The 72,089-nt window shown below is 40.1% G+C and overlaps 1 protein-coding gene across 1 annotated transcript; it reads right to left on the bottom strand.

The window, feature by feature from the left end:
• Positions 1-13,648: 13,648 nt before the first annotated feature.
• On the bottom strand, positions 13,649-63,435 carry LOC309415249 (zinc finger RNA-binding protein-like; the record flags this gene model as incomplete). Its single annotated transcript, XM_082012715.1, has 20 exons — positions 13,649-13,828; positions 14,576-14,673; positions 14,780-14,891; positions 17,924-18,019; positions 18,844-18,941; positions 24,047-24,188; positions 27,047-27,197; positions 27,444-27,649; positions 29,218-29,380; positions 29,761-29,906; positions 31,007-31,126; positions 33,016-33,209; positions 34,132-34,420; positions 38,075-38,266; positions 39,270-39,511; positions 41,339-41,557; positions 42,349-42,493; positions 45,004-45,286; positions 63,078-63,162; positions 63,399-63,435. The coding sequence occupies 20 exons, from the start codon at positions 63,433-63,435 to the stop codon at positions 13,649-13,651; spliced, it is 3,198 nt and encodes a 1,065-aa protein (XP_081868841.1).
• Between the last annotated feature and the right edge of the window lie 8,654 nt (positions 63,436-72,089).

Raw genomic sequence — 72,089 nt, 5'->3', positions numbered from 1 at the left:
TAAATCAGGGCTCACCTTTCACCCTCAGTTGTTCTCATCCAGCAGTCCAAAGGGAGGTGCTAAGGATCATGAGTTCTTAGAAAACAAGAAAGATAAATGGATATACAGTCCTCCCAACATCAAAGAGCTTAAACTAACTCTTCTGTCTTGGAATGAACCCCAGGAAAGAAAAGAGCAACATTCAGCTCCCAATTTGGATGCCAATCCCTGAGCTGGGTGGTGGAAAAAGCTGCCAAGGAGTCCTTGGTGGGATGAATCCCATGACTGGAGTGCAGCTATCGATGGCTACAGGCTGTTCAGAATGGACAGGTGAGGAAGGAAGGGCAGAGGCATTGCCCTCTATGTCAAGAAACGGATAGAGTGTGAAGAGCTGTCTCAGGAATAGCCACGAGCAGGTCGAAAGCTTATGGGTAAGAATCAGGGACCGAGGCAACAAAGGGAACCTTGTGGTTGGTGTCTTCTACAGGCTGCCTGATCAAGGGGAATCTATTGACGAAGCCTTCTCACTCCAGCTACACAGGAGGCATTGCGCTCGCAGGCTCCTGTCCTGCTGGGGGGCTTCAACCACCCTGACATCTGCTGAAAAGGTAGCATGGTGAGTTGCAGGCAATCCAGGAGACTCCTGGAGTGCATGGAGGATAACTTCTTAAGCCAGGTAACAGACAGCCCTACCAGAGGGGATGCCACATTGGACCTGTTGGTCACCAACGCAAGTGAGCTAATTGGTGACCTCAAGACTGGAGGCAGCCTGGGCTGCAGTGATCATGCACTGGTGGAGTTCACAGTCCTGAGGGATATGGGGCAGGCGAAGAGTAAAGTCAGGACCCTGAATTTTGGGAAAGCAAACTTGCAGCTTTTCAGGGAGTTAGTCAATAGGACCCCCTGGGAAACTGCCCTCAGGGACAAGGGAGCAGAACAGAGCTGGCAGATCTTTAAGGATGCTTTCCATAGAGCACAAGAGCTCTTGATCCCCAGGTGTAAGAAATCAGGAAAGGAAGGCAAGAGACTGGCATGGCTGAGTCAAGACCTGCTGAGCAAACGAAAGGGCAAGAAGGAAATGCACAGGCAGTGGAAGCAGGGACAGGTATCCTGGGAAGAGTACAGGGACGCTGCCTGCTTGCGTAGGGATGGGGTCAGGTGGGCCAAGGCATGGATGGAGCTGAACTTGGCAGGGGATGCAAAGAATAATAAGAAGGGCTTCTACAGGTATGTCATCCAGAAAAGGAAGGTCAAAGAAAGCGTACCCCTCCTTGACGAGCAAGACTGGCAGACTGGTAACAACAGATGAGGAGAAGACTGAGGTACTCAATGACTTCTTCGCCTCAGCCTGCAGTTGCAGTCTTTACTTCTCTTCCCACACCTCTCAAGTGGATGGACTGCAAGACAGGGACTGGAGGAGCAAAGTCCCTCCCACTCTAAGAGAAGATCAGGTGCGGGATCATTTGAGGAACATGCACAAGTCTACGGGACCTGATGAGATGCACCCTGGAGTCCTGAGGGAATTGGCTGATGTAGTTGCCAAGCCACTCTCCATGATATTTGAAAAGTCCTGGCAGTCAGGTGAAGTCCCTGGAGACTGGAAAAAAGGTAACATTGCACCCATTTGTAAAAAAGGTAGCAAGGAGGACCCTGGGAGCTACAGACCTGTCAGCCTCACCTCTGTGCCTGGGAAGATCATGGAACAGATCCTCCTAGAAGCTATGCTAAGGCACATGGAGGACAGGGAGGTGATTTGAGACAGCCAGCATGGCTTCACCAAGGGCAAGTCCTGCCTGACCAAAATAGTGGCCTTCTGTGATGGAGTGACCACATCAGTGGACAAGGGAAGATCTACAGATGTCGTCTATCTGGGCTTCTGTAAGGCCTTTGACATGGTCCCCCACAACATCCTTCTCTCTAAATTGGAGAGATATGGATTTGATAGGTAGACTGTTGTGTGGATGAGGAATTGGTTGGATGGTTGCATCCAGAGGTTCAATGGCTCAGTGTCCAGATGGACATCGGTGGCAAGCAGTGTCCCTCAGGGATCTGTATTGGGACCAATACTCTAATATATTCATCAATGCCATAGACAGTGGGATCGAGTGCACCGTCAGCAGATTTGCAGCTGACACCAAGCTGAGTGGTGTGGTTGACACGCCTGAGGGATGGGATGCCATCCAGAGAGACTTGGACAAGCTCAAGGAATGGGCCTGTGTGAACTTCATGAGGTTCAACAAGGCCAAGTGCAGGGTCCTGCACCTGGGTCACAGCAACCCCTGGTATCAGTATAGGCTGGGGGATGAAGGGATTGAGAGCAGCCCTGCCGAGAAGGACTTGGGGGTTCTGGTGGATGAAAAGATGGACATGAATGGGCAACGTGTGCTTGCAGCCCAGAAGGCCAACCGTATCCTGGGCTGCATCCAAAGAAGCGTGGCCAGCAGGTCGAGGGAGGTGATTCTGCCCTTCTACTCCGCTCTGGTGAGACCCCACCTGGAGTACTGCATCCAGCTCTGGAGCCCTCAGCACAGGAGAGATATGGACCTGTTGGAGTAGGTCCAGAGGAGGGCCACAGAAATGATCAGAGGGATGGAGCATCTCTCCTATGAAGAAAGGCTGAGAGAGTTGGGGTTGTTCAGCCTGGAGAAGAGAAGGCTCTGGGAAGACCTTATTGCAGCCTTCCAGTACTTAAAGGGGACTTATAAGAAAGATGGGGACAGACATTTTAGCAGGGCTCGTAGCAATAGGGCAAGGGGTAATGGTTTTAAACTCAAAGAGGGTAGAGTTAGACTAGACATAAGGAAGGAATTTTTCACAATGAGGGTGGTGAAACACTGGAACAGGTTGCCCAGAGAGGTGGTAGATGCCCCATCCCTGGAAACATTCAAGGTGAGGTTGGATGGAGCTGTGAGCAACCTGGTCTTTTTGAAGATGTCCCTGCTCATTGCAGGGGGGTTGGACTAGATGACCTTTAAAGGTCCCTTCCAACCCAAACTATTCTATGATTCTATGATTCTATGATTCTTTGCTGGAGTTACTGGGTGGCCCCAATGCTTTCTGCCCAAGTAACTTCTCCAAACATGATGAGGATGGAAAGTCCTCGGCAAAGATTTCCAGCTATCCACTAGCAGCTGTGAATCTGGTCCGTCTAGCTAAATAGCTGTTCCTCATAGGACTCTTCCTACTGGCCATGAGGACTCCTGCTCTGGGAGGAGAGAAACCAGTGAGAACCGTCCAGCATCTGAGTCACACAGTACAGGGCAGGCAGGTTCCAGTGTATCCATAGGGAGAAATATTTAGTATTAGACCTAGACAGTAGCCTGTTCTCTTTGTAAAGTACATATAGAGACTTGAACCTTTTGCTAGTGATGTCCTGTTTCTTCTGTTCTTTCCTTTAGCAGTGAAAATTGTATCTAGCACATGACTGAAGTAAAACGTGTTTTACTTTGCCTACCAGGCCCTTGACATATTCTTGGCTTTGATTTCGTAATGAAAAACGCATGTGTGACTCACTAGTCACATATCTGGGGTATTGAGAGAAGCCATTCAGCTAAATGCTCATGCTGTCATCCCCAGTTCCCATACAGTTGCTGTAACTAAAAATTCCAGCCCAGATAATTTAAGAAACAGTCACAAACCCACCCATTAAGCAAAGCTACGTGCTCTTTAGTAGAAACTAATAGTAAAACACAAATGTGAGTCTAGAGGCTGGCTCTAGCTTTCCATTTTTGTCCCTGACTCCAAAAAGACCTTAGTTTAAGCAAGGTAAACTTTTATTTGGCTAAGATAAATGAATCTTTGAAGCAGCAAACTTTCTAGAAGCAGCAAATCTTGTAAAAGAAATCTCATATTCTTCCCTGTTAGCAACTGTCTTTGATTTGCTAGAACATTTTTCTCCAGAATTGTTGTGGTTTTAGGCTCCAGGCCTTTGGAAAGTTTCTTGACCAAACTTTCTAGAATTAAAACATGTTGATGCTGATGCCTGCTTGTGTTTCTAACCACTGGTCTCTTCTTATGCAGTAGCAGAGATTTTATATTGGATTTTGCTGCCATGGCAACTTTACTGCATCAGGGGATTTTTTTGGTGTTGTTTATTTGGTTTTGGGTTTTTTGTTTTTTAAGTGCATCCTTTGGCAATAGAGAGGAACGATGGAGTAGCTGAAACATCACTGTTTTCACTTTGTGCTTGTCACAGCAATGTGAAAATTAACTCTGCCTTTACAAATGGAAGCTGCTGCTAACGACACAGCATGCTCTGCGCTCTGTTTCAAATATTAGTCCAACTGAGACTGTTGACTTGCTGCATAAAACTGCACCTTTTTTTGGCTGTGCAGCACTTTGATTTCCAAGTGTTTGGAGATGTGTGCTCACAGACTCTCCAACATTCTCCTCTTCATTCAAATGTAATGGAGCAAGGCATGAACACTAGATGTACAGTTTTGTCTGTTAAGTAGGATAGATGCATTAAAGGTCAGTCCCTTCTCTTCATCTTTCACTTCACCTTTCCTCCCAGCTCATTTGCAGTGACATTTCATGTAACATTTATTAGCACCACAGCTCTGCTGGCCTAAACCATTTCAGTCTCAACCTCCTAAATCACCTGGCACTTCTTTTTTCTTCCGTTTTTGTGGAGCACTGCAGTTGCTGCACGTGTGGCAAATCACATACTGCACCAGGTCTTCTCTCTGCATGAAATAGAGCCTTTCTCTTCATTTTCCCCACGCTATTTATTTTTGTAATTTGTAGTTGACTGTTTTACTACTTAACATAACTATTTTTCTTCCGTTTTTAATTTAACTTTGCTTTGTAGTTCTTTAAGAAATAACCTTCCTCATTTTATTTCTTCATTTTGACCCATTTAATCAGTTCTGTTCTTCTTTCTGATACCATTTTTCTTGGGTTCACACCCCCCCCCCTTCTTCTCTCTTAAAATTATAATTCACTCAAAGACTACTTCTTTTCACTGGAAAAATGCAGCTATTAAGGTGATCAACCATCAGAGGAAAAAAGGCTGGGAAGAACAGACATTTTCCTGCTAAAATGTGTGTGCCCTTGGTTCTGCAAAAGACCACCAAAATTATAATGAACTTGAAACAGGATACATTATCGGAAACAATATATTTGGGAATGAAAATGTGGTGTTCTTGACACTTATGGCCACAAAAAGCTGGTTGCTCCATATGCAAAATAAGTGGAAACTCATGTACACATTTGAATGGATTAAATATTTATAGCAGTGACAAATGTGTTTTGTAAATGATTAGAAATAATTAAGTCCTCATGTGCTGGCTGAGCAGATTTCTTATACCATTTCAGCAGTAAGGACATAATCTGACCAAGGCAACCATTGTATATTTAAAAAAAACTGTTTGGAAGAGAAAGGCATTAAGCAAATTCCTCCTACTTCTTATCCTCAAAACCTTGGACAGGTACAAATCACTTACAAAACAGACACTAAAAAAAATATTGAAGTTACTGGGAGAAATTGGGACGGCATTTAATTATCATAGGAAATGAGCTTCTCCTCCTACTGCGGCAAGCACACTCCTTTGTTGACACCACAATGGTTCCTTCATGATTATCTCACCTTCCTGTAGCTGTAGTTTCACATGTTTATATTGGCAACACTCTGGACCGTACTGGCTGCAATTCTTAAGAGTTAAAAATACCTGCACTTTTCTCACACACATGTAAATACATGGTAGTTACCTAAACAATGCCATTTTAGATGTTGTAAGGCATACTGAGGTGTATTGGGTCTGGCTGTGATGGAGCTAGAATAGAATAGAATAGAATAGAATAGGAATAGACTATTTCAGTTGGAAGGGACCTACAATGATCATCTAGTCCAACTGCCTGACCACTTCAGGGCTGACCAAGTTAAAGTATGTTATTAAGGGCATTGTCCAAATGCCTCTGTCATGGTTTAGCCCCAGCCAGCAACTAAGCACCACGCAGCCGCTCACTCACTCCCCCACGGTGGGACGGGGGAGAGAATCAGAAGAGTAAAAGTGAGGAAAGTCATGGTTTGAGATGAAGACAGTTTAATAGTGAAAGCAAAAGCCGCGCAAGCAAGCAAAGCAAAACAAGGAATTCATTCACCACTCCCCATGGGCAGGCAGGTGTTCAGCCATCTCCAGGGAAGCAGGGCTGCATCACGCATAATGGTTACTTGGGAAGACAAAACACCATAACTCCGAACATCCCCCCCCTTCCTTCTTCTTCCCCCAGCTTTATATACTGAGCATGACATCATATGGTATGGAATATCCCTTTGGTCAGCTGGGGTCAGCTGTCCTGGCTGTGTCCCCTCCCAGCTTCCAGTGCACCCCCAGCCTATTCGCTGACGGGCCAGCATGAAAAGCTGAACAGTCCTTGACTGCTTAGCAACAACTAAAAACATCAGTATGTTATTGTCGGAGTGGGAGGCGATCCCGGAGTAATGATGAGTCCCAATGTGGGTATGGTCATTCTCCCCTTTATTGAGCAAAATGCACAGCTTTTGTAGGTTAACATACTGTCCACGCACCAGACATCGCCCCCCATTGGTTACAAGCATCTGATCACGCACTGTCCACGCGCCCCTCACACAGTCAGGATTGCTGCTTGCAGGTGTCCCTGTTTTTCTTGCTTCTTCTTAGCTGTTTACCACAGCTCCCTCTTCTCAAGGCCGAGCCGTGCAGATGTCCAGCTGTTTACCAGCTTCTCAATGCTGCAGCTCCTTCTCCTTAAGGTCGAGCCGTGCAGAGTGATCCCAACATGTTATCAACATTATTTTCATCCCAAATCCAAACCACAGCACTATACCAGCTCTCAAGAAGAAAATTAACTCTATCCCAGCCAAAACCAGGACAGCCTTTTAAACACTGACAGGCTTGGGGCATCGACTACCTCTCTAGGAAGTCCCTTCCAGTGTTTGACCACCCTCTCACAGTAAAGAAATGCTTCCTAATGTCCAGTCTAAACCTCCCATGGCTCAGCTTTGGACCATTCCCATGTGTCCTGTCACTGGATACCTGGGAGAAGAGATCAGCACCTCCGTCTCCACTTCCCCTCCTCAGGAAGCTATAGAGAGCAATGAGGTCGCCCCTCAGCCTCCTTCTCTCAAAACTAGACAAACCCAGAGTCCTTAGCCACTCCTCATAGGACATGCCTTCCAGCCCCTTCACCAGCTTTGTTGCCCTCCTCTGGATGCATTCAAGTACCTTAACATCCTTCTTAAATTGTGGGGCCCAGAACTGCACACAGTACTCAAGGTGGGGCCCCAACGCTGAATACAGCAGGGTAATCACCTCTTTTGACCGGCTGGTTATACTGTGTTTAATGCACCCCAGGATGCAGTTTGCCCTCTTGGCTGCAAGGGCACGCTGCTGACTCATATTGAGCCTGCTGTCAACCAGCACCCCCAGGTCCCTTTCTGCAGGACTGCTTTCCAGCCACTCCTCTCCCAATTTATACTTGTGTCTGGCATTGCTCCATCCCAGGTGCAGAATCTGGCACTTGGACTTGTTAAATTTCATCCCATTAATCATAGCCCAATGCTCCAATCTATCTAGATCCCTCTGCAAACCCTCTTGTCCCTCAAGAGAGTCAACAGCACCTCCCAGTTTGGTATCATCAGCAAACTTGCTAATGGTTCATTCAACTCCTGCATCCAGATCATTGATAAATATAATGAACAGCACTGGCCCTAGAATTGAGCCCTGAGGAATGCTGCTGGTGACTGGTCGCCAGCCAGATGTAGCCCCATTCACTACAACCCTTTGAGCCCTGCTGTTCAGCCAGTTCTTCATCCAGTGCACCGTGAACCCGCTCAACCCACAGTTGGACAAATTGTCCAGAAGGATGCTGTGAGGGACAATATCAAAAGCCTTACTAAAATCCAGAAAAAAATACATCCACCACCTTCCCTTCACCCACTAGGTGAGTGACCTTGTCATAGAAGGATATCAAATGAGTTAGACAGGACTTTCCATTTGTGAACCCATGTTGACTGTGCCTGGTGATTGCATTATTCTTTAAATGCCTTTCAGTAGTACCCAGTATGATCTTGTGCATAATTTTTCCAGGAACTGAGGTTAGACTAACAGGTCTGTACTGCCCTGAGTCTTCCCTTATGCCCTTTTTGTAGATTGGAATAATAATGTAGATTTGAGTTAATTTTCCCCATAGCAGCCCTCACAGTGCTGTGCTTTGTACTGGTAGCTAGAAGGGTGTTGATAACACAGCAGTGTTTTGGCTACTGTTGAGCAGTGCTCACACAGCATCAAGGACGTTTCTCCAAAATCCCCCCTCACCCCCGAAGACCAGTAGGCTGGGGATAGGCAAAATCTTGGGAGGAGACACAGCCAGGACAGCTGACCCAAACTGGCCAAAGGGATATTCCATACCATATCACATCTGCTCAGCAATAAAAGCTAAGAGGAAGGAGGAGGAGGAGGGGAGACATTCATTATTATGACATTTGTCTTCCAGAGCAACTGCTATGCATACTAAAGCCCTATTTCCCAGGAAGTGGCTGGACATCACCTGCTGATGGGAAGTAGAGAGTAAATCTTTTGGTTTTCCTTTGCTTCCACACGCAGCCTTTGCTTTATTAAACTGCTTTTATCTTGACCCACAAGTTCTTTTCCATCTTATTGGAAAAGAACAAGCAAAACAGACTGACTTGAGAAAATTAATCTAATTTATTACCAATCAATTCAGAGTAGGATAAGAAATAAAACCAAATCTTATAACACCTTCCTCCCACCCCTCCCTTCTTCCCAGGCTCAACTTTGCTCCCAACTTCTCCACCTCCTCCCCCTGAGTGGCAAAGGGGGCAGGGAACAGGGGTTACGGTCAGTTCATCACGTCATCTCTGCTGCTCCTTCCTCCTCACTCTCTTCCCCTGCTCCAGCATGGGATCCCTCCCACAGGGGAGAGTCCTCCACAAACTTCTCCAACATGAGTCCTTCCCACAGGCTGCAGTTCTTCACGAACTGCTCCAGCCTGGGTCCCTTCCACAGGGTGCAGTCCTTCAGGAACAGACTGCTCCAGTGTGGGTCCCCTGCGGGGTCACAAGTCCTGCCAGAAGACCTGCTCCAGCGTAGGCTCCTCTTTTTCCACTTGGCCACAGGTCCTGCCAGGAGCCTGCTCCAGCATGGTCTTCCCACAGGGCTCACAGCCTCCTTCAGGCATCCACCTGCTCCAGCATGGGGTCCTCCACAGGCTGCAGGTGGGTATCATCTGCTCCGCTGTGGAGCTCCATGGGCTGCAGGGGCACAGCCTGCCTCACCATGGGCTGCAGGGGAATCTCTGCTCCAGCACCTGGAGCACCTCCTGCCCCTCCTCCTTCACTGACCTCGGTGTCTGCAGAGTTGTGTCTCTCAATCTCACTCCTCTCTCTTCTGGCTGCTGTTGCATTTTTTTCCCCTTCTTACATATGTTAACCCAGAGGCACTACCACTGTCACTGATTGGCTCAGCCTTGGCCAGCAGCAGGTCCATCTTGGACATGTTCTGGACAGAACTCTTCCTAATCATATGCATACATATATGCATACAATTAATACAAACATGATGCAGCATGCAGAAAAGGAAAGAAAAAAGCTTACATAAGGAGCAAGGTTTGTGATTCTCATGTAGAAACAAAAGGCTTTGTCTCCCTTTTAATGATAAAGTAACATTTTAGTGTAGAAAGTGTGATTTATTTTCTCTTGGTCAGCTATTCCATTCTGAAATATTAGATTTTTGAATATAGGAAACTTCAAAAATCCATAGAGGTTTCTTGATACCATTCTATGTTTCTTTGGATTTAGGATATCAACCTGAAATAGGATTTATGTAGAATATATGTGAAAGTATTTAAGCTAGGCTGAGCCTCTAAAAGCTGATAGGCTTTAAACTATCCTGCAATGAATGAATCACTGGCTTCAGAATAAATAGTAATGGCCCTGGCTTTACAAAATAGTTTAAGAAAACACACATATTAAAGACAATGACCCTTAATGAGGACCCTTGCTAATGCAGATATGTTAAGACTACATTAAGTGGGAAAGTGTACACTGTGCAGGATAAAGACCCCCAGCAATAACTGCCAACCAGGTATCCATGACAAACAATGAACTTTACCCTGTTCAGAACTTTACAATTGCCATGTATTATTAGGGCAGCATTTCTTAAAATGCAAACTCTAAAACATCAGAAAGAAGTCCAAGAACCATAAATTTTCTCAGTACTAGGAATATATATACACATTTGCACATTTTCATAAATCCAAATGAGAAAATGGAACAAAATGGGAGAAGACAAATTAACAGGCATTGACAGAATTAAGTCTGATTTTTATTTGGATGTAAATCAAAAACATTGTGACAACACTGTAGATGACACTCCTTGCATTTTTTTTCCCCTCCTCAAAAGACTAGGTGTCTGTTTCATTTTAAAAAGGCTGAGAAATACCACACTGCAGGAAAAGAGAACTCTTGTGAAGATTTATAAAAGAATCTCTCAGAAGAAATTTAATTTGCTAGCCTTTTTGGCTAGGAAAGCTCTGTGTCTTACAGCTTTCAGAGGAAAAAAAAAAAACACAACAAAAACCAGAAGGAAAACAGATGTTTTGGTTGAATCTATCGCTGTACTTTGTAAACCTACAAAGTAAGTGGAAAAAAAGATTGCAAATTATGCCTCCTAATTTTTTTTTTTCCTATTACTAGTGCTATGCTGATAAAAAACTATTTGGGTAGTCCAAACAAGCCTTAATTGTTTAATAAAGAAATTAATTTGGCATTGTGTGAATACTTAACAGACTGATCATCAGGAGATATTCAACAAGCAACAAGAATATTAAGTATGCACACAAATTGTTGTAGGAATATTTAAAGTTGATTCCCACTCTCAGAAAGTTGCTAGGTACAATAATTTTAGGTACTATTAAATCACTTCTGAGTAGTGAAATAAGTTCATTTGCTGCTTCTATTTTTAGACCTATCACATTCAATAGCTCTATAAGATTAACAGTTCATATAGAATTTTATAATAGGGCAAGAATTTGATGGACTGTCCCCAACAGACTTGCATTTCTACCAATGCCTCTATACAGGAACCCATGTGAAACCATACTGCTCAGACAGGACATACTTAAAAATTAGGCAGACAAAGCTTGAAAAAGCTTCAAAACAGAACAGCTCTCATTCTACCAGATTGTTCCTCTAAAGTGAGCACTGAGAGGAAAATTCTTGCTGTGTACACATTTCTCTTGTGTATTATGACTATAGTGTCTGGCACTTTGAGATTTAACATACAGAGTCGCTGAATAAAAAAGGCAAACACTGCTTATTAGTAAATCGCTAGCATTATCAAAACATAGGATATTAAAATGATTACTTGTTTGTAAATTGATTACTTGGTCTTAGTTTTGTCTTCCTAAGCGTACAATGTAATATTTAAAATCAAAGCTAGCTCTTTACTTTTTAAAACCTTGTTTTTCCATTCTTAGCTTAACAAGAGTCAGAAGTTATATAGTTAAAACAGCCCATTGAAATAGGCAGAAAAAACAGAAACAAACTGCAAATTCACTCTTTACCACATCATGGTCACAGCTTCATATTTAATGTGGAAGCACTTTAAGTATACAATAGTTCAAAAGATCCAGAAACTGGTTACAAGCCAGTAGAACAAAAATACAGGAAATCCAAAATACATCTTTGACCTTTTTAATCCTAAATTTTAGGGTCACGTGCCTGACTAGACAAGTTTGCTTTATGAGGAAAGAAACTTTAGTATGGAGTTGAACTAGCTACATGAATAGCACCTGTAGCCATTACTATTTATTTTGAAAGCTAACTAGACACCATTGCAGCAAGACAACTTCTTAACAAAAAAAAAAAAAAAAAAAAAAGACTAAAAACAAGCACATGCTTGGAGCTACGCATCAAGGCTGGACAACAGAAGCTAGTGTAATCTTTTTTTAAAGTAATTTTAAAGCACACGTTAATTATTGTATTTCTGATGCTGAAATTGGTAAGAAGTCTTTCCTACAATGAGGAAGCTTTCCTTTTATTTGCTAACCACTCCTTTTAAAATGGCACTCTGATGCTTGAAGAACACTGTAATAAAATTTTTCTGTAATGTGTGATACTCTCCTACAGCCATTGATAAAGTAGTTAGTCTATGTTAATCCATGCGTTTTATGGGTTTGCAACAAAGCATAATACACATTGAACAGAACAAGTGAAACTTCAGTTTCCAGCATATAATGAATTTTAGTCATTTAATATATTTTAGTTTTTATTTGCATATTCCACTGTAGTGCTGTGACAACAAATCACACCTATGTACCAGAGCATACATCAACAGTATGATGTAACTTTACTACGGCACTGCTATATTTAGCTTTTTGAAAGAAACATAAGCATACGCTATGGCCACATCAAATAATTTTCGGGGGGGGGGGGTGTGGGGGGGGGGTGTGGGGGGTGGGGGGGGGGGGGTGTGTGGGTGTGTGTTTGTGTATTTGTGTATCTGTCCCGTCGTTCCCCTCCCCCCCCCCTTTCGATAACCTTCACTTTTTCAGTAATACTTCACTTTTTAAAATTTGAATTATTAAAAAAAAAAAATCACAGAAAGTTTATACAGGAATAGCTGTAAGGAATAACCTCAAAGACACTGATACGACAAACATTTATTTTAAGGGCTGAAAGGCATTAATATCATATTGACAAAGTTGACTGAAAAGAATGACTAACTTTGTCTAAATTGGAAATGCCTGCTTCTGCTTGTATGTTGAGAAAAGAAATTCAGAAAGTTATTTTTCGGCCTTGCTACGTCAAAGTCAATCATACAAAGACCTATGCATTTAACCTAAAGTGATAGTTTTAAAAGCCCTTCTATTAAAAACAAAAACATCATGCAAAACTTTGATCAATTATGCAGCTGTTTTAAAACTGTTGCACAACCATACTGCATATATTAGCTTTTATACTGCTAATGCACAACTAACAGCAAACTCGATTAGATTAACACAAATTTGTCTTAATTACACAGTTATATCACACTAAGGAGACAAATGCCACAAGATTGGCAAAAACATTTAATTCTGTGCACTCAAATGTCAGGATAATTATGTGTTGTGACCCCTTCACATTTAGGACACCCCCCATCCCCCTCAATCCTGCAGTCTCACTTTACAAAATAAAGTTCTGCAAAATATTAATTGGGAGGGGAACAGTTTATACTAACACAAAGTAACTTATACAACTAGTGTGACAAAGGCAAACAAAACACCTTCTAAATAAAAAGTCAAAATACACATAGCAACAGAAGCACAAATGCTGCATTAAATACAGTCAAGAAGACAATGCACTTGCTAATAAAAAGACGACAAAAAAAGAAAAGTTACTAAAGTTAGCAACACATTTAAAGAAAATGCAATGAGGAAAAAACCTCAAACTATTTTTTCCAATGACAACAGTTTCCATTTGCAGTCTTCCCATCCATAATTTGTCTGAAACAGTACATCCATTAAAATATTCAGAATCTCACAGAAGAGCTAGGTTGTTGTTCTCTTCCAAATCTAATTACAGAGTTGGTTTTGGATGTTTTAAATGGACATTATTATGTCCATTTAAAAGCAAGGCAACAAATGGACTTTTTATCACCTTCGACCTTAGCACTGATGACAAACATTTTTAAAAGTTATCATAATCTTTTTTGTCTTTTTTTCCCTCTGCTTCAAATCCATCAACCCCATCACTGTCCCTTCTCCTTTTACGATTATTATGGATGTTGAAGCGTTGATTCATCTGTGGTAACGGATCCATTCCTAAAACTTTGTGTATTTGACGGAATGCAAGGAGTCTCAGTGCAAACTAGAAAAAGAGTAGAAAGAAGATATTTCTGTTAGAAAAAAAAAAAGTCAATTTCTAGTACTTTGTCAAACAATTAATGAAGAACATTATGGTATGGTGTATGATATTATCCTTAGCTCTTATTATCTTCTCTTCCTTCCTCCAAAGTCAACACAATAAAATGTGTATATCACATTTGCTGCTTCTGTACAAAGTACATCATCTTAGCTTAAAAATAATATACATGTGATTTAGGTGCTGGACTTGCACTGAAGCAGCCAAGGCTTGTCACGTGTCCCATTATGCATTATTAATCTTTAGCGAAAGGATCAAATGAAGAGGTAGGGGCAGTAACTTGTTAAGCTGCAAGCGTGAATGGTCAATACTGTAAGCGGATACAATAAATATTAAAAATTAAACTTACACAAACTTATTTATAAAATATTAAATGCCAATGTAATTTTAAATCTAAACATACTGCTGTAGAGTGAGCATCTTTACGAATATATATAGATGGGAGTGCTTCAAACTTTTCAGGGATATACATTAATTTTAGTGTAAAAAAGAACACTATTATACATCCTCTGTTGTGACATTTTCATTGCCTAGCTTAAGACTGATCATCTGAAAGACCAGACTATATTCTAAGAAAGGAAAATTCATGTCCACCATATAGCTCCATTTAAAAAAAACAAAATCCCCCAAAAAACACCCCCACCAAAAAAACCAGCCATCAAATTTAGTTACTTCACACATATTTTTCCTTACCTGCGCACTTGAAGTAATATCCTCTCGTTGCTGATCTGTCATTACGGCAAGTGTATCAAAAGGATCTTTCTCACAAGGGTCCAGAAGGCCAGGACCACCTACAACAGTTAGGCTAGTTAGTAGCACATCCCTTATTTCAACCGAGATTACAGATTTTACATTAGATAAGCATAAGTATACAGACACTGGTCAAATGCAACTTGCCTTTAAGGATGATTCCTGAAGATATACACTCAAAAACTCTTCTCAGTGCATCCCCAGGACTCTGTGGTCCAGCAGCGCTGCTAATTGCTTTTTCCACAAGCAACTCCATAGCCTAGACCAACAATAAGAAAATCCAGCCAATTTAGAAGACTGATTAAACCAAAAAAAAGCTACTACTGTTGTTCAATACAGAACCTTTGATACTGGAATTTTGAAGAACATTACACATCACAGAACGCTTTCAGTTAAAATGGAAAAAATCAGATATTCTATAATGATGAATAAAAAGAAAGCTGCTGCAAGATTAACGTTGAGTACTGATACTGATATGCTGCTTCTAATCACAAGTTGTCCAAATGTTTTGTAGAAATTTATGTAGGCTGTATATGCAGGTAGACAACTTGACCAGCCATTTTTTGAGAGAGCATGAAACATGATGGGTCACCAGAATCTGTCAGCCACATGAATAAACAGCACACAGTACGAAATGGTTAATTTGATTCATCTAGCGAAATTAACAGGCTGCTACAGAGAAATTATTTTTTCTACAAGAATACAGAAACTTAAAGCATGAAAAATTTAATGACCTATTAACATTTAAGTGGTTACTAGTTCTTCAGTTTAGCAAAACTGAAGTTCACAGCAAGTTTTTTCCTGGATATAGGCTAACACTAACTTAGATGTTAAATAAGTGTAGAAAAAACCTTGATGATAAACAGGTTTTCTAAAATTTACACATTATTTTATATTAGTTAAAATGGTTTAAATTCTTAGCTGTATTTTAAATATTGGGGTTTTTTTTCTGTGAATATTTCCATTGTTTACTTTTATTAGACTCTATTTTTTCCAGAAACACCTATAAAAGATATTTGCAAAAGCAAAGAATAGCTTTCCTTAGCTTTTTCAGCATTAAATGGATGTTTCAATACCACCTCTTTGGCAAGTTTCATTTTCAAACAATGTGTCTCTCTTGGTTTTTGGTGGGGCTTTTTGGGAGTTCTTTTTGGTTCCTCTCTCGAGTTCACAGTTGTTCAAATGTTGCCTTTTATTTTTATTTTCCAAGAGTAAATGCCTATTCTAATGCATGCAAGTAACTATAGGCAGCGTTGATTACAATCCTTCACTAAGGGTACCCATTCCTTTCTATATTAGCTCAATTTAATTGACAAATTTAAATTCTTGAGCATGGTATTTCCATACTCCCACTGTATCACTCAGGAACAAGGCTTTTGAGTTTTAGCAAAAGTAATTTAGTTGTTTTCAAGTATGAAGCAAAATACAGCAGGAAAGAAAAAAAGCAGATCATGTTATTGCATTTATTCAGGTCTAGTTCTTTTGGATCCTCATACAATACACTAAAGCCCACAACTTAGTCCTAGGAAAATGTGAATTATGATGCCCTGGTGTTTATGTGCATGAAAGGCTGGATTTCAAGTTTAAAAAAAAAAATAATTAAAAAAAAAATATCAACCTTGAATATGAGTTCCTTCTAACTTGTAGGAACTTGACAAAAATCTTCTAATTTAATTTTTTTAGGTATATAAAGAGGCTGATACTAATGTCCATGTTTAGATTTCCTATTATTTTCTATTATTACAACTACTTAGGCTCTTTTTGAAAAGCTCTGGCATCTCTTTGGCTTGTAACAGGCTTCTAGCATACAGGTCAGGAGAAGTTTTGTATCTAGAAAAATATATTTCTTTGACCTACAAAATTTAATCTGTGACTGTCAGAAATTACACATATTTAAAATCACCATTTTTGTTCTGTCATTGTTTTTGTCAGTAAGACTTTGCAACGGGTGAAAAGAACAACTGACTACACAGACTTCAATATTGATTCATGTCACTGGCAATGCATCAGGTATCAGGAGCAAGCCAGGAAGCACTTTTGGAGAGACAGCTAGGCTTGACACACTGCTTCATACCGCTCTTCTTGTTCTTCATCTATGTGCCTGCTGTGTGTTGCAGTAGTTCTAAGGATGCTTCTCAAAGTATGCCAGGGTTTATTCTTTGGCAACTCAGTATCATAGTGATATTGAGGGCACTTACATACTTCCTAGCTTCTTTTAAGCTATAGTTGTACAGTGTATCTTTCATGAAGTGTAGCATGGAAAATGGAACTTTTGGGGTTTTTTTACTTTAAATATTTAAAAACCAGAAATAACTGCTCCACATTTTTTCCGGAAGCAATAAATATTATCAGAAGTAATTTAATAAAATTGTCTGCAAGCTTAGTACAGTTGTAAAAAATTTATCATTGAAATAATGCCAACTACTGTAACTGTCTTGACAATGTTAACGCTCTTCCTGCCAAAACTGAAAAGTCTACATTAGGAAGCAGCACAGTGCAACAGGAAACAAATTGTTTATGAAATAAAACAGTCAAAGCTGAGTTTACCTCCACATATATACTTTCAGAGATTTTGTTTCAGACTAATTTTGTCCAGTCCACAGACTGAACATCTGTTAGTATTTGGAGCACAAGTTGCACTCCTGAAGAGCATCATTTAAGATAGTCAGTGTAAAAGGAATGCTCCAAGAACACTCGGCTGCAAGAATTGAGAGGTAACCGGGTACAACCTAGAGATCTAAGTGACACTGATTAAAATGCTAACGGTGACACATCTACAGACTAGTACTGTGGTATTTCATCTTGCAGAAAGGATATATTAATGATTGCAGGAATTACTGTGATTTATTCTTTCAAGTACCCTTTCTGTTATCACAGAGCTATCTGGGCACAGCTGATATTATTTTCAATCAGTTTCAGTAAAGTCCAAGCAATTCAGAGTAGGTGGTTTAAAAAAATAGATTCTTTTATACAGAGTAAAGTAAAAAATGCCAAAATCTAGGATATGAATGCTACCCACAAAGAATTCAAAAGAACAAGAGAATTCCTTCTGAAAAAAATTCTAGCTCCAAATGACAAAACCTCAGAAAATTAAATTTTTAGAAGGAGTCTGGATCATTGGGGACACACACACACACACACAACACTGATACAAAAACCAGAAAAACCCAAACAAATCCCTACATTACTCCTTGAAAAAGTCTACATTTTAAAACTGTAGCAATGCTTTCCTATGCTTTACTTGCAGTACTATATGCATTAAAAAGACTCATTCAAAAGAGCATTACTCACCCAGCTTGGAAAATCAGACCAAGTTGGAACACGTTGACAGAGGTCACGAAGAATACGTATGATAACCACACAGGACTGCAGACCATTAGCTCTAGCCTTAAGAGCAATACAAAATCAAATTAATTAATCCCAGCACCTACAGCAAATAGGACGTGTTGAAAGACTAAAACACCACTGTTCAAATGGAAGCTCAGATACAAGATTGAAACAAATCATTCTACAACTTTATTCCATGAGCCGCCATTTACAGCAGTATTTTATACAGGGTTAGTAATTCAAGGTGATAGAAGTCAAAGTGCACAGGTTATACAAGAATAATATTTCTTGATCTCCTGTACACTTTGACCCATGTTCACTTGTAACAATAAATACAGTATCTTTCTATATTAGAAATGAAAAGAATAAAGTAAAGGTCTAAGAAATAGGTATAGAGACTGAAAGGTCAAGGGAATCTGTTTGGTTTCTTTATTGTGCCTTTGCCAGAATACAAAGTCACTAAACCAAACAGTTGCTTCTCGCCTTTCATTCCCCACACTTAATGCACTTAAAGAAATAGGAAAAAAAAGTCTTAAATCTAAACACAAAGCTTTAAACACATATTCCATTACTTAAAGCAAAGTTACTCTGCAGCCTTATGGAATATATAACAAATATACAACATATGATCACCCCAAGTGAGTCAAGCTTTCAACATTGCCTTCTCAATGACCAGAAAAAAAAAAATCATGTCAAATGAGCAATAACTGCATAAAGCAGTTCATTCATACTCAACTTTCTACATTTAAATTTAGGGACCAGAAAAATATTAAGTATTATTAACATGAACAACGCTGAGTGTTTTCACACAGTTAAACATTTATATTGCAACTGAACTAATCTCTCATAAGGCTACAAGAAGAAAGTAAAATGATGTTCCAAACCTGGAACCACTTAGCGTGGCGTAGAGCAGCCAGAGCGTCAAGGCATTTTTGCCTGTCCAAGACGTCCGGTGGGTCTTTCACCATACCCGAGGTTACATCTAAAATGGATTGAATTGGCAAAATGCAGTGAGGAATGGGTGTTTGACCAAGTGAGCAAGACACTTCCTTAAAGTGGCTTCAATGTCACACATGCCATTTAAAGTTTAAACACTTGAACAACAAAATGTTAATGTTCAATAAAAGCCATTCAATTAGGATTAGGGCATCAACCCAGTATGAAGATCAAGAGCATACTATACTTTAGCTCTCACGTTATTTTCAAATGCATTGCAGATTATGCAACGCATAGTACTTCTTTATTTAAGCTAACACTGGAAAAACACATATCCCCTAAAATTAAATACTGAAGGAAGGATGGTTGGACACACTGCACCAGCACAGAGAACACAAGACAGAAGGAACACAAAAATCCACTTTAACCAAGTAGAAACATTGAAACTTAGTTTCTTGTAAATTGTAATGGTCACGTGTTATTTGGGACCTACTCTTTGAAAGAAAAACTAAGTATATAAAAAAACCAAACCAAACAAACTTAAAAGCACTAGATGTTTAGTAACTATGTTATCATACCTTAAGATGGAATTTATTTTGCTTTAAAAAAATCTGACTAAAGGAATGTGAAATGCTCTTCAGTATTAGAGTTCCATTACTGTCTAGTACCCTCTCTCTTATAAAATATTTCTCATATAAATAAATTCCTCAGCCCATGATATAGATGCTCCAATATCATTTAGGATGCAAGGAAGGATGCAAAGGAACTGCTTTACTCAAGATTCAGCAGGAAAAAGAAAAGCAAGGAATAGTTTAAAAAACAAAGCAGAATGTCTGAAAGAAAGAAAATATAGTAGATTTTGTATATTTAAATGTTCAGAAAAGGGTTCATTAAATTACCAAGCTGATTGTGTTGTTACCAAAAAGGAAAAGACCACAAAGCCCTTTTGGAAGTGGTTTAATCAATGAAACTGGAACCACTGAATAATATAAAATGTTATCTTTGGGTTACTTAAAAATTGTAGGGATATAATGCAATAATAATCTTTACAAGTTCTCTGTTTTACTAATTATGAAAATGGCTATTGTGACTAGTGACAAAGTAGTCAGTAGCATAGCTGACGATACACCAGGTAAGACGAAAGAAAACAGCCCTCGCTCAATGGCACTCATTTCACAGGAGTTGGCTGTATGGAACGATATAGTTTACTCCAGCAAGATATAAATTTAGGTAAGTCTGAGAATATAATGTGTGTATATATAAATACATTTTAATATATATTTTGGGTCTCATGAAACATGCCAGCAAGGAGAAGCTTCTAGGGATGCTGCAGAGAGACAGCTCTGAAGCCACCTATTTATACACAAATGTAAAATAAATAGTAGGATACTTTACAGAGAACTAAAAAGCCATGAATGAACATGGTGCTACAACTTTGCAATATAATCATTAAATTTAATCTGAAGTACTACATTCATATTTGGGCATGCTTTTTTGGTTTTTTTTTTTTTTTAAATAGGATAGTCCCATTGCTCTGCACAGGGCTAAAAGGATTTCAAAATAAGAACAAAGCTGAGAAGAACATAGGTATCTTCTCACACAGATATTCAAACATATGGTCTATATGTTAAAGTGGAAAGAAGAAAAACTGCACTAACAAGGCATTTACAGAGTAAATGAAGACATTTAAAGCGGTATTTCATTTAAAACAAAACAAAACAAACACACCTCCCCCCCAAACCTATACAAGAGAGGTGCCAGGTAAGATAACTGATGAAACAAGCACAACTTGGATATAAACAACAAGTAGTACATTTAGAGAAAGCCACCAGCAGGAAAAAAGAGGCAAAGTAAAGTTGAGAAATTAAAAATAAAAATATGGGTCTGTTGGGTCTAGTACCCTAATCAGTTAATTTTTCACATTCTTCTAAAACTAATATGCAAATAGGTGACGCTGTGCAAACTTTTATCACAATAATTCACCACATAATTTGAAACTCCAATTCTAGCTCTGAAAATTTTCAATTTGGAAAATACTTTTACTTAAAAAGAATTACAGTTTAAGTGCACAGAAGAGAATCTTAGTGCTGGAAATGTCAATCTAAAATGTGCTACTAATAGATTTCATATGATTGCCCTTGAAACTTAAAAGACTCTAAGTCAGACGTTGCAAGGCACCTACTGCACTGAGAATACATTGACTGAAAAAATGTATCAAGGAAACTCTTGTAATACTTAATCTGTGGATTTTTGCATCTGTTCCACATTTCAGGATTAACCCCTTAAAGACTATTTAACTAAATTCAGATGCCTAACCTCCCACCCTGTTAAGCTAAGACAAAAAAACTGAATTAATTTACAAAACTCAAGCGTGAATTCTTACCCTATATAACTTAATTTATTACTAGCCTAAATATAAGGGGTTAATCTTCAATTAGACATGCTGTGTCCACACTACCTCTTCATTAAAAGTTAACAGGTATATCAATTTTGGTAAGTTTTATTATGTGAAATACATTTTACCCAGTCAACTATTTCAAGACTAGTGTGAACACTGCTTAATTCTAGGAGAGAGACAAAGACAAAAAGAACCACACAAAGTAACAGTAGATGCTAGGACTATGCATCCAAACCCCTCCTTTGTAAGGCATGGCAGGTGTGACACTGAGCTTTAGAAAACCTTGGTCAAAAATCCTTCCGATGTCTTGGCAGCAACCCCTGACAGGAATCAAGTCCCTCTGCTAGAAGGCTTTGGACCGGGGCTGTTAGCTAAGGATAAAAAAAAGAGACATGCACACACATATACGCGTTCATAAGTATGTACACTTTGCTGAAGGAAAGATTCCACAGCAGGGGTTAGAGCACTTTGAATATATCAGATTCGGTAAACTGTCAAACGCACGATACTGTAAGGAACAGTAGCTATGCGGCTAACAATTTTATTTCACACTGTTATTTTTTTTAGCCTTTTATCACGTAACGGGATTATTACAAATCAAACATGATTCTGGTCCACATGTAAGTCTCAGTCTCATCTTTACTCAAACTGGTTCTTCCGGTAAAGCCTTCCTTATCACCTGAACTAGCTCCCCAAGCAGGTTAAAAAAACAAAAAAAACCACCCCAAAACCACAAAAAAACCCCAAAAACTTTAAACCATTGTAAGATACAGAGCATGAGAAGCTGCAGTAAGAAAAAAAAACCCCCACAAACACATACTATTACTCTGCAGCAAATAAGTAGCAGTCTTCATAATAAGGCCTTCTTTGCTGCAATAATTTGCAATTCACTCTTCTATTTGCTCTAGCTTCAAAAATGAACTTTTCTGCACATCCATTTTGAACCTGCTCAGTGTCTTGAAGAGAAATCTAACTTGATTTTGCTTTCTTGGAAGCAACACTGCATTCGGCAGTGAATAAACTCACAATGATCATTTTAACTTAAGTGTGGGTCAGACAAAAATATAGATTTGTTTCCTTTAGGTGGCATAAATTAAGGAATCGATCGTAGCAATTTGAAATTTATTTTCTTTTTAGTCTACATCATAGGATTTTAGGCCAGAAAATTGAAATTGAGTATTGTGGTAGGAATCAATATTGCACTTTTGCACAGTACATAAAGAAATAAACATGGTGTTTAAGGTTAATTTCATTTAATGGTTAATGTAATTTAATAATCATATCTTTTAAGTTAAAGTATTCTTTATGAACTTAATATGTGAAGTCTGATTCAGTACAGACAAAACAAGAGTCATGTTACACTTAGATTGTCAAAAAACAAGTAGAATTGGTTGGGTGTGACAGTACATATACAAAGCCTTTATAGCTAGGAATAATAGGCACAGCTTAAAAATCATGTACGAAGCACTCTTAAAGACTCTTCAGAAGTCATCCAAACTAGAGAATGTATCTTGAAATTTTTCTGATTATGTAGGATGACTTTGTTAACACAGCTTGCTTAAAATGCACTAGTCATAGCTACAGAACATTTACTAATGCAATATAAAAACCTCAAGTATTTTAGAGGACATGTAATGATGAGATGAAATAAAAAAGCCTCTGTGGCTTATATAAATATGTATATACGCTGGCACATGTATACATACACACATACAATTTTTTCAACCTGCATGTGAGAAGTGTTAAGATAGCCTCAGATTTCCTATCTGTAGGTTCACTGTCAAACACCAGAACCCTGTTTGCCATGATCTTGTTCAACTATGAAAATACGGGATTAAAAGGAAACAAAAGTTAATTTTATCTGACCCGTAAACAAAAAAGAACCAATGTACTGCAGACAGTAATCATGCTTGTTGGCTTAAAAGCTTTTGGAGCTTTGAAAGTGTTACAGAAGAGACCCTAAAGCAACACTGCTGGCACCAGAGAAAATGTAAATCGAATTACGTTTCTGAAGTTCACAAGCTCCACCTTCTGCTTCAGCTCAACAACAAAGCCATTTATTATTGTAATAATCTGGGTTTGCCAGTTGGATAGAAGACTGACTGTAATATCAGGAGCCTAAATATACTCAAAAAGCAATCCAGACCAAAAAGCAACCTCAGAGAGATGGGGGGGGGGGGGGGGGGGAAGAAGGGAATAAGAAATAAAAATAAAACACATTGTCTTTTAAAGTTAGAAGCACTGTTACCATCAAAAGTATTATAAAAGTGCATTGTAAGTGGCATTGCTATTTGGAATGTGTAAGTGATGGTAATACTGATCCAGTTTAAATCCAAAAATCTGTTATTTTTCTAAAACCATACAATATTTCTCTTAGGGCAAGTCTGCTTTAGAAAGCCAGTTTATAACCACTTGCTGTAAAATACTTAGTTTTCCACATAATTTTATAAGAAGGAGGGGAAGAAAAAGAAAAAAAAAGAAAAGAGAAAGAGTCAAGTTTGTACCTTTTCCAGAAAGCTGAGGTTGGACATAAAGTTAGAATTTTTAAAAATTAAACAAATGCATCATATAAGCATTTATTTTAACCAGCTGTTCTCTACTGAGACTAGTTGTTGAAAAACAAGGTTTCAATCAAATACATTAGTTGTGCCAGCATGTTGCCTTCTAGGACCTTAATGCCATCTTAAGTAGAATAGATAAATAACAGATAAAAACAGGTGAGAAAGAAGTAACATCTTTAACAACTTCCCAACCTCCATCCCTCATGTTCTCCTCCCGAATGACTGGAGATGTCAGTGTGATAGTAACTTGCATTTTGGGTTCCACACATGAATTTAAGATTATTGCTGCTTCTGGGACTGCACACTTGATATCGTATTTCTCAGGACTTATTACCTAAGTACCAAGAAACAGAAATTTCTATTAGCATGTGGCCAAGAAAAGTATGGGGAAGAAAATGATTTCAACATAGTCTTTTTGATAGAAAGACAGAAATGCAATTATATGAAGCAGATACCTCTGTATTCAAAGAAGCAACAGTATACACAATTAAGATCATATATATATATATATGCATATCACTTGCATACTGTTTCCAAATCATTAATGAAAATACACAGCAGTCACCAAGCATGCAAAAGAAAAAAAACTACCCATAAAGGAAATTCATATACTAAGTAAATTACATAACAAGATTCTTTTGACAGTGTTTGAGATAAAGAAAAGCCTCAGTGCTACTTAAAATGCCAGTTAGATATGTTTCTCATCGGAACATAGGAGCCTTTAAAAAGCTCAGAGATGCAGTGATGCTTCTTCGAGCTCATAGTTACAGGATGAGTACTGCTAGGCACATTCTATACTTGACTGTCACAACATCCTCTGATGATAGCAAAGGGCAAGATAAACATGGGGGGGGGAAGAGGAGGAGTAAGTGTAACAAGGTGGTTATTCAGAATTGCTTCTTGCAACTAGATTTAATAATTCTAAATACCCCCAAAAGGAAGCTGTAGGCACCTCTATCACCTTCTTCCACAAACTAGAGAGACAAGTGACGTCTCCACAAAGCCAGACCAAAATGTACAGTTTTTAAAATTTTCTGTTCTGTTATTTCAAGCAAGAGCAAACCCAAAATTATTTTCTAATTAATCTGATCCTGCTAATGTTTCTACAGTGCCACTGATTCTGCCGAGCATTTTACCAGACTACACTGAAATACTAATGCAGTGACAAGCATTCTATAATGATGGTGGACAGGTTTTGTTCAGTAGAGAGCACTGGAGCTAAAGACTTTATTCTGTACTTTAATTTCTTGTAGAAATACAGCAAATGGTTTATATGAATTCTGCTGAGTGGTCTAAGACTGCATGTACTTTTGGGTTTTTGTTTGTTTTTTAAAGTGACCAAAAAAAAAAAACCCCAACCCAAAAACACACACACAAGACTTAGTTAACTAATTGTGGGACTACAAAGCACTGACACATACAAATTGGAAACAAGACATAAGTACAAAGAGACTGGCATTAATGGAGAACTTAGACCTTCAGGCAGCGCAAGCTTCCTGTAACACTGCACAAATTACCTCTACTGCTGCTGGTAACTGGATAATAGTCTTTCTTATCACAGAATCACAGAATGGTAGGGGTTGGAAGGGACCTCTGAAGATCATCTGGTCCAACCCCCCTGCCAAGGCAGGATCACCAAGGGCAGGTTGCACAGGAACGCGTCCAGTTGGGTTTTGAAGGTCTCCAGAGAAGAAGACTCCACAACCTCTCTGGGCAGCCTGTTCCAGCGCTCCGTCACCCTCACAGTAAAGAAGTTTTTCCTCATGTTGAGGTGGAACTTCCTCTGCTGCAGTTTATGCCCACTGCCCCTCGTCCTATCACTGGGCGCTTCTGAAAAGAGACTGGCTCCAGCCTCCTGGCAGCCACCCTTCAGGTATTTATAGACATTGATAAGGTCCCCTCTCAGCCTTCTCTTCTCCAGACTAAACAGCCCCAGGTCTCTCAGCCTTTCCTCATACGAGATATGTTCCAGGCCCTTAATCATCCTCATAGCCCTCCGTTGGACTCTCTCCAGAAGTTCCCTGTCTCTCTTGAACTGGGGAGCCCAGAACTGGGCACAATACTCCAGATGAGGCCTCACCAGCGCAGAGTAGAGGGGGAGGATAACCTCTCTCGACCTGCTGGTCACACTCTTCTTAATGCACCCCAGGATACCATTGGCCCTCTTGGCCACCAGGGCACATTGCTGTCCCATGGATAACTTATTGTCTACCAGGACTCCAAGGTCCTTCTCCATGGAGCTGCTTTCCAGCAGGTCAACCCCTAACCTGTACTGGTGCATGGGGTTGTTCTTCCCCAGGCGCAGAACTCTACACTTGTCCTTGTTAAATTTCATGAGTCTCCCCTCTGCCCAACTCTCCAGTCTGTCCAGATCCCATTGAATGGCAGCACAGCCTCCTGGTGTATCAGCCACTCCTCCCAGTTTTGTATCATCAGTAAACTCGCTGAGGGTACATTCCAACCCTTCATCTAGGTCATTGATGAAGATGTTGAACAAGACCAGACCCAGTACCGATCCCTGGGGAACATCACTAGCTACAGGCCTCCAACTGGACTCTGCGCCACTGACCACAACCCTTTGAGCTCTGTTGCTTAGCCAGTTTTCGATCCATCTCACAGTCCACTCGTCCAACCCATACTTCCTGAGCTTCACTATGAGGATGTTATGGGAGACAGTGTCAAAAACCTTACTGAAGTCAAGGTAAACCACATCCACTGCTCCCCCTTCATCTACCCAGCTAGTCGCTCCATCATAGAAGGCTATCAGGTTGGTCAAGCATGATCTCCCCTTGGTTATCATAGAATAGTTTGGGTTGGAAGGGACCTTTAAAGGTCATGTAGTCCAACCCCCTTCAAAAAGCAGGGACATCTTCAACTAGATCAGGTTACTCAGAGCCCCATCTAACCTGACCTTTTCTTCTGCTCATTCTTATTTCCCAGTTAAATGAAATCTATTAAATGATGATTGATACTACACCGCTAGCATAAACACCTAGACATTTGTATGGACACAATATACAGAAGAAAAACATGCAGCATAGTCCCTGAATTCAGAAACACTCAGAAAATGAAAAGAAACTGAACCTGAGCTATGAAATGCAGCACAGTCAGCCCTGCAGACATTTGACTTGAGGACAGATTTTTACAGTATCTTTACAAAAATTCAAATTCAAAAATCTAAATTCTACTTACTGCAAGTTGTTTGGGAAGACTTTCAGCAATACGACTGAGTAACATCTTTGAAGGCTTCTCAGCGCATAACAAAACAAGACTGACGTTTCGGTCTCCACGGAGTAGCAAGCCTTTAGCCAAAACGCCTACCCGTAAAACTCCTTTCAAAGCTCTGTGAATTATAGTTAAAAACTGCATTTAAAGTAATATAAAAACCATAAAACTAATCCTGAAGATAGAAAAGTGAAATAAAATAGGAGTATTCCATATACTCTTGAGGCCATAGTGATATATGCCATATCAAAACCCAAAGAGAACAGAATCTTTGGAAGCACTGATAACACAATGCAAGGAAAAACATAAAATTATTTCAGAAACAAGTGATTAAATTCTTAAAAAATAATAAGAAAAAAAATACCTGTCTTTACTGCCATCTTTTTTGTCATCTCCCTCTTTGCTCTTGCTTTTTTCATGGTCAGTCATATTGTCAGAAACAAGTTTCAAAGCACGCTCAGTAATAGAAACAATTTTTTGGACTGCTTGAAGTTCCTCCTCTGTTGGATATATAGCTGCATGTTTGGTCATCACATAGCGGTCATCAGAGGAGTCAGGGCGGCGTAGAGGCTAAACAGACAAAAAAGTGCACATTTCTGAAATTTGAGTACACTTCCAAGTTCACAGATGATATGTGACCAAAACCCAAACATGTGGCTAAACAACAGAATATTCAAACCTCAAATCATTGAAATGTAACAAAACATGAACTTAAGTGTCCTTAACAACTTACACTGGTCACAATCAATCATGTCTGAAAAAACATGAAATGTATCAAAAATAAACAAATTGTGAAATCCCAGGATTAAAAGTACTTCCCCAACATAAATATCTATTGTCTTTCTGTTAACTGGGAAATACTTGCATACTGCTGCAAAATAAAGTATCCATAATTGCTTTCATAGAGTCACAGAAGAATTCAAATAGGAAGGGACCTCAGGAGGTCCTCTAGTCCAACCTCCTGTGCAAACCATGGTCAGCTATAAGACCATATCATGTTGCTCAGGGCTTTATCCAATCAGTTCTTGAAAACCACAAAAGATGGAAGTTGCACAACATCTGTGTGAAAAAAAAATAATATATATTTCCTGTATTCAGTCTGAACCTCTTATCTCAGTTTAAGCTGGTCGTATCTTGCTCCCTCATGACTGTAAAGAGTCTGGCTCCATTGTCTTTATAATGCACAGGTATTAGAAGGCTATTACGTTCCACTGAACCTGCTATGGTTTATCAGTATCTATCTTGTACTGGAAAGCCCAAAACTGAATGCAGTATTGCAGTTTGGGTCTAATGAAAGCTGATCACTTCCCTTTATCTACTGATTATGCTCCTGTTAATATCACCCAGGATGCTGTTGGCCTTCCTTGCTGCCAGGGCACACGTTTAGTTCATGTTCAGCCTGCCATCTGCCAAGAACCCCAGGTCCCTTTCAGCAGGGCTGCTACCCAGCCTGTCACTTCCCAGCCCCTCAGTGCAAGGGGTTATACCTTCCCAAGTGCAGCATTAGGCATTTGTCCTTGCAGAATTCTATAAAGTTCCTGTTGGTCCATTCCTCCAGTCTGTCTAGGTCCCCCTGGATGGCAGCCCTGCCCTCAGAGATATCAACTGTTCTCCCCACCCCAAACCAATTTAGTTTTGTGTCAGCTGCAAACCTGATGAGCGTGCACTCACTCCACCTTTCAGATCATTGATAAGGTGCTAATGAGACAAATCTCAGGATAAACCCATGTGGTACTGCACTTGTTACTGACCTCCAAGTAGAGTATGACCCACCACTAACCATTGTCCTCTGGGACTGACGATCCAACCACTTTTTATCCCTATGTTTGTCCGCAATTAGATAAACAAAGTATAATGCAATTAAATAAAATAAAAAGTAGTACAGAAATCCAGAGTGACTCGTATTTCAGAAGAAACAATATTTGTCTTCAAGTCATCCTTTCATCATATAAGTAGACTTATTTTGGAAGACAGGTCCATCTACACAATTTCATTAGTATAATTTTTTTCTTCACTTTTCCAAATCCTTTATTAAGAAACACTGGAGACAACTGAAGTAGCGCTGAATAATTTATAGTTCTTAACTGTGCCTCCTGGTAAGTATGATTTCTCCCCCCCCCCCAAGTTAAGAAACTCACAGCTGGTCCTTGGGGCTGAGGAAGCATTCCTGGTCTAACTCCCAGCAGGCCTAGAGGTCCTGGAGGACCATGAGGATATCCTCCATCTGGTATTCTGCGACGGTCATCCCAGTGATGCTGCTCTTCCTCCATTCTCCTCCAGTACATGTCCTCTTCATATCGCCTGAAGCGCATCAAAGTGTTCTCTTTATATAGCAGTTAATACTTCAAACCATTCTAAATAAATTCTTGGATGTCCTCACTAACTCATTTCTAGTAGTCATGAGCAAATACCAGTGAACTCCAGAGGGTAATTAACAAGAATGGTTATTTCGAAAGTGGGTCTGAATTTATAGCAAATAATTCTAGTAAGACTACATTCCTCAGATGGATTGAACACTAACAAACAAAAAACCCAGAGGGATAATGACAAATTAATTTAGAACAAGACAGTACAGAGTTCCCAAAACAAGTATTCAAAATAAATAACTACAGAAGCAGAATTAGTTTTAGATAATCTGACTGCAGCTTTGTCTCATTCATTGATAAAACAGAATGCATTACCTCATTTCCATCCTCCAGCGTTCTTCCTCTTCTCGCCTTCTCCAGTATTCTTCTTTCTGCATCTGTTTCCTCATCTTCTCTTCTTGAATTTTTCTTGCTCGAATACTGGGCTTTACTTCTACTTGTAAGTCTGGGTTTACTTTTTTCTAGTTCAGAAAATAGTGAATGAAATGTTGGTTTGCCTCTTGTCATTTTAAGGTTACAGAGTTCTTTTGACATGTTTAACTCACACTACTGATCTACAATAAAATCAAGCGGAGTAAAACGCAGTTTTAGAACTGCGCTGAATAAGTTGAAGAAAAATCTGTGTCCAGTATTTTACAGGAAAGAAATAGCAACATATTACAAATAGCATGAATTCCCTCTTCAACTATATGAGAACAAAGCAATTCAAGATGTCTGCAACACTTTTTTATCAAATGTCTCCACAAAGGGTTTATGTAGTTTATCCTGTCAAAAATATTAAGCACTATTTTACACTATTTGAAATTCACTGTAAACAACATAGAGCACCTACTATTGCTTGCATATGTTGTACAATAATTTAATGTTGCAAAGGTTGCCTGAAAGCAATGTTCAAAATGTTTAAAAAAACCAAACACACCCAAACCAAAATGCAGTTTCACAGTCTGCATTACTACTTTAAAGACTATACTCCCTAAGAAATATACAAGAGAAGGGCAACAAAGCTGGTGAGGGGTCTGGAGCACAAGTCTTATGGGGAGCGGCTGAGGGAACTGGGGTTGTTTAGTCTGGAGAAGAGGAGGCTGAGGGGAGACCTTATCGCTCTCTACAACTACCTGAAAGGGGGTTGTGGCGACATGGGTGTTGGCCTCTTCTCCCAAGTAACCAGCGATAGGACGAGAGGAAATGGCCTCAAGTTGCGCCGGGGGAGGTTTAGATTGGATATTAGGAAAAATTTCTTCACTGAGATGGTGGTCAGGCATTGGAACAGGCTGCCCAGGGAGGTGGTGGAGTCACCGTCTCTGGAAGTGTTCAAAAAACGTGTGGATGTGGCGCTTCAGAACATGGTTTAGGGGACATGGTGGCGCTGGATTAATGGTTGGACTTGATGATCTTGAAGGTCCTTTCCAACCTAGTGATTCTGTGATACTTCTCTAGCTTTTTTTTATATGCTGTTTACTCAGAGTACCTACTTTTGACTAGTCTTTAAATGTAAGAACGTGTAATCAGTCAGCTAACATCTGGTGGATTTTCAGATAGAAGCATTAGCATTTCTACTAACCTTATACTGAAGTCTGTGCCGCCTCCCTTTTAAGTGCATCTCCTTGGCATTAGGATCATTAAAACTGCATTCACAAAGTTTACAGTGAAAGCGGATCACCTTTCCTTCATCATTTCGTACCTGAAAAATAAAGTTATAACACATTTAGCTTTTTTTTAATTAATTAAAACCAAAGCTGATGTAAAACTTAATCTAATTCAGTGACACCGGATAATGTCTACCCATCTCAAAACATGCTAAAAAGCTCACACAGTAACTGAAAGAAGACAAAATGGAACTTTCATTCTGACAGACACACCATTGTTTGGTGATGAACAAAGAACAAAGTTTTTCCATTCCAAAGAGTACACAGCTTTAAACTCAAGCCTGAACATATTGAGTTGAGTAAGTACAAACCTGCAAATGATGAAAAATTTACATCAAACTTCATCCACATATCTCATGCCACCCACATGAAGAATGTCCCACTGAGCTCAAAAGAAACATGCACAATACAAAAAATGTAAACATGTGCACAAGCCTTTGCAGGTTCAATGCCTTGTCACTCTTATCTTCAAGGAGGACCCAGGGAACTACAGGCCAGTCAGCCTCACCTTGATCCCTGGGAAGGTGATGGAGCAGCTAATCCTGGAAACTATTTCCAGGCACATTAAGGACAAGAAAATAATCGGTAGTCAGCATGGCTTCACCAAGGGAAGTAGTGCTTGATCAACTTGATAAACTTGATGCGATGAAATGACTGGCCTGGTAGATGAGGGGAGAGCAGTTGATATTGTCTATCTGAACTTCAGTAAGGCCTTTGACACAGTCTCACCATAATATCCTCATAGATAAGCTGTTGATGTATGGGCTGGATAAGCATACAGGATTGAAAGCTGGCTGAATGGCAAGGCCCAGAGGGTGATGATCAGTAGAACAAAAAACTAGTTGGAGGCTAGTAACTAGCAGTGTACCCCAGGGGTCAATACTGGGTCCAGTCCTGTTTAACATCTTCATTAATGAGCTGGATTATGGGGAGAGTGTACCCTCAGCAAGTTTGCTGATGACACAAAACTGGGAGCAGTGGCTGATGTGCCAAAGGGTTGTGCTGCCATCCAGAGAGATCTCAATGGGCTGGAGAAATGGGCTGACAGGAACCTCATGAAGTTCAACAGGGGGAACTGCAAAGTCCAGCACCTGGGAAGGAACAACCCCATGCACCAATATATGCTGGGGCCGCCCAGTTGGAAAGCAGCTTGACAGAAAAGGACCTGGGGGGTTCTGGTGAACACCAATTTGAACTTGAGCCAACAATGTGCCCTGGCAGCAAAGGCAACAAATGGCATCCTGGGCTGCATTCAACAAAGTATTGCCAGCAGGTCGAGGGAGCTGATCCTTCCTCTCTAACCCAGCACTGGTGAGGCCACAACTGGAGTCCTGTGTCCAGTTCTGGGCTCCCCAGCGCAAGAGAGACATGGACATACTGGAGAGAATCCAATAAAGGGCCACAAAGATGATGAAGGGACTGAAGCCTCTCTCCTATGAGGAAAGGCTGAAAGAGCTGGAACTGTTTAGCCTAGAGATGAGAAGGCTCAAGGGGGATCTTATTAATGTATATAAATACCTGAAGGGAGGGTGCAAAGAGGACAGAGCCAGGCTCTTTTCAGTGGTGCCCAGTGACGGGACTAGAGGCAATGGGCAAAGTGAAACACAGGAGGTTCCCTCTGAACATCAGGAAACACTTTTTTTTTTTTTTTTTTTTAAAAAAAAAAAAAACCTGGGAGGGTGACTGAGCACTGGCACAGATTGCCCAGGGATCTTGTGGAGTCTTCCTCCTTGGAGATATTCAAAAGCTGTCTGGACATGGTCCTGGGCAACTGGCTCTAGGTGGCCCTGCTTGAGCAGATGGGATTGGAGCCCCAGATGACATCCAGAGGTCCCTTCCAACCTCAACCATTCCATGATTGTTTCATGTTGAATAAGTTTTCACTAAAATGGTTAAAAAATAAACCACATTTTCATATCAATACCTCCTCCACGTAGTCATGGCCCACTGGCTGGACATCACTTTGCAAGGCAGCAAGAGTCGTAGAAGTCACTGGTTCAGCTGCTGTGTCTGGTTTTACTTCCTGTGTTTGTACTGTAGCAGCAGTTGTTGTTTTAACACTTTCAGCTAATTTCATTTCTTCCAGTTTACACCCTGTTGTCTGAAGCTTATTACCACCTACAAATCAAAAAAGTTAAATCGTTAACTTTCATAAAATGAGAATATGATTACACATGATGTGCAAACTGAAGACTTTATTTGCAACTATCAATGTTCTGGACAAAGCATTATCAGTCTTTTAAAATTAGTTAAAACTTAATACAATTAAAGGTTTTGCAAAAAAGTTTAACAAAAAGTTATCTAAACAGTTTTTTATTTTAGCAAGAATAACTTTTGCTTTATATAGCTGCAATTTTCATCACTCATTTTCATGCTTTTTCAAAAGACATAAGGACTGAATGGGAACAACTCAGCAAATATATTTTAATAATCTCTCTTTTTTTTTGTCATCAGATTATTTTTTTTAAATGGATCCAAAAAAGTACTTCAAAACCTTATAATGTTTGTACTAACAAAGGTAGTATACTCTCAGTGTTGCAACTGCATAGGTCTTTCCTTCAAGAGCAGGACACCTTACTGTGGAACAACTGCTTCCTATCTCTAAGTGTCTGTCATGCTTATTTCAAAAGTTTCCGCTGTTAGATTTCCAGTGTTACAAGGATGTTTCAGTTGCCCAGTTATCAACTGCAAACCTACTGCAGGTTGCCTTAACAGCCCAGGCTGTAAACTGAAATTAGGACCAATTGGACTATACACTGCAATAGCTACTACATAAGAAACCAAAGGTGGGAGGCTTCTTATGAAGGTGGGAGAAGCCTCCAAGAGAGGTCAGGTGGAGACAACAGAGCAGAAAACACCATAAATTGTGAAGCAAAACTTTTATATACATTCTTATTTTCACCTATCAGTAATTCTCTTAAACACAGAGTTACTAAATAAACTGAAGTTAACTAAATACATTTGTATTTGCTGCACTAAGATCTTGAAAAAAATATAGAACAGGTTAGGTTTCAAAATAAAAACTAACTTCTGTACTTGCCAACAAAGTTTATTTTCGGTGCAGATATTTTCTTTACAGCTATATTAGCAGTGGTTGAAGATGTTTTGTTGTTGGATGCCATGTTAACTGGCGCATTGGCCGTAGGAGTAAGAATTTTCACTGCAGAGGATGCAACAGAGGAGTTCACGGTACTACTGCTAGTTGCTATATTTGAAGCAGAGGTAGTTGGTTTGGAAGCAGATGTGGATGTTGAGGAAGTAGCTTGGGCAACCACATTTGGTTCAGTTGAAGGAATGGGTTTGCCAAGTTTTGTGTGCAACTTTACTACCTAGAAGAATAAAGAGAAATTCATAATATTATCTCCCTGGGATAACTATAAAAAAAATGAACTTGCTATAGATTATGGAAGCTTTAACAGAAAACTCAATATCCCTTAAAAAAAAAAAGTCAATATAACTAAAAAGTTATTGCTTCTTTATAAAAAGTGATCTTGGGGAAAAAAAAATAAAAGTCATGTAAAAGTTCTTGTCATCTGTAACACGGAAACAGTTATCTCAGATTGCTTATTTCCATTAGACAGACAGACATTTACTCTAAAAGCTATGTAGTCAAAACCAGAAAGCCAATAAACTCACAAGCTAGTAAGACTCAAGGAAACATTTTGCTCAGACTGTTTCATAGAATCACAGAATCTTTGGGTTGGAAGGGACCTTTAAACATCATACAGTCCAATCCCCCTGCAATGAGCAGGGACATCTTCAATTAGATCAGGTTGCTCAGAGCCCCATCCAACCAGACCTTGAATGTTTCCAGGGACAGGGCATCTACCACCTCTGGGCAACCTGTTCCAGTGTTTCACCACCCTCACTGTGAAACATTACTTCCTTGTATCTATTCTGGATCTACCCTCTTTTAGTTTAAAACCATTACTCCTTGTCTTATCACAACAGGCCATGCAAAAAAGTCTGTCCCCATCTTTCTCACAAGCCCCCTTTAAGTACTGGAAGGCTGCAATAAGGTCTCCCTGGAGCCTTCTCTTGTCCAGGCTGAACAACCCCAACTCTCTCAGCCTTTCTTCATAGCAGAGGTATTCCATCCCTCTGATCATTTCTGTGGCCCTCCTCCAACAGGTCCATATCTCTCCTGTGCTGAAGGCTCCAGAGCTGGATGCAGTACTCCAGGTGGGGTCTCACCAGAGCGGAGTAGAGGGGCAGAATCACCTCCCTCAACCTGCTGGCCACGCTGCTTTGGATGCAGTCCAGGATATGGTTGGCCTTCTGGGCTGCGAGTGCATGTTGCCAGCTCATGTCCAGTTTTTCATCCACTAGTCCCCCAAGTCCTTCTCAGCAGGGCTGCTCTCAATCCCTTCATCCCCCAGCCTGTATTCATACCAGGGGTTGCTCCAACCCAGGTGCAGGACCCTGCACTTGGCCTTGTTGAACCTCATGAGGTTCACATTGGCCCATTCCTCAAAGCTTGTCCAGGTCCCTCTGGATGGCATCCTATCCCTCAGGCATGTCAACCGTACCACTCAGCTTGGTGTCATATGCAAATCTGCTGAGGGTACACTCGATCCCACTATGTCATTGATGAAGATATTAAAGAGTACTGGTCCCAAGACAGACCCCTGAGGGACACTGCTCATCACTGATTTCCATCTGGACATTGAGCCATTGACCACCACCCTCTGGGTGCGATCATCCAACCAATTCCTCATCCACCCAACAGCCCACCCATCAAATCCATATCTCTCCAATTTAGAGAGAAATATGTTGTGGGGGACCATGTCAAAGGCCTTAGAGAAGTCCAGACAGACGACATCAGTAGCTTGTCCCTTGTCCACTGATGTGGTCACTCCATCATAGAAGGCCACTATTTTGGTCAGGCAGGACTTGCCCTTGGTGAAGCCATGCTGGCTGTCTCGAATCACCTCCCTGCCCTCCATGTGCCTTAGCATAGCTTCTAGGAGGATCTGTTCCATGATCTTCCCAGGCACAGAGGTGAGGCTGACAGGTCGGTAGTTCCCAGGGTCCTCCTTGCTACCCTTATTTAAAAATGGATGCAATGTTACCCTTCCTCCAGTCTCCATGGACTTCACTTGACTGCCATGATATCGTGGAGAGTGGCAACTACATCAGCCAATTCCCTCAGGACTCTGGGATGCATCTCACCAGGTCCCATAGACTTGTGCATGTTCAGGTTCCTCAGGTGGTCTCAAACCTCATCTTCTCTTACAGCGGTAGGGACTTTGCTCCTCCAGTCCCTGTCTTGTGGTCCATCCACTTGAGAGGTGTGGGAAGAGACACTGCCAGTGAAGACTGAGGCAAAGAAGTTGTTGAGTACCTCAGCCATCTCCTCATCTGTTGTTACCAGTCTGCCAGTCTTGCTCATTAAGGGGGGTATGCTTTCTTTGACCTTCAATGTGACTGTTTTGTTGCCTGGTTGCTTTTTATTCTCCCTCCAAAAACTGTAGTATATTGAACTACTTTGGTTCCAAATAATATTTGTAAATAAGTTATTTAATTCAGATTCAACAATACTGTCTCTTTTGATCACTACATTTTAAGAGTATTTATATTGAAAGATTTTCCGGGTTACCCAGCAAAACTGAAGATATTCCTTAGACAAAGGGTTTTTTGGGTTTGTTTTGTTTTTAAAAGCACATCTGCAGAGACAGTTAAGGAGGATGGAAAAGGCATATTTCAGAGCTCTTCAGTATCTCATAGAAAGTGAAGAGATAAATGCTTATTCTTAGAAGTGATAAGTAGAGGCCTTTTCACAACATGCTTGAGATTGAATAACACTTCTTTTTGGTGACAGCTGACCATCACCTGAAAAAGCAATGCATGTAGCCCATAAAAACAAAACATGCGAAGTGAAAACTAAAGACTGGGTTTGAAAGTAGCAGTAAAAAAAAAAATAAATTACAAATCTGCTAGACATGCCTTTAATGTAAACACATGTACACAGTCATGATATGCACACAACTGTATACATACACTTCTTAGTTTTTAGTTCTTATTTTTTTCAGTGTTCCCCATCAGAATAGACATATTAATGTCACATAATACTATAAATTTAACTTCAAACAGCTATTCAAAATTATTTTTTCCAGTAGAACCTGAATTAGCATTAGTTAGCAACTGTCTATGAGGAAGAGAAAGTGACATACAAATATATAAAGATAATATATACCATACTCCATATACCTGTCGAGTTACTGGGCACAACCCAAATATTTAATGGCTCAACTTATTAATGAAAGAACAAACATTAGGCAAGTCTATTTACATTATAATTTTTGTTCTTGTAGTAACAAAAAACAATATTGATAAAATTGTTTTAAATTTCCTATGAGTTTTATTTATTTTAATAGGAATTATGTTACTGATGTCACTTTATAGTGTTCTGAGATTCAAAGAGCTATAAAAGCTGAATATTAATACTGTATACATTACTGACAATAATCTTTCCAGTTATGAGGAAAATCTGTAATATCTAGACACATATTCTACATTGCCATTCCATTTACTATTGTATGGCCAAATTTAAAACAAAAGTCACGAGGGTTCACAGTGCAGCCCACAGTCTTTATTCCACAATGCCCACCTAACTGCACTCAGACAGTAGGGAAAGCATGCTTACCAAAACTCTTCCAAACACACTCGTCATAAAGTCTGCTACAGAACATTGTTCCTTGCTCCCACATGCCAATTTTCTTTGCAAGAAATACCCATACTTTCCCCAATACATCCTCTTCTCATTGATGCCGTGGCAATATTTTTCCCCCTTTCTCCCAACAAGGCCCTTCTAATAGTGAGCATAAAGATAAGTTTGAAACAAAAAGCAGAACTAAACATCTTTAAACAAAGTAATTCAAAATATATTGTTTCTGTGTATTTTCTCCTCTCTAAGATGAGAAAAAATGATGGGAAGAAATATATGACCGACTTGTATAATAAGGACAAGAGAAAGTTCTTACTTTCTGATGCTTGGCTCCACGGATATGGGCAGCATAAGCATCTGCTCCTGTACAAGACACATCACAAAGCTCACAGCGCAACTGATTCTGAGTTCCACGAGCAGGAGTGCTGCTGTTATTGGTGTTCTGGGAAGCTTTTAATGCTGCTTCTTTCTTTTTGTGTTTCTGGCCTTCTAAGTGTTCTTTATAAGTCTGTTTAAATAAACAATACACACAAAACAAGCTGTCTTTGCATTACTCGTTCATTATTCATGTGAATACATGTAATATAGAACATAGCATAAAACACATGCTTTGTATGAGAAATACTTCCTACGCTGAACATTTCTTCCATATGACATGCTCTAAGGCATAAGTAGGCCACTTCTAAGGCCAAGAAATTTTCTTCACCACCAGGATTCCACTTCTAGGTAATACAATATGGTCTTTCCTCCTCTACCTTCTCATTTCCTCAATCAAGTACTGGTCAACAGATATTACCATTGAAAGCTTGATAAGACCAGAAAACTGCATCTCAGTTGCATTTTCCTGCATTGCACTGAATTATTATTGATTTTGAATTTCCTCAAACTGCAAGACCACAGTTGTTAAATGTATCCAAAGAATTAAAACAAATAAATTCAAAAGAAGGTAGCGCGTAAATAAAGCTATGCTGAAAATGAAACACAGAAGTTGCTATTTGTTCCTATACCAACACCAGCAATCTATAGAGCAGACAGGGTGGGAAATAATGACAAATTTACCTAAAGAGTAAGAACTGTTTTGCCAAACACACACACAAACACTGTGCATGAATTGATATCTACTTTTTATGCACTTGTACCCACTATGAAACTAAACTGGAATGCTGGAATACAATGAAGAATAAATTTTCAGGCTTACCATTCACAAAGTTTTGAAAATCGTATTTTCTAAGAAGTTTGCTATGCTAAAAAAGCAAATCAAATTCAAAGTTTAGAATACTTCTGGAGTCCAAAGCACAGCTGAAGCTTCTCTCTACAAGCTAAGGGGATGCAGCTTTTTGTCTTCTCATAGGACCTCTTTCTATAATAGCACACATTTTAATTGTTCCTTTAGTAAAAGTATAGAATCAGGTCTTTAAAAATTAACAAATATTCTTAAAGGAGTCTTTTTTTTTTTAAGCTGAAAAAATTATGACTAAAGCATATAACAGAATATTACATAATTCAGGTACCTGTGGTCCAGCACAGCTGATCTTACAAACATCACAGTAGTGGATCTGGGGTGGTTTGGGAGGTTGCTTTGGTTTCAGTTGCTTATTTTGGAATGGTGCCTTTTTAGTAAAGGTGGTCCCTGTCCAAGCAGCTGTTGCAGCAGCAGCAGCAGCTGCTGCCTGTTTCTGTTGCTGCTGCTGCTGCTGGTAATAGGATGATGCAGCTGAATACACTGCGGCTTCATAGCCGGAATAAGAGGTACCTCAAAGATCAAAATAAAATAAATGTTACATCACCATACATCTTATATCAATTACATAATACACTAATTTCAAGCATATTGCATAAGGGGGGGCAGGACATAAACAATTTGTTGAGATCTTGTTAGGCAGTCTGAATTTTTCTTGATGTTTCACAGTACACAAATACATAGCATACCACTTGTACCAGGAATATATTTGATTTTGGACAAATCTTTGCAGATACACAGTTATGTTAGATATATCAAAGCATCCTGTCCTGGTTTCAGCTGGGATGGTGTTAATTTTCTTCATAGAAGCTAGTATGAGGCTCTGTTTTGGACTGGGGATGAAAATAATGTTGATAACATACTGATGTTTTCAGTTGTTGCTAAGCAGCCAAGGACTGTTCAGCTTCTCGTGCTGGCCTGCCAGCGAGAAGACTGGGGGTGCACGGGAAGCTGGGAGGGGACACAGCTGGGACAGCTGACCCAGGCTGGCCAAAGGGGTATTCCATACTATATGACATCATGCTCAGTATATAAAGCTGAGGGGAAGAAGAAAGGGGGGGGACACGTTCGGAGTTATGGCATTTGTCTTCCCAAGTAACCATTACACCTGATGGAGCCCTGCTTCCCTGGAGATGGCTGAACACCTGCCTGCCCATGGGGAGTAGTGAATGAATCCCTTGTTTTGCTCTGCTTGCGTGCATGGCTTTTGCTTTACCTATTAAACTGTCTTTATCTCAACCCACAAGTTTTCTCACTTTTACCCTTTGGATTCTCTCCCCATCCCACTGTGGGGGAGTGAGCAAGCAGCTGTGTGGTGCTTAGTTGCCAGCTGGGGTTAAACCACAACACATCCCTAAAGAATATGTGAAATTTCCTGGTACATCTGGTAAGACCAGGTATGATGTAACAAGCATTTTAATAAAAGATTTATCAAAGGCCACTTGAAGTAAGCAGTCTTCCAGAACTAGATTTACTGTTCAAGTTCCAAAATGAAAAGGAGGACAGATATTATGTGTGGGGGGGGGGGTGTGTGTAGAGAAAAGACAGAATGGCTAGTGCTATTATATTCTATTTCACTGATTTAAATTGTTTTAGTGCAGATAAGCTGCTTGCCCACTGAAACCTCTGCAGCACACCCTGTCTACAAACTCCTTGGTTTCTAGTATCAAAGTTGAATAAATCAAGGAAACTGGGCTTTCATACCTTTGAGCCAGTTTTCCCATAAACTTTCTACATCTACTGGTTCAACTATTTTAATCCTCTTATCAGGCTCTGTTTCAAGGAAGTCTTAAAATCCCTTTTTATACAGAAAACAAAAGAAAAAGTTCAAGGTAGCTATAATATGCCAGTTGATTACTATCTGGCCATAAAGTTAAAGATGAAAAGACGTTAACTACTTTTTGGATTTCTAATGTTTTAAGGAAAGTTTTTTTGGTTTTTTTTTTTAGCACCCATTCTCTTCCCATTTTGGGTCAAGACAACCCAAACTTACAAGATTTATATTGGACTGCTCCTCCCTGTCTCTGTAACTGCTGTTTGATGGCAGCATGCTCCCAATTTCCCTGGGTTATATTTATGTGAACATGTTTCCTTATTTTTTCTACCACCCATCTTTTCTTTTCAGGCCTTACAGTAAGTCACAAAACACTGTGCACGTAGCAAATGACAATGCTTTGTATATTCTCACATGTAATGGCAAAATATTTTCATGTAACCAGTTGATACTTCTCAGGAGACTACGATGTAACTGAACACAAACTGCTAAAATTCTGAGTATTTAAATACTCTCCTGTAACAACTGCAAAGATCCCAGAGCAACATAATATGCAAAATTCTTACCAGAATAAGTAACCGCTGTTGTACTATACGTTGCACTTTGAGTATAGGATGGAACAACAGTAGCTGCAGCTGCTACTGGCTGCACAGTAGAGGATACTGGATATATAGAAAACGTAGTTGTTGCTGGACTTGGGGTTGCAGGTTTTATAGCTGTCACTTGTCGTGTTTGCTGGGCTTGGGTATACTGAGTTGCCCCTTGGCTATATCCTGCTTTTGGAGCTAAGTAGGATAGAAAATAGAAGTGTACAAACATTGATATGTTTTAGTTGAATGAAATGCAAACCATATTAAGTGATACTTAATGATATGCTGGGGAATAAACATAAAACAAGTGGGTTTTGTTTTAGTTTGGTTGGTTTTTGCCCCTTTTTTTTGTTTGGGTTTTTGGTTTTTTGTTTACAGTAATGGTTATGCATTGCCTATCATATATCACACAACTGTGTAATTGTGTCATAGCTCACACTAGTAAGCCTCAGATTTATTTATGTATTTTTAACTGTGCTGACATGTTTTTAAACAACCTTCTCGTTCAATGGTTTTATTATAGTACATAAACCAAAGTGCATCTAAACTTTCTTATTATTCCTAATTATAGTAAAAAAAGTAAATAGGAATTATGCTTTGTAGCATTCATGATACTGATAATTAAAGAACTACATACATTAAGTAACTAAAGAATTAAATAAACCCCCAGTCTTTCTAACCAAGATATCATCTGAACCCACCATTGACTTTTTGAACTTATTTCAGCAAAAAAGTTTGCCTAGAAGTATGTTTTGAGTGTATTTAATAACAATCCAAACCTCAAAGATAGTTACTTATGGCAATGTCACAATAATGTTCAAGTTCTAGGTGCAGCAAAGTTTTCTACAGATTGACAGGGATTACATGTCAAAACAAAAACAACAAAAAAATCTGGATAATGTGAAATATTCAAAAACATATTGTTAAGGTATTAAAGTAGTACACAGACTGTGTATAATGACAGGAGTTTGAATCATGCCACCCACCTGTCTGGTAGTACGATTCAGCTACTGAAGGTTGAGGCTGGGCAGCAGCAGCCACAGCCGCAGCAGTTGCTGTTGGTTGTTGATAGTATTGTTTGCTGTCATAAGCTACAGCTGGGGCAGTAGATCGAACATAAGAATAGGAATCCTAAAAATTCAAAAAAGAAAAAACAAATTTCTCCTTAAGTATATGCTATTAAATCCCTTTCCCTTCCAAATTATTTTTGTTACTGAAAAGCAACTATTCTCACTAGTTTTTCATAATGACTGTATCAGATTACATTCCTGTAAAATATGAAGGAAAAAACCACCACAGGTCTCCACAAACCACAATAAATTCACAAGTTTACAAACATGATCCTTTATTGGCTTTAAAAATCCCATTATCAACAATACTTTTCTTGGTTATATTTTTTAAAGCCTTCTTTACTTTTTGGCATATCAACTATTCCGTTGGGGAACCATATCTAGTTTATAAGGGCAAGGCAAACAGCCCATTTGAAACCTCCAGAACTCAGGAGATGGTTAGCAAGCGTAGAAGGGGAGGGCTTGGAAGACACTATATGCACATACATATATTCTCCAATCCTCACCATATTTATTGTAAAGCATAAAGAGTTGATCAACTGAAGGGTAGCAAGGCATGAACTACATTAGCTGAAATATACTAATGTATACAATTTCTTTTTATTTTAAAGAAATATAACAATAGATTCTCTTTTATATCCCACCTGTGTAAAGTAGAATTATTTTTCTTTAGTTTAGGAGACTTTTTTTCTGTCTGAATGCATCTAATAACTGACTAGTTTAATGACCTTGTAATTATGAGTAATCATGCTACTGGAAAGACTCCTACATTTTGATTCATTACCATATGTAACAAATTACAAAAGCCATACAAAGGAATTTATAACATACAGCAACAGTATAGTCCTTTTAAACAAACAAAATTACTAATTAGAATATAGATAATGCCTTGATAAGTTTAGGACTAAAATGTTAAAGAATTGAAATAGTATGTCCCTTGTAATAATGTCCTCTGTCTCATAGTAAATGCACATTTTAACTATGAGCCATGCCATAAGAGTTTGATAACTCTTGTGCATAAACACACCAGCCTAGAAATATCCACTGAAGACTGACTAACAAATGTTCATGTAGAAAAAAAGCTGATAAAAAATACAAATAAAGCTCACATTTCCAATGGGAAACTACCTGGCCATGTAAAAGCCCTCATTTTTCTGCATCTAAGCTGTCTGATTGAAACCAGTGGGCTAGGGTTACTGATGTGCATATACGCTTGCACTGTGTGAATCTAGACAGACAGGAAAAAATGCAACTTCTCACTCTTTCTTAAGTGTTTACTCCTGTTCATTTTTTATATTAGATAAGTGCCAAGATAACCTCTACAGACTGAAATCTTCCAACTGTCAAAACTAATGCAGCACTGTAATTTAGAATCATAGAACAGTTTGGGTTGGAAGGGACCTTTAAAGGTCATCTAGTCCAACCCCCCTGCAATGAGCATCTTCAACTACATCAGGTTGCTCAGAGCTCAGTCCAACCTGACCTTGAATGTTTCCAGGGATGGGGCATCTACCACCTCTCTGGGCAACCTGTTCCAGTGTTTCATCACCCTCATTGTGAAAAATTTCTTCCTTATGTCTAGTCTAAATCTACCCTCTTTTAGTTTGAAACTGTTACCCCTTGTCCTATCGCTACAGGCCCTGCTAAAATTGTACTGCTAAGTTTCTTTATTCCTGAAGAGGAATACAAGTCACTGACAGGATATTGTTTCATATGACATTTAAGCCAGCATAAGAGTGGGAAGTTGTCTGAGGTACCATCACATCTCTCCTCATAGCCCTACATGATCCCATCTCCATCTCTTGCATTGGCATCACAACTGTGCAGAACCTAGGAAATTCTGCAGAAGCCTGTCAATCCCGTGGAAAGCTGCTACTCTCTTTTTGGTTGGTTAGCTTTCTGTGGGATGCTTATCCTGAACTGACCTACCCAAATGCTGACAACCGCTAGATTCAACCCAAGGAAGTGTCAGCAAAGGTCAGGGCAAGATGAAAACAGACAACAGTTCCCTTTTGTAGAAGCCTGTACCACACAAGGTTAGGCAGTAGTCTCACAAAGGGTACCCCAAACTTACCCAAAGGGTAGTTCCTCTCCTAAGGTAATCTTCTATCCTCTTACATTTGGTACTAGAGCTCCTGTGGCATCCAGGAATCTGACAAGGGAACTATTTCTATCTCCCACCGAAAATTTTTATTGGAACAGTTTTTTCATCTAAACCAGTTCCATGACTTAGTTTACCGCATGCCACTTGAACATTTAGGCTAGCTGAGACAAGTATTTTAGCAGTAGTTCACAAAATCATTTGGAGATAAATATCAATTCATTGCTTATTGTGTGAATGTCTAAATCTTAGCTCCTGCAGTACTACTGCTGATAATCCTCTATATGCGCCATACGAGACTGCAGTCACTTCACTAGTTTTAGCTACTAAGTAATGTGAGTTGCATTTAAACTGTGATTCATGGAAGAAAAAATACAAATATCATCACATTCTTTTATCCAAACAGGCCTCCTCCTTTTAACATATAATTTAAAAATCACACAAGTAATTTTTTTTTTTTTTAAACACACCTGGTAATTCTGCGTAGTGACAGGAGGTGGTGGTGGTGGAGCTTCTTGTTGCCTCTGTGTATAACCATAATCTGTAGCTGTGTGCGCTGTAGGATAACCTCCATAAGCAGCAGCTGTTGCAGCAGCTGCAACAGCTACTGGAGCCGGCCTGGCTACTGCAACTGTAGCTGCTGCTGGAGCATAGGCTGCAGTAACTGTATGCGCAGCAACTGGTGCCTGGTGGACAGTGTAGCTAGCAACTGTAGTTGGATGGGAATAGGCTACACCTGAAGCTGGCTGCTGGCTATATTGGAAAAAGACAGTAAGCAAATAATTAGATTAAGTCAACATACTAAGCTAATGCCTAAACATTTCAAAATCACAGATTTGATTAATACTTGTCTGTTCTTCAAACAGACCTGGAGCAGCTATCATACACTTTAACGGCTTTTATTAACTCTCTTCCACCCCCATTAAAAAGGCTGTATCATTTTGAAGTTCCTGTGGATGCAGACATATCATGCAGGTGGTGACTTTCTTCTTAGCAGGGGGGGGTGTGTGTGTGGTGACTTTCTTCTTGTGGGGGGGGTGTGTGGGGGTGTGTGTATGTGTTTATTGTGTTCCACTGCTTGAAAGGAACCCAAGTCTTTCATTTAAAATAATACAGAAGTCTTACACTGTTATCTTTTCATGACCAATAAGTTTAAGTGTTTTAGTAGTTCTTCAATAAAACTGACATACCTGTCAAATTAAAAAAAAACAACTACTTTTCTGTAAGAGCTCATTACTGACCTGCACTTGCATGATGTTTTTCAGTAAACCATATTTAAGGAATGAGATTTTGAAGACTTTCATAAAAATTAGCTCAGAACTCTTAAATTTAAGGCAGAGACACTTTAAGTACATACCTCTGATAAGGGACTTTCCCCACAAAAATTTAGAATAATAAAAGCTGGCCCCACTCACTCATACAGAAGTCCACTGCCTCACAACATGAAGCATCAAAAGAACAGACAGTCAGATCAAGCAAGACGACTGCTACTAGAGCTCTGGCAATCTTCCAGGCACATTCTGAGACTAATTTGCTTCTCTTAAATTTGCAAGTAGGACATTAATATGTGGCTATTTACTAAGAATGAGTAAATATTAACAGCAGAAATAAAAAATGATGGCTTCAAAGGCTTAATTATTTGAACTGAAACTAATATTATTATCCTGTATTGATCTATGCATTATGATTAAAAGCCTACAACAGTTATTTTTAAACAAAGTGAACTGGGCAAATTATCACTATCTGGAACAATTATATGAAATCAGGATTGAGTGATTATTCTGAAATTTTTAGTACATTTCCTGCACTGCTTTTCAATAATATTTAAGAATCTCTATAGGGTTTCACATCTCCATAGCACTATTAAAAGATAATTCAAAACCAATTCCATGCCTATCAAGGAGGTAGTATCCCTTATTTTTTAGAAGAAAACAGAAAAATGAAATATCACTTCAAGCAAACATACTCAGTGGCAAAGTGGAATGGCAGCAGGGTTATGCTCAAAACCAAAAGTTACAGTAGTTTTTTTCCTAAAGACTGCAATATTCTCTCTGACATAACCACCAGAAACAAAGTACCTTTTAACTATAGATACTATTATTTTTGCAAAAGACATTTCCATAAATCCCTTGTGTTTAGTAATTTTTTTAAAAGAAAAACTGATTTTGTCATTTAATTACAGCAGAACCCATTAACTTCAATATATTAAAAAAAACCAACAAAACAAAACCAACATTCTTACAGCAGAAACACACAGAGAAAATGTTATTATTATTGGACTTACATGCCTGGACTCTACCTTCTTCCCATCTTAGACCCCGATTGCTTGAAAGACCACTTGCATTCCATTCAAATTTAATTCAGTTGTGAGTTGTACTCACAATTATGTTTCATTTTATTTTCAGCTTCTTAGCATAACAGTGGAAGGAAAAGACCTGAACCACTCTGGTGTAGCTCCCACCACTGCTTGAAGCAATTCCTCCTACTTGATGTATATAGGCAGTTTCTCTGTTTTGTCAGTTTAAGGTAAGAAATCAGACTCCAGCAGAAGATTCAGGAAGACTATTTTATGATGGTAAAAGTGAATGACAATCTATAAAATTAGCCTGCATTATCTACATATTTAACAGTAAAGAAGTATAAAATATTCAAAAGTTCTGAGGTAATTCACATTACCATATGTATCTACTAAAAATACATTGAGAAAACAGCAGCAGACTATTTAACTCAGACTGCACTTGAAAACATCAACAGTCTAATACTGCCAACAAGAAAAAGTTTTGCTCCATCCTACACCCACTCTTATTCTTCCCTCCTCCCATATACCAAACCTGGCTATGCCATCCTATTCCATCCCTAGTGCTAGTTCTGCTACTTGTCAAGCTATTCAGTGCACTGATTTAACTCATTAATCTAGCAGAAAACTATGAGGTTTTTTTTTATCTTGGGCTCATTTTCTAACATGATAGAAATGTTAGAAACATTGGAGCTCACAAAACAGTCTGCCACATAAGTTATATGTATGGAAGCAAGGGGAAAAAAACGGGAGGGAGAGAAAGAACAGGGACCTGTCCAGGAAGCATTAATTTGGCTCTTCAAGTTTCATGAAACCATGCTTAAGTTACTATTACAAAATACAATACAGTGTTCACAACACACTATGATGTAACAGCATCAATCAGTTTATCAAAGAAAATGCTTTTCTTCTCAGAATATATATGATTAAGGCTGCCTGACAGTTTTCAGTATTTAATATTGTGAAGAGATTGTGATCATTATGAGCAGGACTATTAAAAAGATTTCACTACAGACAGAATACTGTCTTCTATGCTATTTTTGGATCAAACTTCCTTATCACGGTATAGAATTAACAACCCAAATAATTTGATTTCTAAGGCTAATATAGCTGTATGACCGTGTTTACTTTAGCAAACCTGTTCCACGTGCTTCTGCAACATCATGCAGAGCTAGTGATCAAGTTTGCAAGACAAGAAAAATATTCTAGAATTGACTGCTTCTTCCTTTTTAAAAGTTATGTCACACGATGTTACAGAAATTCACGACATCTTTTCTAAATTTATGATGTTTCTTTTTCTCCCCATGGTCTTACTGAGAACCTTTTAACATTAAGATGACCAGACACTTTCATGTAATTAATTTATATAAAAGATTTTTGTGCCAATTTCATTTAACTTACAAGAGTTTTTAACCCTTGTTTGGCTATTAATGCCTCATTACATTTGCTGAGATGAACTTACCTCCTCCCAGACTATTTTGCCAGATCTTTCTTGCAGTTGTTCTTTGCACCTATCCTAAATATTATCTACTCTTCTTTCTTAACTACAGATGGCAAGAACTGTATGCATCATTTCAGATGAAGTTTCATCTGTGCTACCCACTCTGCTCCAGATTGCTTTCTTTCCAAACAGTCTAGCTTCCTCAGAGCAGCTTCTTGTAAAGTTACCTGTGTATTGACAATATTTCCCTTGCATCAAATATCACAACACACCATACTGTGTATGTACACGTACATATGTATGGTATGTATAAATATGTGTGTATATATATAAATTATAAATAATGCATATATGTATAAATACATAAATATGTATGTACATATTTATATGTACACATACATATAAATACTAAGTAAGACTCAAGACCAATCCCTAGTGTACTCCACTGCAATTATTCCTATTTAATAATCACTCTTCTAATTCTACTAGTCATCTCTACCAGCTCCTTCTCTACAATCCTTTTACTAATCTCTACCTTAAGTAATAATTGTCTATATTGAATCATATCAAGTATTTCAACTTAGTCCCAATAAATAAGACTCCAAAAGACTTGGGCACCTGATCAAGTTATGTTGTGGTTCAACCTGGCAGGTAGCTAAAACAACCACACAGCTGTTCACTCACACCACCCCAGCGGGAATGGGGGAAGAGAATAAAAAAAAAAAAAAAGGTAGAACTTGTGGGTTGAGATAAAGACCATTTCATAGGACCGGGGGGGGGGGGGGGGGGGGGGGGGGGGGGGGAGGAAGAGAATAATAATAATGATTAGGCTAATAATAACAATGATGATGATGATGATGATAATGATAAAAGAATATACAAAACAAGTGATGCACAGCACAATTGCTCACCACCCACTGACCGATGACCAGTTAGTTCCCGAGCCACAGCCCCTCCCCAGCCAACTTCCCCCAGTTTATATACTGAGCATGATGTCATATGGTATGGAACATCCCTTTGGCCGGTTTGGGTCAGCTGTCCTAGCTGTGTCCCCTCCCAGCTTCCTGTGCACCTCCAGCCTTCTTGCTGGCAGGCCAGAGCACGGGAAGCTGAACAGTCCTTGACTGCTTAGCAACAACTAAACCATCAGTATGTTACCACCATTATTTTCATCCTAAATCCAAAACACAGCACTATGCCAGCTATCAGGAAGAAAACTAACTCTATCCCAGCTGAAACCAGGACAAGTTATTAGAGCAACAATGAAATACAGTATGTCAGCTGAGCTATGGTAACAAACCACATACGTGTTCTTCACCACAACAAAGTAAGTAATTCAGTTTAGCTTAATCCCCCAGCACAGTGGAAAAAAGTTGAACCAAATTACAAGTGGACAGAGAAGCTAACTGATTGACCTGGTAACTTAGTGAGTTTTCTTTATAGGTCAATTCTTCAATTCCCCCAAATAAACTCTAATATCCTTATTAGCATTTTTGAGTTCAAGGAATTCTAGCAATCTTCATATGAAAAGATACACAGTCCAACTGGCTTTACTAACTAGGTGGAGCTTAAAAATCATATAATCACACATAATATAGAATAATTTAGGCTGAAACAAAAATTTGGAGGTCATCTCTTCTAACCCCGTGCTCAAAGCACAGCTAATTTCAAAGTTACATTAGGTTTCTCAGGGCTTTGTGTCCAGTCAGGTTCCAATTGTCTCCAAGAATGGAGATTGCAAAACTGCTCTAGACAACCTGTTCCAGTGTCTGAGCACCTTCACTGTCAAGAGTTTTTTCCTTCATTTATAAAAGATTCAGTTTCAAAAGCAAATGAGTTCTAGACCAACATTTACTTAAAACAAACCCAGTTTATGAACATTCAATTCAAAGTAACTTCATATTACAATTCTTACAGTGTTTTAACTCACTATCAAAATAAACACCATTCTTTGATTTAAGAAGTTACAGGCAAAGGTCTTGGCAGCTTCAAATCTTACTCTGCTGTATTGCTCTCATAATACCTCTTCTGCCAGAGATTCTAATTCAAAAATAATATATTTTATTCATACCACACCTATTTCTTTAGATCATAATAGCAACAGTGCTTCCCCACCAAGCTCACTTTAATTTCCATTTTCTAGGAACACACATTCTTCATCTTCCAGCTCGGATTTCTAGTTCACTGTGTTTTTGCTACCCCAGCCACAGCTAGTTTTCTGTCTACATGTTGCACTCAATTGTTCTGCTCCAGGTTCTGCAGATGTTTCAGTCAACTACAGAAGATAATTTCCAGAAGCTTACCTAATGTTTTTTGTCTCTCCCTACCTGCCCTGAACTGCTACATGCATATCACTATTTCATCATGCTCTTTGCTTCCTCCTCCCAAATAAGCTTGCTTCTATTCAGAAGTTTTTACACCTCAGTGTATACCTAGCTTGTTCTTGTCTTCCATATCTTACCTAAAGAACCTCAAGATCAAGAGAATTAATTCTTTACACGCAATTATTGTACTACAGTGCATAAGAAAAGTATTTTTTGTAAAACACCTTTGACTCAAATCTTTGAATAACTATACTAATTTCTACTGACATTAATGATGGAAAATACTAATCTTTCAGATGAATTAGTAACAGAAAAAGTGCTACGTACTATAAAATACCACTATGATATTAAACCTCCTAGATAAGACTGACTGCAGTGACTTGTGACCACGTATCTTTCTCCACACTAATCTCCAATTCTGTGTCAACTTGATTTTCTGTGGTGTGAAGAGCAACACTGGCTCACAATCTTGCAGAATTCATCCCAAAGACCACAGCAAAAATTAGCCTAGTCCACATTGATGGCCAGTGTACAAAACTCCTTTCACCAAATAAAATGAAGTTTTATCCGACAGGTGTTTTGCTTTGATACTTTGCAAGCTGGACATAAGACTACCACTGCAGCTATTTTCATGGTATCAATGTTTAATATTGCTGTGTACACTCAGAACTGTGATTCTGAAACAGTGTAACATGTAAAAATCTTTTTCCCATTTGCAAATTCTAAGTCCTCATTCTGAAACACTAAGGCATCAAAGACTTACTAAGATCTCCCTGCCCAAATTGGAGGTCCCAGAAAACCGGACACCCATCTACAAGAAGGGTCAGAAGGAGGATCCCGGGAACTACAGGCCTGTCAGCCTGACCTCCGTGCCAGGGAAGATTATGGAGAGGTTCATCTTGAGGGCACTCACAGGGCATGTGCAGGACACCCAAAGGATCAGGCCCAGCCAGCACGGGTTCATGAAAGGCAGGTCCTGCTTGACCAACCTGATCTCCTTCTATGACCAGGTGACCCACCAAGTGGATGAGGGAAAGGCCGTGGATGTTGTCTACCTGGACTTTAGTAAAGCCTTTGACAGCGTCTCCCACAGCATTCTCCTGGAGAAACTGGCGGCTCGTGGCTTAGACAGGTTTACTCTTTGCTGGGTAAAGAACTGGCTGGACAGCTGAGCTCAGAGAGTTGTGGTGAACGGAGATAAATCCAGTTGGCGGCCAGTCACAAGTGGTGTTCCCCAGGGCTCAGTTTTGAGGCCGGTCTTGTTCAATATCTTTATAGATGATCTGGATGAGGGAATCGAGTGCACCCTCAGTAAGTTTGCAGATGACACCAAGTTGGGTGGGAGTGTTCATCTGCTGGAGGGTAGGAGGGCTCTGCAGAGGGATCTGGACAGGCTGGATCCATGGGCAGAGGTCAACTGTATGAGGTTTAATAAGGCCAAATGCAGGGTCCTGCACTTCGGCCACAACAACCCCATGCAACGCTACAGGCTTGGGGAAGAGTGGCTGGAGAGCTGCCTGGCGGAAAAGGACCTGGGGGTGCTGGTTGACAGCCGGCTGAATATGAGCCGGCAGTGTGCCCAGGTGGCCAAGAAGGCCAACTACATCCTGGCCTGTATCAGAAATAGTGTGGCCAGCAGGAGTAGGGAAGTGATCGTGCCCCTGTACTCAGCACTGGTGAGGTCACACCTCGAATACTGTGTTCAGTTTTGGGCCCCTCACTACAAGAAGGACATTGAGGTGCTTGAGTGTGTCCAGAGAAGGGCAACGAAGCTGGTGAGGGGTCTGGAGCACAATTCTTTTGAGGAGCGGCTGAGGGAACTGGGGTTGTTCAGTCTGGAGAAGAGGAGGCTGAGGGGAGACCTTATCGCTCTCTACAACTACCTGAAAGGGGGTTGTGGCGACATGGGTGTTGGTCTCTTCTCCCAAGTAACTAGCAATAGGACAAGAGGAAATGGCCTCAAGTTGCTCCAGGGGAGGTTTAGACTAGATATTAGGAAAGATTTCTTTACTGAGAGAGTGGTCAAGCATTGGAACAGGCTGCCCAGGGAGGCAGTAGAGTCACCATCACTGGAAGTGTTCAGAAAACATGTAGGATATGGTTTAGTAGGCTTGGTGGTGTTGGGTTGATGGTTGGGCTTGATGATCTTGAAGGTCTTTTCCAACCTTAATGATTCTGTGATTCTACACCACAAATTAAGCTATAGTATAGCTTATAAAATAAATTAAACTATAGTATAGCTTAAAAAAAAAAAGTATAATTTTAGGTAGATATTTAGCCTGGAAAACCCATCCTGAACACTTACATTTATCTAAGTTGTATTAAAACACCAGCAACAAAAATTCCACACCCTGAGAACAAGTTCTCAAAAAGGTGTTAGCCATCACTACTCTACATTAGTTATTTTAATAACTAGATTATTTATTTCATATTTCTGTTAGTAATTTTTATCCCCCTTTTCAAAAACCCAAATATTCAAGCAGCAATTAAAAAATCTTTTCTGAACTGCACAAAGATCTTCAACAAGGAAACTGTGACAGTGGTTTTTTTATATAGAAAAAGAAACATGGGCTTCCAAAGTGAAAAAAAAGATGGCAGCGCACCTAAAATAATTTTAAGTCAGAAGCTGGCTAGGAGGCAGAAAGTGCCAATCAATAGCATTTAATGAAATACTGATGTCCATTTAGCAAAATATTGTTCTTCACTTCCAAAAACACACAGGTTTGTCTAATTTAAAGAGCTATTTAATATAGGTTTGCAAATGATCAAAATTCTTCCACAAAAAGAAGCTTAAATGAGAACTTGTATTATAATTAGATCTAAAATAGCAGAATCCTCACTTGTTACTTTTATGTAGCAACACTGATAGGAGGTCTGGATTTCCTGTGATTTATCAGCCCAAGAATGACAGAGAATTAAGAGCATTTAAATTTAAGAAACAAATACTAAATTATCTTCTGGAAAACACTGCTCTTGTCCTTTTTAATTTCCAGCTATTGGCCTTTTCTAGTAAAAGTGTTGAGGGTTTTTTTCGTAAAAAAATAAATTGAAGGTAGAAAGCTTTATTTATTTATTGCACATTAACAATATCAGGAAAATGCAACACTGATATAATGCTACCTATTTTGCAGGGTAATAACTTCATGTGACTTAAGACTGTAAGATATTTTATTTTCCACATTAGGATATTTGTGGAGTAAGTCATGCGTTAAGAAATTTAATAAGGTATTTGTAACAATTATTGTCAGAGGAATACACTTTCAGAAAAACGCAGTCTATTCCCATGTAAGATATATAGCACATAAAAGGTATATGAGGAAAGCACATAAAAGATTCCCTATAAGCCTTGCTTTTCATCACACTGACTGATTTAATTTAAAAACAAAAATGAATTGTAATTCATGTGCACATAAGCCAAAGGAATACAAAAACGCTGATCTCCAGTGCATCTCTGTACTAGCAACCAACACACACATTAACGTTGCTGCTATTCCAGCTCTGTTTAGGGCAATGAACACTGAAAACTCTCTTCCTAGAAGCAAAAGACATTTAATTGTTTTATTTTTCTGAAGAGTGCTATTTTGATACAGAGTTACAGTCAGGACTAAAACCAATTTTGTCTCTACTGATACATTTATGTACTTTCTGGAGAGTTACTGATTATATGATTAGTTTAACTTTAGTACAGATTTCTTTAGCCTAATAACTGTGTGATTATGTTTAACAGCCTACTCTCATAGTCCTTAGGCTGTACTTGCCTCAAGGCTAACATTTCAGCTATGTGTAAATAGTTAATCACAAGAAATGTGTGCGTGGGTGTAGAACCAAGAGGCCTCATGAAATCAAAACAAAGAAGAGTTAAGAGAAAGGACTGAGAGACTAATGAGTACAGAGAAGATATCTTAACCTTGAGCACAGAAACGTCCTAGCAGGAGTGCTCAAACAAGGGTGATGAGAAAGAATCCCTTGGCTGTACAACAGAAGGGACAAACATCCAAGGAGAAGAAACTATCCTCAGGAGACCTGTGACCATAAAAGGGAAAAAGGAGTAGGGGGCTAACTCCCCAAACGACCACCGACGACCACCCGAGACCCCCGTGCATGCGTAGTGTAGTTTTGCAACGCCAGCATTATGTAAATGTAGTAGGCAGGGAGGTGGAGATTTTTCAGAAAATGTGTGAATATTCATGTCTTCAAGGTATATAAAGGATGAACTTTTGCTTCAGGGCATGCACGTTAGGTGGAGCGAACCCCCGTGCATCCAGCGCTGCAATAAAGAATGCCTGCCTTCTAAAACTTCAAACTAAGTGTTCGAGGGTTTTCTTGCTGACGTTTTCGGTAACACTACCCAAACTACCAGCTTCCTCAGAAATTACAACTTCTAAAACATATTTCTTGCAGGTTTTTTTGCATGCAAATGCAGAAGTGATTTTCAGGCTATCTTAGCAGAACACAAGTTACTCTTAAAAATAATTTTAAAAATACAAATATCTTGAACTAAAAAAAAAAAAACAAACCACCACCAAACAAAACCCCCACATACACTAATTAAGCCTTATTTCTCGAATTCTAACTTTTAGGAATATTTGAACGTTTTAGCATTAAGGAAATCATATTTGTTGAGACCTAACTGCCAGATCCATCAAAGTTTCATAAACTACTCTATTAGTATCAGAATAGCAAAAAATACAATTTTGCAATTCTTCTTTCAGGGATATGAAGACTGAAACAAGTATGACCTAACTCTCCAAAAACTGAAAACAGCACTACAATCTGCTGCCTAGGAAGAGGCACTACTGAGTAACTTATCAGGTGAAGTTTCAGGTGTGTTAATGGAACCTGGGCTGAGTAAAGTAAAAACAAAATAATAATAATTTCAAAAAACAAAACAAATTAGCTTTTTTCTCCTAAACACACTTGACAATAAACAGCATAAAATGGTGAAATGAAATATCGCACTACAGTAAGCTGTATTTTAGAAGAGACTTCTGTTTTTCTAGAGCCTGTCACTCACCATAGGAATAAAATTTTGAAGACTGAATTTATCTTTTTAGGACTCTAATGAAAATTATTATTACAACTTTGTGAACAGAACATTGCTTGTAACGCAATTTACTAGACCTGAAGGCATGCACACGTGCAATCCTCTCTTGAATTCTGTTAAATTTTAGCAGTTCCTGGTAACATATTCTATGGTTTAACTACACACTGCCTAAAAAAACAGTTCTCCATAGTAATTTTGAGTTTCCCTTCCTCTTCCTTGTTTCTAAAAAACATCCTTGCATCATTCCATTAAAAACAAAAAATACCCATTTCTAATGGATAGCTAAACCATATACTATCAGTAACTCATCTCAAAGATGAATATCCTCATGTTTTCAATACACCCTTACTGCTTTGTTCATCTTCACATTTAGTTTCACTACCTGATTGAAATCAAATCAAATTCTGCAATGTTTTCCTCACTGTACATCACAACATAACTGCAAGCGTCTGTAACAGTGATGCAAATATATGCTCTGTATCTACCTGTCTTTACTCAGTTGCACACAATGGACAGCTCAATGCCTATACCCCTTCCTTCATTATCAAAACATTGATTTTATTCACTTCTAGTTAACAGCCATGTTCAAAATGATAATGCAAGACAAAAAGAACTGAACTTGAGATGTTACATCTGCCTGAAAAAGTACCAACTACTACCATTTTCCCTGTCAAAATCATAGAATGGTTTGAGTTGGATGGGACCTTAAAGATCATCTAGCTCCAGTCCCCCTGCCCATGGGCAGGGACACCTTCCACTAGACCAGGTTGCTCAAAGCCCCATCCAACCTGGCCTTGAACACTTCCAGGGATGGGGCACCTGCAACTTCTCTGGGCAAACTCTTCCAGTGCCTCACCACCCTCATAGTGAAGAATTTCTTACTTCTATCTAGTCTGAATCTAACATCTTTCAGTTTAAAGTCATTACCCCTTGTCTTCTCACTACATGCCCTTGCAAAATGTCCCTCTCCAGCTTTCTTGTAGGCCCCCTTCAGGTACTGGAAAGCTGCTATAAGGTCTCCCCAGAACCTGCTCTTCTCCAGGCTGAACAATCCCGTTGAAATCTCTCTAGATGGCAGCACAACCCTCTAGCACATCAGCCACTGCTCCCAGTTTTGTGTCATCAGCAAACTTGCTGAGGGTACACTCTGCCCCATAATCCAGATCATTAATGAAGATGTTAAACAGAAAAAAAAAAAAAATGCTAAAATTGGCAAGTTCTCTATAAAAGGAAAGAAACTTCACTAGTATGGAAAATTGTATTCAATTCTTAAAACATTCTATATTTCCTGCCTTAAGCTACTACTTCGCTTTTCTAGGTACCAATAATGTAAATACACTTTAACCTACCATTGTTACATTTAAGTTGCAGACAAAGTTTTACACATAATTTAACACCCCAGAGTTAAGCCCACAACCATCAATCCATTTTGATGTTACAACTACAAAGGCTGTAACTATATCATTAACAGAAAAGCTTCTCCAAGTGCTCAGTTCCTAAAGACATGAGTCTGTTGCAAATTTAAACTAGTTGGCAGACTTCCCTCCTAAAAGTGACAATGGCTCCTCTGATTAGTGAGGCACCTTTCCTCCCCAATTACTACCACCTCCTCTTCCCATTATTAGTCAACTGCAATACTGGCACACAGCCCATGTTAACAAACACAGAGCCCCTTACTGCCTTTCTAATGTTGGCATACCGCCTTTGAGAGTGGGACCTCACTAATTTGAAAATAAACCTATCAAAATCTTTTTATAAACAGCAGTAACTTACTGGAGGCTTCTTGTGTACATTAAGTAAGCTAGAACAGCATGTTTAAGATAGCACTTAAGACTAACGTGGATTGAACAAAGGAGAATCAGCACCATGCAGCTCAATCGTATTCAGTGCCTTTTGCTAAAAATGTATCTCCTTTAAGATGCGACACAACTCAAGATAGCATGGGCATGAAATTCACAGAAAGAAAGCATTTGGAGTTTTTACACTATGATATATGTACATCCATCCTATGATAAAACTATGATTACATTCATTCCCCATGCATTTTAGAATAGGGTGCATATAGCACAATACTGTAAGATGAAGAAATGTTTTTCTTAACATAAGTTTAAGTCTAGTGGCACATTTTCACTTCAGAATAAGCCTTAAGTCCTACTCATTATTGTCCCTATCTTCCTGTTGTCCACCAGTACAAGTCTGATTTATGTTTAGTGATACTTTAAGCTTGGGCTAGTAGGCCTGTGTGGATTACAGCCCTAACGTCTCTGAAAGACCAGATACTTTTGAAACCAGTATCTAGTTGAAGAAAAGGTAACTAGGGCAGACACTGAAGAAAAAGTAAAGTTAATTAGAAGTACTAGCAAATGTGAAAAAAACACTCCACCCCAAAACAATTCTCAATAGCCAACTTATCCATCCACAGCATTTTACCTTCCTTTGCTGTTCTGCACCAGTCTCAAATATCCTGTAACATTGCACAGTGCACCTGAACGCCAAACTAGCTATAATTGCAAGAGTTCACTTCCATATGGCTGCCTAGAAGACTGCATCTTAACCTAAAGTCACAGGCACTGTGATTGGCTCTGGACCCTAACTGCTACAATTGCCTTTATCTGTAACAGCTCACCACACTTAAATAATATTAATGCTACTTGATAGCAATTAAAAGTTATCAAATCACTGCTAACTACCCAAGAATCTACCATCTGTGACCTGTCTCATTAGAGCAGGGACACAGTATGAACATCACTAAGATCAAACTCAGACACTCAAAGATTCTTTATCTTCTTAACAGAAACTAAAATCTTAATACAAGGTTAATTGAGACCACCATATTTACACACTTCTCTGTCCAAACATTTCTCAATGTCCCTCTCTCTCCATCAGCATTCCCACATTTCAGTCAGCCAACTTTAAAATAAAAGCATAACTATGCCTCTTCTCCAGCACTGAAATGAAACAAGGATCTAAAACAATTATAAGGTTTTCGCATGTGTCACTAATCAACTGTAAGTTTTGCAAATTTCTTAATATATGGAAGGTTATTGTTTACATGATTAGTTTAACTTTAGTATAGAATTCTTTAGCCTAATAACTGTGTGATTATGTTTAACGGCCTACTCTCACAGTCCTTAGGCTGTACTTCCTCAATGCTAACATTGTAACTATGTGTAAAGCAGGCCTCATGAAAATTAAAACAACGAAGAATTAAGAGCAAGGACTGAGAGATTAAAGAGAACAGAGAAGATATCTTAACCCTGAGAATAGAAACATCCTAGCAGGAATGCTCTAACAAGGATGATAAGAAGGAACCGCTTGGCTGAACAATAGAAGGGGCGAACATCCAAGGAGAAGAAATTATCCTCAAGAGACCCGTGACCATAAAAGGGAAAAAGGAGTAGGGGGCTAACTCCCCAAACGACCACCAACGACCACCCGAGACCCCCGCGCATGCGTAGTGTAGTTTTGCAATGCCAGCATTATGTAAATGTAATAGATAAGCAAGGAGGCAGTGATTTCTTGGAAAATGTGTGAATATTCGTGTCCTTAAGGTATATAAAGGATGAACTTTTGTTTCAGCGCACACATGTTAGGAGGAGATATCCCCCATGCGTCCAGCGCTGCAATAAAGATGTCTGCTTAATAACACTTTGATGTTATTAAGTTTGAATTTCTTAAGTTTGGATTTCTTTGAATCAGAATCAAGAATGCTAGTATTTTTTTTCCTTAAAGACAAGCAAATATTAGGTTGTTCATTTCAAACTGAATAGACACACAATAGTTCATGTGGCCTACAGAGCATGCGCACACACACAATGTAAAGAGGTCTAGTATCACCAAATTCCACATTTATTTCAGACTCCTAAATAGATGGATTACTACAGTTACTTAAATAAGCAACAGATGAGTTTTGCATTGCATACAGGTTTATAAACTTAGGCCCCAACACCACCACTAGCAGAAAGTACAAAGGTATTGCAATATTCAGAGACATTTCCTGCATCAGTATTTGCACAATCTAATGCTTCTCTCATTAAGTCATGATGTTATTACTGGATAGTGCACACAAAGAATTTTGAATGAGCAGGGCAGCAGGAAATTTTATGCAGTAACAACACTGAAAGGAACAAGAATGCTTCTAATCCATTATTTACAGGTTTAAAGGGCACTTAGCTCTTTTGCTGCCTTCGATTAAATATGAAATAAGTTAAGATTTCAAATGTGCTTTATGAAAGCTAGTATTTATGAACTAATAAAAGCAGACATCTCTTCCCTTTCTTATCTAATCAATTCAGGGAACTATACTGCTTACACTGTTACAACAGTAACTACATTATCAACTCCTGCACACATTACTCATGAATTTCCCAAATACAAGATCTAACATCCGAGCAGCTACCAATCTGGCCTTTATAACTGCTTCAAATATCAGTATTTAACATTAAGATTATATTCCTTGGACAAATTTTAATTTATCCTTCATGTGAAGGATGAGGGTGTATTTAAATGATCCACCATGGCCACATATAAACTAGAATCACAAGACGACACAGTGATTTATATGCCAGTAATAGATTCATCATCTTTTCAGTTTTTGATTTTAAGAAGCTGTTTCCTTGAACCCAATAGTTTTAATACATTGTCCCTTCACTGCTATTAATGCAAATTAGAACACTGTGATTTTGAGAAACTGGAATTCCAACAGGGTTTATACTGGTCTACAAGTATAGACTTAAATAAGAAAAACCTTTAATACAAGCACCTTTCAAATATTTAGTTAGTTTAGCAGATTTTTCTCCTTTGAAATTATTTATCAGAAACTATTTAGACTCTCCTCTTTCTGATGCAAAGTTGTTTTTGTTTTCTTCTTCTGCATGTCTCCAGCTGAAAATTTAACAGTTTCATACTTTGAGATATTCCAAGAAAGGCTTATATCCTAAAAAGAATTGCACAGATTTTTTGCACTTAGCTGAAGTAAGTGCTGAAATCAACAGTATTCTTTATATTATCATTAGGGAGCACTGACTGAGACTCCTTTAAAGTTGCAGCCTAAAGTTCTCCCAGGGCATCAGAATTTTTGACAGCCATTTTGTCAAGAGAGAACCCAAAAAAATGTGACTAATAATGTGTTTATTATAAAAGTTTCTGCTACTTGCTATAAAAACTACTGCACTGGGACTTCTAAATGGCGTATATAAAAAAAAACACCTAAGGTCTTCAGTTTCAAGTGTCTGATTTGCCCTCCTAAAACAACTTGCTATTTTGAGCATATTTTTTTTTTTTTTTAAACAATCCATGGATTAGTCCTGTGGCGAGAATTTTTTTGTTTTGTAGATTTATAAGACTCACTTATGTATTAACTACACAGGTAAACATCCATTTGTATTCTCTATTATCTCTATTTCTAATGACACAGGAATTTTGTTATTCTATAAACTGTTACTCTGAATACTGGTAACAATCTTAGAGGACTTACTGCAATATTAAATCTTTTATTATCTTCCCCTGGCACCACCATCTCTTTCTCAAATATACTGGAGTGGAATATACATTTTGTAGCACTCCGTAAACAAGCTACTAAGGACCTGACAAATCTGCTTCATGAAGGTAAGCTCCCTTTTAGGCATTTTAAGCAACTCCTGTGTTTTCTACTCAAAATATTAAATTCATTCTTATGAAAGGACTGCTTTAACACTGATTATTGTGTCTCTTCACTTTCAGATGTGGTAAATATACAAACCATTTATAGGATGCAGTTTTTTACTGATACGCAAATGGAATAGTATCTTGCGCTTGTGATAGCAAAGGAAAAAGCTTCTTTCAACCAGTTCCATTTTCTTAAGAACACATTTAGGATTAACTATGAAAACACTTTTGAACTTTATTCCAATTATATGTTTTTATATTGCAATTCAAAAGGAAATTTCAAATTAGTTGTTCGGGTTCTTAAGTCTATAGACCACCTCAGCTCCACAATAAAAGGAATAATAATTTAAAAAAATTAATCTCCACTTCAAAAATCGCGGCTATATGGATCTCAGTTTATTATTCACTTAAAGATTGTTTATTTACTTTTAAAAAAAACCTCTATGCTATTTAGAAACTCCTTCATACCCCGTGATGACAGTTTCAAATTTCACTATAACTACTGAGTAAAACATAAATATACTGTGAGCACCTAATCTTAAAAAGACAAGATGACAAGCTAAGTTTAATCCTCCCCTTTAACTATTATACATTGGAGTAAATGAAAATTAATGTACTTCATCTCCATTTCCAGGTAAGAATAGATTGGGAGTCATTCCAAGACCCCCATAAAACTGTATAATCCTGAAACTATGTTGGGTATGCAATTTTGATTAGCTAGTTAACAGTAGCACACATCTGCATTTGTTTGTTAATAACCCCTCATCTATTTGCTTTATTCTTCTGTTTTTCCCATTAACCAAGACTTCGAAGTCATAGAAGGTCTTTATTACAGATTTATGAAATTAATAATGTAGATTCAAATGTGGACTTCAAGGTACTATTCCAATACAAGCCAAAAATGTGAAGATGTTCCTGATTGTATCTGGTTTTTGCCAAATTAAGTAATTTGATTTCAGAAAAAGTGAGATGATAGATGCTACCAATTACTTTTTAACACTCTGATACACAATTTGGATGCACAAAGAATACAAAGATACAAAGATTGAAGGCAGTATGTCAGTACAAGACATACAGTTACAGGTCCCTGAACTCCACTATAAGACCTGCTCCAGGTCTTAGATATCCAAGTAGGAAATCTTTTTAAAAGGTGCCTGGTCCTGAAAGTACCTTCGCGACTTTCTGAGAGACATTAATTATAACATTGCTTCAGTGGAATGAGACAGTCCCCTGTATTTTCTGGTGCTTCAGCTCTTCCCTTATCCATCCAGTCTACCATAGGTTGGGTTGGTGTAATTTTAACCTACGTTAAAAAGGATTCTGTCCTCCCACACTGACACAGAGGGAGGACAAAGACTTGGGGAGCAGCTCTTCCATGAAGCTGAAGGGCCCTGGGGCAGCGGCGAGTGGCCATTTTAATTTAAGGACCTTGGGACCTGATGCTGCCGCTGATTCTCCTCCTCCTCCTCTGTGGTGCCCGGCTCCACCTCCCCACCCTCACACCACTAAGGATAGAGGGAGGCCCTTACCAGGAGGATAAGGAAACACACCCGCGAGTAGGGCAGACAAGCAGAAAGGTCTCAAGCACAACCATCCCGAAGGAGCTGGGTGCGAAATAGGCCCCCACACGGGGTGGGGGATGGAAGCAGTCCCGAGCACTCACCGCCGAGGGGGCGGGGAGATCCCGGCCAGGGACACAGGACCGGAGGCGAAGAGGGGAGAGATGGCTCCTGGCCCTAACAGAGGGAGGGAGGAAGGGGCAGAGCAGGGCAGGGAGGGGTCGCAGCGGTTACCTATACTGGGCAGCAGCCCCGCTATGGGTGAAACCAAAGTAGTTGCCGGTGGCCATTTTGGCATCTTCTCCCAGCCGACTGGGCACTGTGGCGACGATAACCAAGAGGCGGCGGCGGCGGCGGTCGGGGCCATGACAGGAGGCCCGGCAAGAGGAGGAGGGAAGAGGAGGGGACACAGACAAGAGACAGTAAGAGCGCGCGAGCGCCAGGTCAGACGCAGCACCTCAGGACTCCCCTCCCCATTCCCCTCCCCGCGCGCGGGCCGCATCGCCTCCCCCCCGCGCGCACGGACACACATAAACACTGAGCGCCGTTACTTACCATAGGTGAACGAAACTACCGGACATATAGGAATCATGAGTCCAAGCTGGCAGCGACAACAGCTTCTGAACTCTCAACCCCTCCTCCTCACGGCCACACTCGCTCCCGTGTCCGTGTGTGTTTCCTCCCCTCCCCCCCCACCCCTCCGCGACATACACACCAACACCCCGACAACGACGGAATGCGAACAGGCCAGGATCATGCACACGCGCGAGATATGTGAGGGGCCGCTGGGAGTTGTAGTCCGGCCCATGACTACACCCCCTCGCCCCCGCCCACGGAAGAACGCACTTAGTGCCTCAGGAGCCGCCACCATGCTTCAGGCGCGAATCCTCATGTGCGCTTGCGCGGGATGTGCAAAGGCTCTTGGGAGCTGTAGTTCCCACTCCCTGAGGCCCAGGCGCGAGAGACAGCTGCTCTCAGAGGAGTGCTGTACGTACCGCCCGCCTGCTCCCTTCCTCCTTCCATTATCCCCTGTTCTGCACTTCGGTCACAACAACCCCATGCAACGCTACAGGCTTGGGGAAGAGTGGCTGGAAAGCTGCCCGGCAGAAAAGGACCTGGGGGTGCTGGTTGACAGCCGGCTGAACATGAGCCAGCAGTGTGCCCAGGTGGCCAAGAAGGCCAACAGCATCCTGGCCTGTATCAGAAATAGTGTGGCCAGCAGGAGTAGGGAAGTGATTGTACCCCTGTACTCAGCACTGGTGAGGCTGCACCTGGAATACTGTGTTCAGTTTTGGGCCCCTCACTACAAGAAGGATGCTGAGGTGCTGGAGCGTGTCCAGAAAAGGGCAACAAAGCTGGTGAGGGGTCTGGAGCACAAGTCTTATGAGGAGCGGCTGAGGAAACTGGGGTTGTTCAGTCTGCAGAAAAGGAGGCTGAGGGGAGACCTCATTGTTCTCTACAACTACCTGAAAGGGGTTTGTGGTGAGGTGGGTGTTGGTCTCTTCTCCCAAGTAACTAGTGATAGGATGAGAGGAAATGGCCTCAAGTTGCGCCAGGGGAGGTTTAGACTAGATATTAGGAAAAATTTCTTTACTGAGAGAGTGGTCAAACATTGGAACAGGCTGCTCCGTGATATCGAAAAAGTCTGCAAGAAAACCCTCTAACACTTAGCTTGAAGTTTTAGAAGGCAGGCATTCTTTATTGCAGTACTGGAGACACAGGGGATAACTCTGCCCAGTGTGTATGTCTTAAGTTTCATAAGCACTTCTTTTATTGCAACAAGCTATACATATTCATTCCATTTTCTGAGAAATCTCCGCCTCCCTGCCTATCTACTACATTTACATAATGCTGGCGTTGCAAAACTACACTATACATGCGTGGGGGTCTCGGGTGGTCGTCGATGGTCGTTTGGGGAGTTAGTCCCCTACTCCTTTTTCCCTTTTATGGTCACAGAATCACAGAATCATTAAGGTTGGAAAAGACCCCTAAGATCATCGAGTCCAACCGTCAACCCGACACCACCATGCCCACTAAACCATGTCCTGAAGTGCGATGTCCACACGTTTTTTGAACACTTCCAGTGATGGTGACACCACCACCTCCCTGGGCAGCCTGTTCCAATGCTTGACCACTCTCTCAGTAAAGAAATTTTTCCTAATATCCAATCTAAACCTCCCCTGGTGCAACTTGAGGCCCTTTCCTCTCGTCCTATCACTAGTTACTTGGGAGAAGAGACCAACACCCACGTCGCCACAACCCCCTTTCAGGTAGTTGTAGAGAGCGATGAGGTCTGCCGTGGTTTAGCCCCAGCCGGCAACTAAGCACCACGCAGCCGCTCGCTCACTCCCCCTCCCGCAGTGGGATGGGGGAGAGAATTAGGAAAAAAACCTCGTGGGTTGAGATAAACACGGTTTAATACGACAGCAAGAGAGAAGGAAACAACAATGATAATACCAACAAAGGAATGTACAAGAACAAGTGATGCCCAATACAGCAATTGCTCACCACCCAGTGATCGATAGCCCGTCCCTGAGCAGCGATTTCCGCTCCCCAGCTAACTCCAGTTTATGTACTGGGCATGACGTCGTATGGTAGGGAATATCTCTTTGGCCAGCCTGGGTCAGCTGTCCTGGCTGTGTCCCCTCCCAGCTTCCCGTGCACCCCCAGCCTCCTTGCTAGCAGGCCAGCACAAGAAGCTGGACTGTCCTTGACTGCTCAGCAACAACCCAAAACATCAGCACATTATCAACAGTTTCTCATCCCAAATCCAAAACACAGTCTCACACTAGCTTCTGTGAAGAAAACCAGCTCTATCCTGGCTGAAATCAGGACAGTATCCACCCCTTATTCCATACCATTTACATCATGCCCAGGTCCTGTACTTTTCAATACATTCCAATTATTCATTATTACTCTTCCTGTCTTTTAATATATACACACAGATATCACTTTCTTAGTCCATGGGCCATCACTTTAAAATGTCTGTGGAGTTCATTCGGTCCATGACTCTGGGCTTCATCCATCATAGCAGTCTCTCAGGGCAGGGGAGATGGTATGTGGTGTTGGATTGTCATCTGGCACGGTCCATGTCCATGATCTGCAGGTCGAAGATGTCGGTCTCGAGGGAATTGTTGGGCGCAAGCTGCTGAAGCCAGTTCTGGTTCCATCACTGCTGCCTATTGCTTAGTTTCAGTGAAGCTCATTCTTCATCAGTCTGGGTGATTCTTACTGTAATACCATTGATATGGTAGATAGCAACCATAGTAGTAATGACATACTGTACTGTGTAGCAATTAACATAATACAATTCAAATCATTGACTATTTTCACCCAAAATCAAGTCTCCTTGAGGTACACATCGGACTTCCCCATCCTTCCGCATTACCCACCAAGTGCACCCAGGTCCCTGGGCAAAGGCAATCCCATGAACAGGTTTGCCTTTGCCTGAGGCAGGAGTAACCCAGACTGTCTTCCCCAGCATATTTCTCACATGCACCACAGGGACTTCATCCCCTTCTACAGTACGTAAAAGTTTTGATTGGGCAGGCCGGATCTATTAGTAGATCCCCTAGTGTTGACTAATCAGGTGGCTTTTGCTAAATGTTTATCCCAATGTTTGAATGTCCCATCACCCATTGCTCTCAGGGTAGTCTTTAACAGTCCGTTGTATTGTTCAATTTTTCCAGAAGCTGGTGCATGATAGGGGATGTGATATACCCACTCAATGCCGTGCTCTTTGGCCCAGGTGTCTATGAGGTTGTTTCGGAAATGAGTCCCATTGTCTGACTCAATTCTTTTGGGGGTACCATGTCGCCATAAGGCTTGCTTTTCAAGGCCCAGGATAGTGTTCCGGGCGTTGGCATGGGGCACAGGTTATGTTTCCAGCCATCCGGTGTTTGCTTCCACCATGGTAAGCACATAGCGCTTGCCTTGGCGAGTTTGTGGAAGTGTGATATAGTCGATAGGTAGTTGTAGAGAGCGATAAGGTCTCCCCTCAGCCTCCTCTTCTCCAGACTAAACAACCCCAGTTCCCTCAGCCGCTCCTCATAAGACTTGTGCTCCAGACCCCTCACCAGCTTTGTTGCTCTTCTCTGGACACACTCCAGCACCTCAACATCCTTCTTGTAGTGAGGGGCCCAAAACTGAACACAGGATTCAAGGTGCGGCCTCACCAGGGCCGAGTACAGGGGCACAATCACTTCCCTACTCCTGCTGGCCACACTATTTCTGATACAGGCCAGGATGCTGTTGGCCTTCTTGGCCACCTGGGCACACTGCCGGCTCATATTCAGCCGGCTGTCAACCAGCACCCCCAGGTCCTTTTCCTCTGGGCAGCTCTCCAGCCACTCCTCTCCAAGCCTGTCATGGGTCTCCTGAGTATAGTTTCTTCTCCTTGGATGTTTGTCCCTTCTGTTGTACAGCCAAGCGATTCTTTCTCATCATCCTTGTTTGAGCACTCCTGCTAGGATGTTTCTATTCTCAAGGTTAAGATATCTTCTCTGTACACATTAATCTCTCATTCCTTGCTCTTAACCCTTCTTTGTTTTAATTTCATGAGGCCTCTTGGTTCTACACGCACACATTTCTTGTGATTATGTATTTACACGTAGCTGAAATGTTAGCCTTGAGGCAAGTACAGCCTAAGGACTATGAGAGTAGGTTGTTAAACATAACCACACAGTTATTAGGCTAAAGAAATCTTTAAAACTTAAACTAATCATGCAGTCAATAACCTTCCAGAAAGTATATAAATGTATCACCCGGGAGGTGGTGGAGTCACTGTCACTGGAGGTGTTCAAATAACATGTAGATGTGGCACTTCGGTACATGGTTTAGTGGGCATGGTGGTGTCGGGTTGATGGTTGGACTTGATAATCTTAGAGGTCTTTTCCAACCTTAATGAGTCTATGATTCTGCACCTACAGTCTCACCGCATCTGTACCCATGGACTCATATTGCAAAGTATCCTGGTTTTGCTGGGATAGAATCATAAAATCAGTTTTCTGTTCAAAAAAGCTGCATTTTTAAGACGACTGCAGCACCCATTACTGTGAGAACAAAGTCGATAAGACACTGTTTTAGTTCACGACCAGCCATGGTATGTGGGTTTCCATAGTGATCAAGGCCTCTAGCAGTCTTGAGATAGCCAGGTGCTAAAGGAACGGAGGCCAAGGCAGCTGACTCAGCCTGGCCAACAGAAGTATTCCATACCATAAACTTCACGCTCACCATAAATTGGGGAGTCTGCTGGGAACGGCTTGCTTTCTCAATGGCTGCCATCCCTGGAGGTTCTTGCCCATCGCTCAGCTCCAGAGGCCTACTCTCCCTGCACTGGAGCTGTGCTGCTCGCAGTGTTTGACAACCAGCGTTCGCTGCTGGGAGCGTGCAGCTCATGACCAGTATCTGGGCTGAGTATAACTCTGTGTACTTTATATTGCTTTAGCATTAATATTAGTTTTATTGTTTTATTAAATCTGTTTCGATTTCAACCTATTTCAACCCACGGGTTTCCTTTCTTTCCCCAGTTTCCCTTTCTTGGATGAGAGGGGGTTTTCAGGGGATAGAGCAATTGCTAGCATTTAGCCCAGAGGTGGGCTAAACCAAGACACGAAGATAGGGTCGGTTTCTCATTTTTGCCTGCAAAGGCACAACACGCTGCAGTAGGTAGCTCAAGTAACAGAAACCTAGGTGAAACGGGTCACCACCGCCCTTGCCACATACTGGTGTTTGTCCCCACGCACATACTGCATGTGTCAGTATTTACCAGCTTTCCCACACAAGCACGTTGTCAGCTGAAGACTGACATAGCCAGCAGGTACCTAGTTAGCACTCTTGCAAGGCCATGTAGCTAGAAGGCAGCACCTGCAGCTAGTGCATATGTGCAGAGTTCACAGCAAGACCTAGGACTTGTCTGACCTTGCAATAAGTTTTTGATTCACCTGGGCCCCGGGGTGCACCACCACAACCATACACGTGAAGGGGAACGTAGCTGTCGTCCAGCTAAAGCCATGTGCACATCATCTGACCTGTCCCCAAGGCGCCACAGCTGATGCATGTCCACAAAATAAATTGTGCAATAGTTCCCATGTGCTTATTTTACATGTAAGGTAAAGCCTCACCCATACAGGGCCCATTTATCTGTTTCTAGGAACCAGCAGACCATCAGATTGCTCCTAAAAACTGTTGGGCAACATATTAGTCAGTGCAGTAACCTCCTGTTCAAAGCGACTGAATTTGCATCTGTTCCCAGTGACCCTGTTCCACTTTCCCTCTGAGCAGCAGATACTTCTCAAAGCTCTGAACAAAGCAAAACTTAACTCCTTAAATACTTCCATTTCATTTGTGTACTTTGTCCTCGCTATGATGTGCACTTTTCTAATAGTCTAAACTAATCAAGACTCATAAAACACTCACTTTGGATTAATTCGAAAGTGATCATTTTAGAAGTATTTGTTCTCTATAAGTCACATCTATTCCAAACATCACTGCTTGGGATCTCCCACAGTCCTCACAAAAGCATGGGTTTCCCTTATCCCACAGTATCAGCAATCATCATAGGCAGTAAGATATTTTTGTTCACAAAACAAATGAGAAAAGTCATTTATCATCTAAAGCTTACATTATTGCAGCTTGTATTTGGTTTACATGGCAAGGTTGGGGGGGGGCTGCAGGGGTGTCTTCTGTGAGAAGATGCCAGAAGCTGCCCCCATGTCAGACAGAGCCAGTGCCAGCCGGCTCCAAGACAGACCCACCGCTGGCCAAAGCCGAGCCAATCAGCAATGGTGTCAGTGCCTCTGTGATAACATATTTAAGAAGGGGGAAAAACTGCTGCACAACAGCAGCCAGAACAGAGGAGTGAGAATACATGAGAGAAACAACTCTGCAGACACCAAGGTCAGTGAAGAAGGAGGGGAAGAAGGTACTTCAGGCGCCAGAGCAGAGATTCCCCTGCAGCCCATGGAGGTTAATGGTAGAGCAGATATCTACCTGCAGCCCATGGAAGACCCCATTCTGGAGCAAGTAAATGTGCCCAAAGTAGGCTGTAACCCCATGGAGAGCCTGTGTTGGAGCAGTTCGTGAAGAACTGTAGCCCATGGGAAAGACCCACCTTGGAGAAGTTCATGGAAGACTGTCTCCCATGGGAGGGACCACCATGTTGGAGCAGGGGCAGAGTGTGAGGAGTCCTCCCCCTGAGGAGGAAGGAGCAGCAGAGACAACATGTGATGAACTGACCACAACCCCCATTCCCCATCCCCCTGTGCCACTTGGGGGGAGAAGGTAGAGAAATCAGGAGTGAAGTTGAGCCCAGGAAGAAGGGAGGGGTGTGGGGAAGGTGTTTTAAGATTTGGTTTTAGTTCTCATTATCCTACTCGGATTTGATTGGTAATAAATTAAACTAATTTCCCCACATCGAGTCTGTTTTTGCTTGTGATGGTCATTGCTGAATGATCTCTCCCTGCCTTTATCTCAACCCACAAGCCTTTCATTATATTTTCTCTCCTCTGTCCAGCTGAGAAGGGGAGTAACAGAGAAGCTTTGGTGGGCACCTGGCTTCTAGCCAGGGTTAACCCACCACAAAAAGTACTTCAGGAGAGGGCTCTACAGAAATTTTCTGTAGAAGAACTTACAGGGCATGACCTCCACCACAGGAACCTCAGTGGACTCGGGATACATAAATGAGAGATAGCTATACTCTCCTCTCTTTGTTTTTATGAAAAATTGTTTACAATTGGACCATTGGATCATAGTACTTGGACAAAAAGGAAATAGAAGTTTTCTTTGTTACACTGTCTTTTCAAGTTTTTTCCAGTTATAAACCTTCCAATACAGTGATAAATATAGATATTAAATACATATTCATTAAAAATATAAGTATCTATATACACACACAGACATTCACACACCTTTTAACACTGTACCACTAAAATTATATTTTGCAAGTGGGTAGGCCTGCAATTGCCTATTCCTTCTGGATTGATGAGATGAATTTGGAATATTTACCCTCTTCAATCTTTAGCTCCAAAAGCTGGGGGGGGGGAAGCTTTCTTTTTCACAATACAGATTTCTGTCCTAGGTTTCATAACTTTTTTTGTCCACGTAATTTCTAGTTGTTCTAATTCAGATATTCCACCCTATATCTTGTGATTTCAGCCCTGCATATCTTTGTGCATAAGCTCCTGTTTGGCATCCCAATTCAGCTGCAATTTCAGCAGAAGTTTCAAATTACTTTTCCAGTTGAATTTTGCATATTGAATCTTCAGTGCATATATCACTTTAAAAAGATTACAACATATTTTATGAGAAGTCATACTTACTAAGTGTGACCCAAAAAAACCCAAACAACTAAGGTTTCCCATTGTCTTGGAGAAAAAAAAAACAACCCAGTAGTATTATGCAAGTCTTTCCCTCAGCAGTTTCCTAATATGAACCTGATGCTTCCTGGTGACTTTGTGAACCGTTACATAACATCTATTTATGTTACTACTAGCTCACAGGATCAGATTCATAGTCTATACTTAAAAAAACTCAGTGGGTTATAAAACAAGATTGCATGTCTGTAAGACATGTATCAGATTTGTTTCAAAATGAAACCACAATAAATTCAGATTAGATCGTTTAAGGCATTTTGAACTTTACCTATTTCTGTATCCATAACTGGAAGGAAAATAAATGGAGTGATAAAGTGCAAATCATGTGGCAGAGGAAAAAAAAGGCAGGAAAGCTTTAGTGAAATGTTCAAAAGCTTTTTTTTAAATAGGAAAAAAACTTCTCCATCTCTGTTCCTATTAAAATTACATAAGAATAGCCAGAATGAAAACATACACTGGAACGCAAAACTTTAGCTTGGGATTAAATAGTACAGCTACTCTATTTGTCCAAAGTTCAATGCATCTAAAAATTATCACAGACAAGAATGGCAAACTAGCATTCAGAAAAACAAATACTAGACTTTCATTCCATCTGTATGAAAGGACATCTCCAAAATATGGTGAGAAGAAAGCACCAAATAACATGCAGTATCATCAACCCCACCGTTGTCCCAAATATGGGTTCTTCCACCCAGTGTGCAGAGAGCCGAAAAACACACAGAGCCGAGATATTTGCTTTTATTCCAAACCTGCGCAGAGTTGGGTGCTAGGTGGTAGGCCCACAAAGCTGGCACGCCTCAGCGAACACCGGGAAAATATTTATACGCTTCGAGCAACAGTTATCAGTATTTTTGCAAGTTGGCTCCGTTACCCT

Source organism: Phaethon aethereus (genome assembly GCF_964289735.1).
Source record: "Phaethon aethereus genome assembly, chromosome: W".
Classification (NCBI taxonomy): domain Eukaryota; kingdom Metazoa; phylum Chordata; class Aves; order Phaethontiformes; family Phaethontidae; genus Phaethon; species Phaethon aethereus.
This window is presented reverse-complemented; position numbering and strand designations above follow the sequence as displayed.